The 64,277-nt window shown below is 43.8% G+C and overlaps 2 protein-coding genes across 5 annotated transcripts in view; one reads left to right on the top strand and one right to left on the bottom strand.

Moving 5' to 3' along the window:
- Window positions 1-4,500: 4,500 nt before the first annotated feature.
- Window positions 4,501-26,996, bottom strand: SH3BGRL (SH3 domain binding glutamate rich protein like). Its single transcript, XM_075186210.1, has 4 exons — window positions 26,803-26,996; window positions 8,592-8,777; window positions 7,595-7,675; window positions 4,501-6,601 (listed from the first exon to the last, which is right to left on the bottom strand). The coding sequence occupies exons 1-4, from the start codon at window positions 26,845-26,847 to the stop codon at window positions 6,569-6,571; spliced, it is 345 nt and encodes a 114-aa protein (XP_075042311.1). The 5' UTR covers window positions 26,848-26,996; the 3' UTR covers window positions 4,501-6,568.
- Window positions 26,997-44,248: 17,252 nt separating this feature from the next.
- The window catches only part of BRWD3 (bromodomain and WD repeat domain containing 3), a 42,091-nt gene continuing 22,062 nt past the window's right edge, over window positions 44,249-64,277 (top strand). For 3 of the 4 annotated variants that reach the window (XR_012679147.1, XM_075186208.1, XM_075186207.1), the window contains exons 1-17: window positions 44,250-44,411; window positions 44,496-44,554; window positions 45,420-45,449; window positions 45,533-45,592; window positions 50,585-50,735; window positions 50,900-50,998; window positions 56,842-57,002; window positions 57,200-57,421; window positions 58,457-58,557; window positions 58,744-58,814; window positions 59,718-59,818; window positions 60,595-60,635; window positions 61,564-61,668; window positions 62,067-62,220; window positions 62,524-62,658; window positions 62,945-63,073; window positions 64,062-64,277. The exon at window positions 64,062-64,277 is cut by the window's right edge and continues 10 nt beyond it. Coding sequence is in view for 3 of the 4 variants with exons in the window: in XM_075186208.1 (XP_075042309.1) it covers window positions 44,402-44,411; window positions 44,496-44,554; window positions 45,420-45,449; window positions 45,533-45,592; window positions 50,585-50,735; window positions 50,900-50,998; window positions 56,842-57,002; window positions 57,200-57,421; window positions 58,457-58,557; window positions 58,744-58,814; window positions 59,718-59,818; window positions 60,595-60,635; window positions 61,564-61,668; window positions 62,067-62,220; window positions 62,524-62,658; window positions 62,945-63,073; window positions 64,062-64,277 (1,845 nt within the window). In the remaining variant the exon portion in view is untranslated. Of the gene's footprint in view, window positions 44,412-44,495; window positions 44,555-45,419; window positions 45,450-45,532; window positions 45,593-50,584; window positions 50,736-50,899; window positions 50,999-56,841; window positions 57,003-57,199; window positions 57,422-58,456; window positions 58,558-58,743; window positions 58,815-59,717; window positions 59,819-60,594; window positions 60,636-61,563; window positions 61,669-62,066; window positions 62,221-62,523; window positions 62,659-62,944; window positions 63,074-64,061 lie in introns of all 4 variants that reach the window. The other variant, XM_075186209.1, reaches the window with a different exon arrangement.

Below are 64,277 nucleotides of genomic sequence, written 5' to 3'. Positions count from 1 at the left end.
TGTACAGTGAGGGCGTATACCCGTAGTCAGTGTACAGTGAGGGCGTATACCCGTAGTCAGTGTACAGTGAGGGCGTATGCCTGTAGTCAGTGTACAGTGAGGGCGTATGCCTGTAGTCAGTGTACAGTGAGGGCGTATGCCTGTAGTCAGTGTACAGTGAGGGCGTATGCCTGTAGTCAGTGTACAGTGAGGGCGTATGCCTGTAGTCAGTGTACAGTGAGGGCGTATGCCTGTAGTCAGTGTACAGTGAGGGCGTATGCCCGTAGTCAGTGTACAGTGAGGGCGTATGCCTGTAGTCAGTGTACAGTGAGGACGTATGCCTGTAGTCAGTGTACAGTGAGGACGTATACCTGTAGTCAGTGTACAGTGAGGACGTATGCCTGTAGTCAGTGTACAGTGAGGACGTATGCCCGTAGTCAGTGTACAGTGAGGGCGTATGCCTGTAGTCAGTGTACAGTAAGGAGGTGCCAGCTGGGCGCATGCAGCAGCGTCCAATTCAAGCTTTGGGCATCTCTCAGGTACGTGATATCACTTGTACCAGCTACAGGTCAGGTGTAAGTGCTGATTACTAGTGATGACGGCTGTGTATACAGCTATAACATGTGTTTGTATCAGGAGCAGCTGTAACAATGTATTTTATGTATAATAGAAATCAGTAACATGTATTTTATGGGGGGAAAAAACAAAACTTTTTTAATGTTTTATTATTACTATTTTAATATTATTATTATTATTATTACCAGGTGACATAAAAAAAATTTTTCCATGCGTTCTTTTGTGACTTTATATCCCACATATGTAGTGGACGTATCCTGCAGTGTCTGTTGGAGCAGAGTGGACCTAGACCCGTGTACATCACCCTGACGTATCCTCACATCCGCTCTGGTTGGATACAGATGTGCGTGTACCCGATGTACCTGCGGTTTTTATAAGCACACACATTACGTTTGTTTTTCGTTTCTTGATGAATTAGGTCCATAATCTTGTGAGTTTATTCTAACAAACCACATAAAAATGCATAAAGTCACATTGTCATTTCTTAAAAGCTTTATCATGAGATTGATAATCCCGGATGTAGATCCGGCCTAACATAGAAATGAGTAACACAATATTTACAGAACTACATAATTAATGAAGATGTGTAATCTTCTCATTTCCTGCTTTCTTCCTCAATTATAGCTAACAAAATCATTGTTATTGCAGGTATCTATTATTAAACTGTAAACTGATCGCACTTAGAACCTATATAGAGAATACGCAAGAGGCTCAGACATGGCAGTCAGCGGTTTATTGGGGTAATATCTTTTTTTACTCCGTATTATTTTCAAAAGTGATTATTGTACAGTTTTCCAGCATTTCACAGAATACAACTAACACAATTGTTTGTACAGTAACTTTTTGTGAACATCCGTTTGAGGGCGACGCTCTGTAAGACTGTACAAGAACCGAGGGGATCAGAGAGAGGGATATTTACAAATTACAAAAACCTTTTCCTTAGTGGAGTTATAGGTGTCTGGCTGAGTGGAAAGTAATGTCATTAAGATAGTAATACTATGAAATGTAACACAGTAATCAGATACAAAGGACCTAATTCATCGAGGAAAGCAAAAGTGTGACTGGACAGGACCACACTGCTAAGTTAACATCTCCCACCGGCCCATCAATTCAGAGGGTTACATGGACTTTCACCCCAGGAACAGTTCTTAAATTGCGCCCGGTGGATAGGGCGAGCACTTATTGCGGACACATGGGGGGGTAAGAAGGAAGGGACAGGAAGTGCTGGACAGCTGGAAGTCCTGACACATAACAAGTGTGTAAGAGGTTAATTTCAGGAGGGACTGTGTGTTATCCAAGTTCTGGAGGTGGGAAAAGATAAGCATTACCCATTGTCTGCACACAGGTCTGGCCCAGACATTGTGGCAGGGACACAGCAGGGGAGTCACTGTGGAAGACTGACCCATCTCCACTCACTCCAACCCCCTGGTCCAGCACTCAACAAATGTTTAAGAAGGAGAGACCAAGGGGCTTGCCCGGGGGAGGGAATTTGACCATGAATATACAGAGCCACTCAGGGGAAGATGGGGTGTTCATTCTGAGGATTGATTCCTGGAAGTTGTGGGGCTGACTGGTGTTGAGTTTCTGGGTTCTACCAACAGAGCCGGTGATCATCGCTGCCCTGTACCTGGGGAAGGAGGCTTTTGCTCCATCTTGGGACCTGTCATCACCTTACTCCATTGGGAGATACTCGTCAGGTTCTGGGTAAATTGGTGTGCCCACAGGAGTGGGGAGATGGATACCCGGAGCCCCACAACGCTGGTGGAGAGTTGGCCAATCGGCCGGGAACAGCAAGATACCAGAACTCTCTGAAGCTCCTGGTGACAGACTCTTTTGCCTGAGGAACTCTTGTATAACGAAGGTGGGTGGGAAACCTTGCTGGGACTTCTGTGGACACTAGTGATCCACTGACTTATTGTTTAAAGTGTTGTTTTATATTCTGTTGTTTTACTGTAAGAAAAATAAAGATAACTTCGTATCTTCCATTCTCCTCCTTGCCTGTGTGATTTTTGAACCTAAGGGGAAGGCAGGGCAACCTAGTGAACTTTGGCTCTACAATCACAGTATCTCACAAAAAGTATTGTGCGTTGTTTTAAAACACACATAAATCGGGTATACACACTTCTGTATGCGTCCAATACATATATGGAATATAAAGTCATAAAAGAACACACAGAAGAAAAAAATTTAATGTCACTTGTTAATAATATAGGGCCGGATTCATTGAGTAACTTCGGCAAGACATTTCTCACTTAAGTCTCCTGGACAAAACCATGTTACATTACAAGGGGTGAAAACTAGTTTTCTGTTTTGCACATAATTTAAATACTGACTGTTTTTTCATGTAACACACAAATATCAACTTTAAATGTCAGTGTACAAATAAGCTATAAAGTATTTGTGTTACATGAACAAACAGCTCCGTGCGCCAGTCACAAATACCAGGGGGTATATTTACGATGCGCTTTGAAATCATTTTGTAAAATGGTGCTTTTATTAAAAGACAAAGTCCATCGTGTTTTGTCTTTAATAAAATTGCCTCAAAGCGCCGGTTTCTTAGAAAATTGAAGAGATTTTGTGGGTTTTTTCAAATACACTTTATTTTTCTCCCTGTCCTGACAGGGGAGATGGTGTGAACAGTAATTGCTGTAAGGCCATTTTTCGTTGCTTAATACTTCTATCCGAGAATCACGTTATCCCATCGTTGCGATATCTGAAAATGTTGTTTTTACTTAAAATGTCCGTTACCATAACACGTACCAGGTCTATTCACAGAGAAAGAAACTTGTGTTTGTTTTGCAAATTTTAAACACTAAATTTACAAGAATATATTTGAACCTTTTCAGTGCAAAATTATACGTTATTATCACAAAGAGTGAATTTAATATTACAGTCAGTGTAACCTCGAGTTTCAATTCTCCAACACCTGACGTGAAATTACCTAAAGACAGGTTAGTAAGATGGGTCCTGCGGGTCAGATAATGACATTAATCATACACAGGACCGAACCCCGTCATTAATGATTCTATATGAGGGATATTATATAACAATGGCAAAATCTAAAATGGTCTTTAATAAGGTTTTGATGGAACAATTATATAATTTTATGCCAATCTGATCAATTGGATGTTTATATCTTTGTCCTTTTTTTTTTCCTTAGAAATTCTTTTAATGGAGAGTCCTGAATCAGTCGTTTTGTGACGTTACCTAATCCACAGCCACGTGTTACTTGCTACCATCCGAGGTGAGATAATTAGAGATATCAGGTATCAGAATGATCTTTGATACAATATCCCCCAATGTGAAGTAAAATTAAAATTGGAGTTTCTGAAACATTGTGAAACCTTTATGTCATTGGAGATGTAGCTGAAATTGGCTACTGAGATCCATCACCGTCTCTGCTGGAGGCTGGATACCAGGTCCTGATGAGATGGGTCCATCCTGAAATCAGGACATGCGGGAGACAGGGATTGTAGAATCCTTGTGAATATGACCCATTTAAACAGATGAAGGACTGCAGTTGTGTGTAAGTCGTTAGAGAACGTAGGTACGATCATCAATACATTTTGGTATCACATGACAAGTGTCAGTAAAACAGACGGTAACTGTATTGTATTATAAAACCATTGGTAATATAATGTGGTGCGGCTGTCCTGCGGGAGAGGAACGGTTGGTATTCCGGTGAGTCGGGTTCTAACTAAGATTTCTCTGCGTGGTGCTCACTGCAGTGTCAGCACCCGTGTGATCTCCCGTCGTTCCTTGTTACCAGGAAAGAGACGATAACGTCCATATATTAGGAAGAGCTACAGAAATGTTTTGTTTAAATAAAGGTCTCGGGGGTCTGCTGCTATTGCTGTCTACGTGGAGAGGAAAAGGAACAGTTACAGCGGAATATTTCATATTTCTTTTATTAGAGACGGCACAATTAATCTTAAGACTCATCTATTCATGAAGTAAACATATTTATTGCATTAGTGAAACATAATTAGCAAAAAAACTAAAAAAAAACAAAACTTTGGATAGAAACGTGGCACATGGAATAGGATACAGGGGACTTAGAACCACATTGCTGCTGTAAGTCTGAGGGGTGTATTTACTAAACTGCGGGTTTGAAAAGTGGAGATGTTGCCTATAGCAACCAATCAGATTGTAGCTGTCATTTATTTAGTACATTCTACAAAATGACAGCTAGAATCTGATTGATTGCTGTCGGCAACATCTCCACCCGCAGCTTAGTAAATATACTCGATTGTTGTCTGAAATAGGTTGTACTCTTCCCCAAGAGTATCTGCAGCAGCTGAGGTACCTACGCAGAACTAAGAGTAAAGTCTCAGGAACCCTCCAATAGGATAATAATACTTCTTATTTTGAATAAACAGTTTTCTGACCCAACAGAGCTTACAATCTAATATAAGTGCCTAGAACATGGTAAGACAAAATGACTTATGTTCTGTATCTTATGTCAATAGTCACCATTATTCTGTACTTATTGGACAAAGTATTTATTTTGAATAAAATACGATTGTATGAAAAAGACAAAGTGATTCAATTCACGTTGCTGATTGTGGGATATATAACCGAACTTTGAACCCTCTTTCATTAGCAATGAAGGAATCACCATCTTACATACTTCTTTTTAAGGCTATTTGGTCTGTACCGAGCTACTGCCTGCAGGTGGCGCTCTCGCTGCAGCTGTTGATAATGACTAAGTTTTCATTGAATTGATGGAATGTTAGATACAGCGCGGATCTCATACAAAGCAGAGGGGGCGAGCGATTGTAACGGAGCGAGGTTTATTCTACAACAATAAAAACACAATAATGACAAGGAAGGGGGGGGGGGGGATTGTCCATGTATAGATGTAAATGTTATCATGGGCTAATTAATACATGATTTTATCTTCACTTTTCCTAATTTCACTTTGTGCTCAGCTGGTCCGACTGTCACTTTTGCCAATAATGGTGGAATAACTGGAAGGAGAATGACCCAAGTTCAGATCCTCAGTAATATATATGAACGGTCCTCACACCCCGTGGATAAGGCTGATAATCAGAGAGGTTCTAAGTCCTCAGTCCACACATAATGTTGAAATTGACAAACGTCTGGAAAATTGATCCCCACCCCCCCTGTCCACCCCCCGTGGAATGCAGGAATGTGTATTTACACCTAGAAAACCCTTCATAGGAGGAATGTTTGGCAATTCCAATTCACAATAATAATCAAGTATGTAATTAAAGAAGATCTGTGCCTCATAAATACATTGTTGTAAGTGATTGTGACAAGCAGGAGAAGAGCGGATTATTATAGAACACAATCAGCACATTCTACAACCACAATATAAGCTGCAGTCCACGTACTTGTATTAAACAGACACAGACATGCGGGAATGAGCAGTATTCTGTCCGTTAGGCTGGTTCCTGTTTGTGGAGAATACCTTGTACCCCGCACCCCCCACAATTTACACCCCTTGATCTAACCAAACGCATTAGTCTCCCATTACAGACAATGCGCGGGCAGCCTATTAATCTAACGGAGGACTGTTCTAGATGTGATTGGTAACGAGGTGACATTTGGGGCTGCTGTGAGCAGATTTCAGAGGAGTTTATACCCACAGGGCTCAAAAAAGAATTTTATTTTGATAATTACGCTTTATAGAGAGCAAAGCTGTTGTCAAGCAGCAACAATTACAATGCTTTAAGTGTGCAGACTTGGGAGAGGTTATTGGGAGGTGATACAGGATATTAACCACATGGGATATGCGGACTGGGACCTAATTTACTTGTAACCTTTCTTCCCGACTGCCGCCTGTTTCCCCAGCATTTAAGTTTATTTCAACACAGACAGTGGCTGCATTATCAATAGTGACCCTACACCGGCCTGCTAGCTATACCTGGCTACACGTATGGCGTTAAGAGTTTAGGCAAAAAGCTGCTCAGGTTTAACTTGAAGGCATCTGAGACGCCCCGGTTCGCTCTGTAGATTGGGGTCCGGTGCTGGAGAAATGTAACGGTGATTAGGCCTCCTGCTTCGCCAGCGCCTCCGCTTCCTGCGGACAGAAACAGAGGAGTAAACGCGCTGATAACAACAATCACGCAGCTGGAGAATTATACATTATGAACTAATGCAGGAAACACAGCTTCCTCAGTGGCCAATCAGAGAGCTCAGATCAGTCCGGCAGTAATGCATTATGTCTCGAACGCTGACTACACAATACTGTGACACTGCAGCGGACATTGGCCGGCTGACTGGTATTGTAACCATGTAAGGAGATTTGATAAATCTACACATTAACCTCCAACTGTTATCACTCATTTCACATAACTAGCACTAAACAAGCCAAACGTATGTAACCAGGAAGTTTATGCTCATTAATAATTAACATGAGCCGGGAATAGCAGAGTGCTGTGAACTTTGTGCCGTTATAAATTCTGCACCCGGCTGATCACATGACTGCGGCGACATCATCCTCTCCAAAATGATGCGTCATATCCCAGTATTACTCTATTACAGTGTTACACTATCGCAGTGTCCCAGTGTTACACTATTACCGTATCTCAAATTTACACTACTACAGTGTTACACTATCACAGTCTTACTCTACTACAGTGTCCCAGTGTTACACTATTACCCTACTACAGTGTCCCAGTGTTACACTATTACCCTACTACAGTGTCCCAGTGTTACACTATTACCGTATCTCACATTTACACTATCACAGTGTTACCCTACTACAGTGTCCCAGTGTTACACTCTTCTTGAAACCCAGTGTTACCGTACTCCAGTGTTACACTATTAGTGTGTTACACTATTACAGGACAACTGCCAGGACATACAATTGTTACTCCCAGAAAGTGACCTATTTCTGGTGGAGGCTCAGTCCTATAGTGACCTCTGACACTTCCGTACACAGAAGGGTTTATAAGAGATATTGAACGTGAACCTGCAGCCTCAGTGACCTGCACTCACTAATGTATTTATACCAGAAGAAGCTGCATGATCACCGGCCCGGTGCTGGTTTATATTTATCTGCTGGTCGTACCTTGGAGCCAGGTGGAGGAGTCATCCTTAGGAAGCTATAAACCGCATTATTCTCTCTGGCTTCAAAGAAAGCTTCATAGTCCTGGGGAAGGAACAGAAGAAGATATATCAAATAAATCAGGAGAACAGATATTATAATGTCAGGCGTCTGGACCAGTGATTGAGAATTCTTATCTTGGATGGAGGTTGCAGGTGGCAGCTACCACAAACTTTGTTGTATCTGACTTTGTAACAATGTACCCACATGGGCTGCAGAATAATGCACAGTGCATCAGGAAATGGCTAGCAAATTATTTTTGAAATAAGGAAAGTGCGTTTAATAATTTGCTGTGCAAATTATATATATATATATGAATCACTCGGTTTTTTATAGAAGTGCTTCCTGGGCCCCTGCAGATCACAATAGTACCAGATATAAGTACCCTGGGGCACCTCCTGGGTGAGGGGCAGTTAGTGTAAAGCTGATGTGCACACAAGTTATACACCTAGAACACACAAGAGACACAAATGTAACAGAGACATTATAGACATATAGAAGCTGCGGCATCGTATGGGCTGTGTAATACCCGGCTTATATCTTCTACATTGAGTACAGTACATTGTCTGCATACATGTGTATTATCTGACACACAGGTAAATGTACGGCGCACTATCTATTAGTTTTACCCATGTACAGAGGGCGTTGTCGCAGGATTGGTATCTTTGCCTGGATAACAAGATCCACTGTGTGCCAATCTCTCCTTGGCCCAATAAAACACGATAAAGGGGAAGGCGGTACCTGCTTACATTACTGCGATTCCTCAAAGTCTAATTGTGTAGATCAGAGGAGACAGACTGACTAATCTTCAGCAGAGGTCAAATACTGTAATAACCCAGCACTGCCCCTAGGCGGCGGCTGTGAATGGTGCCAGCTGTACCACAGAGGCTTATGGGGCAACTTGCTATGTGTAAGGATTGGGGGGTTGGGGGACGGGTGTATGTGTACAGAACCTTCTTACCCCAAGGTATTGGTTGTCGCTGAAGATTTGGGGGGGCAGGGGGTTGCCGCTTACAGGCCTGCAATCTTCTGGGACATTTTCCCTCATCCACTTTCGGTTTTCCTCATTGGCTGCAATATCCTTCTCTTCAAACTCAATCTTCATGGCGTCCAGAAGCCCCAACACCGTCTGCTGCTGCTTCTTAATCTGAAACAAACAAACAGCGTTCACCCAAAATGCAAGAAGGCAAAATTCATTCCCACTTCTGGTCACCCAAGAAGCAGAACTAGAGGGGGGTGGGGGGATCATTGTATGAACCGTATAACCCCCCCCCCCCCCCCCTCCTCCCCACTACAATTGTTTTTGGACCAAATATGATTTTGTACATTTAGATGTTTTTATTGCAGGGTCTCAGGACATAAAACACTAATTCCTGTATAAAGTGTCCTCAGTCTGCGCAGAACATGCACAGATTCAGGCAGAGGCTGCGCCCAATATCAAAGCAGGAGGAATCATTACTATAGGAATGGGTCCATTTTAGACTCCATGATATAACAAGATATATAGAATGATGTAATATTGCACTATAGACTATCTAATATATAAATGCTTAGTGGTGTCTGTCTGTCTGTGTGTGTGGGAAAAAAAAAACCCAAGTTGCAGCGCCACCTGCTGGGCAGAGTTATACACTGACCTACTAAATTCTTAGTGTGTGTGGGGAAAAAAATTCAAAAAGGGCTGAAATTTGGTAGGGCTCAAACTCATTTTCGTGAGGTAATTTTACCTCATGAACACACATGTGTAGAGGCGTGCATTAGTGTGTGTGTGTGTGTGTGTGTGTGTGGAAAAAACTATTTTCTCAGAAAGGGCTCATCCAATTGACCTGAAATTTGGTATACTGACATTATTTGCCAAAAAAATTAGAATAGTCAAGTCAGTTAACTTCCATCATCCCCTCTTCCCCCCCGTGGGAGGGGTAGTAAAGGCTAAATTTACGAGTTGAGGGGTCAAACTCATTTTCGTGAGGTAATTTTACCTCATGAACACACATTAAAAAGGCCGCTTGCGTCGGGAAGTAACGCTCTTCCCCTGAGGAGGTCTGGGCTAGGTCCAAATGCATGACAAGAACCTTTTTAAGACCTTAAGTAGCTTGATTTGACTAGAATGCATGAGTATCATGCACAGGTTAACTTATATATACACACACACACATATACAAGTTGTGCTCCACATTTACTTGCTGCAAAATAGCTAAAAAAAAATCTACAGACGTGCGACTTAAAACCTATTAGTGTGGCGGCAAGTGCCGGATGTCTTAATATATAATAACCCAGGTCTGATATCTCTTATCAACTGCTCGGTACAGAGAACATGTAACATATCATCCTGTATTATGGGACATGGATTTATGGATCGTCTGCATACACACTGTAACATAATACTTGTGTAACTCGGGAGAAGTTATAATGAAAGAGGGGGAGGGGGGGGTCATTCTTCTTCCTTCTGCAAAACACATTTCCCTTATACGGAGAAGGTCCCCCCCTCCTTGTCCCTCCTCTCGTACCAGACACAGAACCTCCAAATTAGGAGATGTGACTGATCTGCCCTGCAGGCCGGGGTGTGTGATCACCGGAGTATAGGAGAGAGGTCTGCTGGGGCCCTCATATATAATATGTATATCTCTATACCTCACATATCTCTATACACCTCACATATATCTATATACCTCACATATCTCTATACACCTCACATATATCTATATACACCTCACATATATCTATACACCTCACATATATCTATATACACCTCACATCTATCTATACACCTTACATTTATCTATATCTTGTGTATTGTGCTTTACTGATCAACTACATATGCAGCCCCCCCCAATGTGTGATCCGTCATGCACTGCACCCCTAGGCCCCTGCCTCTCACTTTTTGTGAGGGTGTTGTGCTCCTCTGTGTCAGACTGGGATGCGACGCTGAGCTATGACATTATATACTGTGCACGTAGGGATCGCTCCCCGCCTTTCCTGTGCACGTAGGGATCACTCCTTGCCTTTCCTGTGCACGCAGGGATCACTCCCCGCCTTTCCTGTGCATGCAGGGATCTGGCCCCCGTCTTTCCTGTGCACGTAGGGATCGCTCCCCGCCTTTCCTGTGTATTCGCCTCCTCGGCTTGGAGTACATCGCAGTTTGTTACCTGAATGGATCTTGTTTTATGATGGGACTTCTCTTGTCTACATGTCAGAGATTCACTTACTCCCCCCCCCCCCTTATATCGTGCCCCCCACTGTTAGAGCAGCCCAGCTACAGATTTATGCCGCTTGACTTCTCCCAGAAAATTAAGCGCATACTGTTTCTAACATATCTACTTGTGAGCCTCTACATGCAATGACTTTCAGTGGAGGCCAGCAATGACGTCGCCATCGCATCAAACAGACGGGGTCTCGTTCAAAGAATCAGAAGTACCGGGATCCTGCTTTGATTAAGAAACCAGGATGTTACAAAGAATGCAAGAGGAGCTGACACTCTAATATACAAATACGAGTGGTCGTCTGTGCCCGACATGTGGAAAACCTCCTGGCAGGAGGCCAGGAACAGTCCCGGAACACCGGGATTATGGTCTCGGCTGCGTTTCACATTAGAACACTGTGCACGGCTTTTACTACCACTTCTCTGTATAAATCTGTAAATGATAAAAGCTTCCTGTGGTGTGAAAGGAATTAGATGTCTGACTAACCCCAGCCAGGCTCATTAACCTGTTCAGTAAATGACTGTTCTCTAACATTAGTCCTACACTCTCCTATACCCAGCTAGAGGCCGGACTGGTCCCAGGACAAGGAGACCTGGAGCCGGGCTGTGTACACGGTCAGGGGAGTACAAAGCTTCTATCACACCGAGCACCGAGAGACATTATTATATACACAACAGAAGCTCTAATACATATCCACTTTTACAAAAACTGGAATAGTTTGGAAGGAGAGAGGAGCAAAGTTAAATAATCCCCAATAATCAAGAGACAAAAATTGTAAAATTAATATGAGTTCTGAGTCATTTCATGGATGTGAGCGTACGGGTGTGTGTGTGTGTGTGTGTCTGTCTGTGAGTGTGTTAGGGAACTTAGACTGTAAGCTCCAATGGGGCAGGGACAGATGTGAGCGAGTTCTCTGTACAGCGCTGCGGAACTAGTGGCGCTATATAAATAGCTGATGATGATGATAATGATGTTATACAGTATATGTTTGTGAGAGTCTGTAAGTTCATTAATACTATTATGACAGATTTGTATACACTGACCGGCCATAGTGTAGGGCAGTGAAGAAAACAAGATGTACAGAAAACAGGGACATACAAAATAAATGCAGACATGAAAACAAAACAATCGCTATGAAGATCCGGCTGGTGAGAGAACGGACATTCTAAGGTGGAGATTGGGACAATACTGAGTGTGCATTAGTGGGGGCAGTATAGATACAGGTGGGGGAAGCTCTAATAAAGAGATGGATTTTCAGAGAATGTTTAAAGATTTGAAGACTGCTGGAGGGAGTGTGTATGTGTATATATATATATATATATGTATAGCTGTGTGAGTGTATGTATGTATATATATATATATATATATATTATATTATATGTGTATAGCTGTGTGAGTGTATATATATATATATATATATATATATATATATATATATATATATTATATGTGTATAGCTGTGTGACTGTATGTATATAATATATATATATATATATATACACACACATACATATACACACACACACACACGGGATGTGCGGTATGTGACTCACAGCTCTGTATCTACACTACACCTACAGCCAGCGATGGAAGGAAGTGGCTGTGGGATTACTGAGCTGTGCGGTTTGTGCAGATTTTCTTTCCACCTCCTTATAAACACCAGTTATTATTCACTGCTGAGGTCTGTTTCCTTCCAGTGTAACAACTATACAAAGTATCTCTCTTATCCTCAGTGTGATGGGTTGATCATATATAGATATTGTAACAATGTTACTACGTATTGCTGCACATACAATCTCCTGTTAATAATAGAACATTCTCAGCACCAATGTTACCATCTCCGGAGATGATAACATGGCAGATGCAATGTATAAAATCAAGGTCTGCAAACAATCAAAAGCTAATTGCACAAAACTGAATTTTCCTGGAGTTCTGTAAGAGAAACATAAATACTAAATATTACTCCCATCACCTCTGCAAGTCCTCCGCCATGTGTCACGGTCAATACACTGTCTGTATGATGAATCCTGCTCACCAGGAGCTAAGAGAAGACCCACAGACCGGCCAGATCAGGAAATTAAGGGGCCTATTTATGAAAGGTTTCCCCCCCTGTTAAATTAAACACTAATTTGCTATTTATGATAGCAGCATCGCAGCAGATAACAATCCCCATAGCAATGTATGGGGAGTGCTCAGTAACGCTATTTAACAATGAATGTAATTAACTTTTCAAACATGATAATGTACGTCAGCTGAAGCTGGTGTACATTATCATTAATGAAAAGTTTCAGTGCTCTCTTCGGAGCAGAGCCGGACAGCGCATGTGTGGAGGGATCACATGATCCCTCCCTGTCACTGACCGCTCGCTCTCTGCAACTATAGTTGCAGAGAGAGAGCAGAGATGTCTGTGAGCATACCCGAGGGTTTCACTCAGCGCATGCGCACTGGAGTCAGACGAGGAGCCCCATTCATCTCATGCTGCTTCGGGAACGAAGAGGCCGTGATAAGTATGATTTCCACTTCACAGGAACAGCAGTTTTTCGTAACTGCTGTTCCTGTGTTGCTTTTTTTTAATAAATATGAGAAATAGTTCAATCCTTATCAATGCGATAAGGACTGAAAACTATTTTTCATATTCTGCGAGTTTTGATAAATGTGCCCCTAAATGTCTGCATTTATCTTGCAGACGGCGCAATCTTTTAATAGAGAGACTTCGCTGTATCGCTAGCTGGGATCCATCAGTATGTGCGACCTTAACAGCGTCTGCACATTAACTACAGAAAGCAGCGATTTAGCGGTTCGTCGTTTCGCTGACAACATTGGGTTGACTGTAAAAAAGTGATTTTGTTCCGGTTTATCAGAGGGGATTTTGCTAATGAGCCCAGTGCATGGTATATAGTGGCCCTGCTAGATTTTGTTTCACTGCGATGCAGAATGATTGTGGCCCCCGCCCGCTGGTGAACAGACCCCACACAGAGGAAGAAATGGACCTGATGGGACAAGCGGGTGGGAGTAAAACCTGCTTTAAGTTTGTGGTAATAAAAGCCAGAGCTGTAGAGAGTAGAGAATGGTCAGAGTCATTACATGAGCTGCTTACTAACACCTTATAACCAGGAGTGGGTGCGTTAAACTCCTCTATCGTACCACTGACCGTCTCCGGGTAATGTATCCATAACAATACATAAATTATGTGGTAGTAAAATGTCTGTACAATAAAGTTATGAAAGTAAATATATAACCAGCTAGAGGCATTTTGTAAATGAATAAATATTGGTTTTAACAGAACCATAGGATACACCTTAAAACTAAATATATAAAGACTAACAGAACAGGATCATAATACGCTGTGGGATTCCGTGAGATGAGAATATACAATGTACAATACTGTTACTGTGCACACTTCGGATATTTCATAAATCTATGAAGAGTTTGTCCTCAGGCAGAGAATCGCCTCCGTCAGAGCCTCATCGCTGTGTCTTTTCCTGGGGTTACTCCTTCTGCCTTTTTGTGGTTTTATTTGGAAGCTGGAATCAGAGTCAAAACATTTTTCCTGACTCCGACTCCACCCAAAATTGCCTCCGACTCTACAGCCTCTGACTCTGCCAGGCTGAGGCACCACTCAGACCGCACCACCGGGGTCACGAGCATTTATCCCCCTTTTACTGTGTCCCTGTATTTTATTGGGCTTTGCAGTAACTTCCTGGCACTGTCAGCTTAACCCCCTTAAATCTCCTATTACAGTCCAGGTAATGTACAGAAGTCAATACTCAGCCCAGATGCAGAACTCTACATTTACTCACATTTCATCTAACGTTTCCCGGCCCGTTGTGTCTTCATCTCTCTGCAGTGAGCACTGGTCCTGCTCTGTATAATAACCTGACATAATCATCAGCAAATATGGACATCTGACCTCTAAACCATCTACAAGGTTGTTATGATGAAGATTAATTACATCTTATAAGAGAAGGAGTACTGTGTATGTACCAGGAATTACAGCCAGCATACAGAACAAGAGAAGTGGCACTGTGCAGCTGTCTATGCATATAGAATAGAAACGAATACTGAGGATGACATTCAGCACAGACAACTAGAAGTGGTACTGTGCAATTATGGTATTGAGCAATTAATACAATGTATTAAAGATTTGGGTTACAAAAACGTAGATTTTTAAGCCACCCAGGCAAAAATACTTACAAGAATCTGCACGTAGTACAACACTAGACTGAACATTGGGGTAACATTATGAAGGGCCCTGTATCATATATTTCTCTGGAGCTTCCTACTTGGTACGATGGATCTCCCTGAGGTCCAGTTACAGTGTGGGGTGATGGAGATGTATTAGAATCTGTATTATAAATGAATGATGATGGTTTCCTGGCAGGAAACGTCAGACATCTGCTGGGAGACTGCAGGCTAATGACTCAGTGCGGCCACAGTTTACACACGTAGCAGCTTCTGCCCTGGAGATGGAAACAAGAAGCCGAGAGCTCCACATTCCCACATGTGCAGGGACAGACTGACAGGAAGGAAAGCTTGGTGTATATACAGAGACATATACTGTGACCTCCTACAAGAACACTGGTAGGACTCCTCGGTTATATAAACCAGTGGGCGGCAGGGAGGTAGATAACACAAATACATAGACAGGATCATTTAATCATAAGATGCAATGTGCACAAAGGTGCTGGAACCCACAGAAACCAATCACATTCTAACATCTCAAACATCTGATTGGTTGTTCGGGGTTACAGAACCTCTCTGCACATAACAGTAAGTTATTTAATAAGCACAATGGTGTCTTACTTCCTGTAATAGTATGGGGATATATAATTCTGAACGTTACAAGATACCTAGAGGCAGTAGCCAAAAAATAAAATTAATGTTACCACCTTCCAGCACCAAGCATATAAAAAAGCAATAGCTTCCACATGGGTGTGGCTCATACATTCAGCAATAAACATCCCAGCAGAGGTCATGTATAAAATGTTGGACTGTCCTTGTTGCCTATGGCTAACATGGTTGCAAGAGGAGACCTGCTGTAGAGTTCCCCCCGAACTGCCAGCCACCTGCTGCATAGTCCGTCCCCCCCCAGCTGCCAGCCACCTGCTGCATAGTCCCCCCCCAGCTGCCAGCCACCTGCTGCATAGTCCGTCCCCCCAGCTGCCAGCCACCTGCTGCATAGTCCCCCCCCAGTTGCCAGCCACCTGCTGCATAGCCCCCCCCCCAGCTGCCAGCCACCTGCTGCATAGTCCGTCCCCCCAGCTGCCAGCCACCTGCTGCATAGTCCCCCCCCAGCTGCCAGCCACCTGCTGCATAGTCCGTCCCCCCCCAGCTGCCAGCCACCTGCTGCATAGTCCCCCCCCAGCTGCCAGCCACCTGCTGCATAGTCCGTCCCCCCAGCTGCCAGCCACCTGCTGCATAGTCCGTCCCCCCAGCTGCCAGCCACCTGCTGCATAGTCCGTCCCCCCAGCTGCCAGCCACCTGCTGCATAGTCCGTCCCCCCAGCTGCCAGCCACCTGCTGCATAGTCCGTCCCCCCAGCTGCCAGCCACCTGCTGCATAGTCCGTCCCCCCAGCTGCCAGCCACCTGCTGCATAGTCCGTCCCCCCAGCTGCCAGCCACCTGCTGCATAGTCCGTCCCCCCAGCTGCCAGCCACCTGCTGCATAGTCCGTCCCCCCAGCTGCCAGCCACCTGCTGCATAGTCCGTCCCCCCAGCTGCCAGCCACCTGCTGCATAGTCCCCCCCCAGCTGCCAGCCACCTGCTGCATAGTCCCCCCCCCAGCTGCCAGCCACCTGCTGCATAGTCCCCCCCCCAGCTGCCAGCCACCTGCTGCATAGTCCCCCCCCCCAGCTGCCAGCCACCTGCTGCATAGTCCCCCCCCCCAGCTGCCAGCCACCTGCTGCATAGTCCCCCCCCCAGCTGCCAGCCACCTGCTGCATAGTCCCCCCCCCCTACAGCCACCTGCTGCATAGTCCCCCCCTCCACTGCCAACCGTCTGCTGCATAGTCCCCCCCCCACTGACAGACACCTATTGAACAGATCACCATCACTTCCAACTCCCCTACGCCCCAGTAACTTATCAATTAATTTGTCCTCTTCTAATTTTCCCAGAGCCCCAAATCACATTATGGATCCATGCACAGGGGCCTAAACGTACTTGTGTCACACCTTAGAGGGAACCTTGGCTTATTCATATTTGTAAATTAGTGACATAGCTGGAGCCAGGCCGACTGTTTCCAGGTGGATGTCCGACCTCGTGGCACTTTCAGATGCCCCTTGTTATGGTGGTCACAGCCACGAAGTATTGGGCAAAACTAAGCTGTGTGACTGACAGGCTCCTGGCCACATGGTGACAGGCGTGAGCCGGCCGCTGGGCTTAGGATAAACCAGGTAAAACAATGGGACAGGATACAGGAAGTAGATATAAATAAGATTACAATGTATTTCAAAACCTTTATATTTCAAATCACAGTGACTGGAGTATAGTAAAGTGAAGGGAAACAATTCATGTGAAAATTCTCTTTCAAAAGGAAAACAAAAAAGGAAACCACTATTATCTAACTCCAGCGACCTGAAGGAATTCATGTAGATAGAAACACAACATCTAATCTGCTCTTTATACCGTGGTGGGAGGGGGGCTGGGATCAGTACCCTTTATAAATTACATGATCCATTGTATCACATCATGTGACCAGGGCTCACATCTCCCGGATTTTACCACTATTCATAATCCAGGGTGGAAACGTAACTACTATGAAATGCTAATATAAAAGCAAGTTATTTAGTATTTAAATCCCTCAGACAAATAATATCAGTTGTGCATTATATTTGTTAATGGCGTTCCCGTTCCCTACAAGGCAGGAAGCCACATTACTGTCCTTTACTGTGGGGCAACAATGTTTCACTCTGCAGAGACAATTAACCCTTTATGCTGCGGAGAAGCGGATGAGCAGTAATGTAGTTTTTCAACCATTACCCCACAGAGGAATAAATACAGATCAGCAGATCATCATTAACATTTGCTAATTGTTGTCTGTATGATTTGCCTGGTCCTCAGCCAGCGTAATAAGGAATACAAGTTATACAGACACCTCCCAGAAGCCGCACACAAGGACTGTAGAAATGAACAGAAAAAAGTGGTTGGAGATGGAAGAATTATGGAAGAGAAAATTAGTAAAATAATAACTTAAACACAGGTCACAGCACATTCAATCTTTAGTCTTTAATGCAGCCGGGAAAGGGTGTTTCTAGATTAATAGAACCAGGTTCTCACAATATGTTGGTAGTGCAAACACACATGGAAAAGATCTGTCTGACATCGCACGTCACTTCCTAAATAAAATTACATACTAATCACACAGTGGACTATAAATAAAACACTGTTTCTCTAAGTTTCTAGTCTGGAATTATTCCCAGAATGAAGTCACATTCGTCAGATGCTCAGACCTCCAGTTTGCAGCTCTGTTTATTTAGGAGCATTCATCAGAAAACTGAGGTTCATTGGTAACATAGGGGCAGCGCCCTCTTACCTCTTTGTCTGTCGGTATTACACAGTATTGTTCTAATACTGTGCTTGTTCCCAATTGTAAAGCGCTATGTAAATAAATGATGATGATGATGAACATGGAGAGCAGTTTGCTGCTCACTGAGCAGGCACAGATTGGGTCAGTGTAGAAGGGGGTGGAGACATGGGCGAGCAGGATACATAGGCGGGTTGTTGGGTCAGTGTAGAAGGGGGTAGAGACATGGGCGAGCAGGATCCATAGGTGGGTTGTTGGGTCAGTGTAGAAGGGGGTGGAGACATGGGCGAGCAGGATCCATAGGTGGGTTGTTGGGCCAGTGTAGAAGGGGGTGGAGACATGGGCGAGCAGGATCCATAGGCGGGGTGTTGGGTCAGTGTAGAAGGGGGTGGAGACATGGGCGAGCAGGATCCATAGGTGGGTTGTTGGGCCAGTGTAGAAGGGGGTAGAGACATGGGCGAGCAGGAACCATAGGTGGGTTGTTGGGTCAGTGTAGAAGAGGGTGGAGACATGGGCGAGCAGGATACATAGGTGGGTTGTTGGGTCTGTACGCGAGTGGCTCATGTAATAAACGCAGTCCCGATGTCCCCCTATATCACACATGAGGGTTAGATGCTTTGGAGAGAGAAGATCCCATAGACATAAGCATCAGATATCTGCTGAGATTTGTGGTCACTACTCACTGCCACAGACAGGTGTGACACCAGCAGATCAGTCTGTAGAGATCAGCCAACAATCACAAGCCTTATGTCTTTTATCAGCCCTAGTAATCTCCCCACAGTGTCCTACACACAGAATATGCAATGTGCATAGGAGACCACTGACCATCTCTTCTGTTATTCTGAATTTATTCTTTTATATGTGGGGCGCTGATGAAATATTGGATTATGCTACATTATTCTATGACATTTATTTAGCACAGGGTTCTCCACACCCAGTCCTCAGGGAGCCCCAACAGTCCATGTTTTCCATATCTCCCTGCTGAAGCACAGGTGTAGTCATTACTGACTGATACACTGTAACAGATCCATAGGAGGTATAATTACTTCACTAGTCATCTGGAAAACCTGCTTCCCAGTCCTTAGTCTCTGCAAAACCAATCTGTGCCTAGTGTCACCACTTTGTGTTCTGAAAACCAGCATGGTGGAGTGAAAAGAAAATTCAAATTACTAACACGTTAGGTTCCCCCACATCCAGGTCCATACTGGTCTTAATAACCTCACTTATATCTTAGGGGACATTAGGGCTGTCCGCTTAATACAAATATTTTCGCATGTGTCCAATGTGACCCCGATGAGGAACCCTGTAGATCCGCCAACTCCTCTCATTGGACAGTACAAACTTCTGAAACTGAAGTTGTCGTCTTAACCAACAAATTCATGTGGTTATTGGTGGAGGTATTTGTGCGAGAACAGACCGGCAGCAACACAATATTTGCATAATCATAGACCCTGAGGCTCGGAAAAGAGTCTCAGAGTCTATGACTCCCAAGGAAAAATTCAGTTCTAACCTTTAAAGGGAGATTCAATTGCCAGTGATGTGGCACCTGGACATCACCCCGATGCGCACACTGCCGGCATATATGGTAGGATTCTCCGTTCCTATGGGGTGTGGGGAAAAATGAGCGGAGATTTCAGCCATAACTTCAGAGTAAGGCGTCTCCGTGGACTTCTCCAGAGACACCACACGCCAAATTGAATCTTCTCCATAGATAGGGGGGATATAGGCAGCACGGTGGCTCAGTGGTTAGCACTTCTGCCTCACAGCACTGGGGTCATGAGTTCAATTCCCGACTATGGCCTTATCTATGTGGAGTTTATATGTTCTCCCCGTGTTTGCGTGGGTTTCCTCCGGGTGCTCTGGTTTCCTCCCACACTCCAAAAACATACTGGTAGGTTAATTGGCTGCTATGAAATTGACCCTAGTCTCTGTGTGTGTGTATGTTAGGGAATTTGGACTGCAAGCTCCAATGGGGCAGGGACTGATGAGAATGAGTTCTCTGTACAGCGCTGCGGAATCAGTGGCGATATATAAATAAATAGTGATGATGATAGGCCATGGATTTGTGCAGTCTATGGGGCACATTTATCATGTATCGGACAAAACGAGAAATACTTATCAATCCTTATCGCATGGATAAGGATTGATGTATTTCTCAAATTTATTAAAAATGGATCACAGAAACAGCAGTTCCAAAAAACTGCTGTTTCTGTGATAAATAAACATACTCACTACTGCCTCTTCCGTTGCGCTGGCTCCGAATAATCTCCTCTTCGGTGTACTTTATCTTCTTCATGCTACTGCGCATGTGCCGACCGGAGAACTTGAGGCTGTGACAGGGAGGGATCACAAGATCACTCCCTGCGCATGCGCTGTCCAGCTCTGCTCTCCGGAGCAGAGCTGGACATACCGAAGAACAGAAGTTTTAGCCACATTAACACAACAAGTTCCCGAAAAAAACATTTTTTCGGGACTTGTTAGATTGCGGCCAGGAGCAGTCCCCATTCTGTTGAATGGTGACTGCTCGCAAAAACGATCAGGAGTGCAAAGCAGCAGATATCCATGATATCTGCTGCGATGCACCTTTAATAAATTTGCGGAGAGCACATCCTGGCCTAATTTACACGGTAAGTGCACGATAGTGCACTACCGTGCTTTCTTAAATATACCCCTATGTCTCTCTCACACTGTTCTCACCTCACTGACAATACTCCGCCTGTTCATGTGCAACATCCGCGATGTTCCCGATAAAGTGTTTTTTTAAGGATTTCTTCATTGCAAAATTCATTGCAGAATCCAAAGGAACAATATAACGATTCTTGTTGCATTTACTCATTTTAAAAGATATTCTTTGTTTCCCATATATGTCCTCTGTGGCACTATCCTGGCGGTTAAAATAATAATTGTTATGTCTGCTCTTCACATTGCAAGAATTTGTCTCAGGAGATTTTATCTGAAGAGGAAAAGAAGCCAAAGCTACGTAGGAAGATATTTATATAAAACCCCTATCCCACACAGTACAGAGAGCTTCCGCCGGGCCGGACATGCAAATGAGCGGGGTCTGGAAAACGTCAACAGAAGAAGTTAGAATTCAGGATCTTATGTAACAGATTGTTCACAGGTCACATCCAGAAGCTGTGGAAACTTACAGCACATTTTATGCTGAAACATTAACTCAGGTTTACTCTGCATCTCCAAAGGATTCATGAGCAAAAGGGTCGTACAATGCTGTAGTCACAAACCATACGGACGATGCTGGATGCAGGAGACGGAGGGGGGGATCGCGATAGTAAAATCTACATTTGTGGCAATGAAAGGGATTTTGCCCAGCAGAGAGAGGGCTAAAGCTTTTGGAGCGGTGCAAATATGACATTTTACTTTGCAGAGCAAAAATTAAAAAAAACTTACAGAACTTGAAATACTGGAAATATTTCTGAAATATTATATAGTGTTTGTGGGTAACCTGAATGTTCACTCATACCGCTTTCATCGTGCCGCCCTGGCAATATCCTGGGTATAAATATGAACCCAGGATATTGCTGGGGGACAAGGCTCCCAGACAGGCAAATTCCCGGGTCGACCGGGTTCACACTGAACACGGGCAGATCCGGGTCTGACAAAAAAAAAAAAAAAGATACATTTTAAAAAGTAAATAATAAAGTCCTCTTAATACCTTAGTATTTCCTCCACGCCGACTGCCTGGCAGGTTATATGAAGAAATTCCTATTGGTCAGGGAGAAAATAATGCATTTAAAGCTGCAATAGTGGACCCTATCCCTGTATAATGTAATCTAGGTGGAGGGTTCGCTATTGCCGCTTTAAATGCATAATTACGCCCATATGAAGCCAGGTTTACATACACCCAGGTCATAAGCACAAGACAAGTTTGTAACATATGTTTTGATAGCGAAATACACATTCTCTATTAGGACTGATAGAGTACAGCAGCTCTAATATTCTCTCTCGTGTATGAATGAAAGTAGAAAACAAATTATTTTTTAAATTACACCCATAAAATTCTATAATATATGTACGATCAGTGCAGAAGCCACCAATCACCATCAGAGGTGAATTCACAATCAGCCAATCAGACGCGGTTATCACAGGTACCATGAAATGTATGGATCCTGCTGCATCATCCAGATCTCTATGAGCTGCTCTATTCTCTTCCAGCTCAGCCATAAACCTGCAATACTTCTTGTATCGCCATCGGACTACGTAGTGATGGCAGCAGGGTAGAGACAGAGATATGTGCAGTTAAACTTTTATTAAGTAATGTTATTGTCTTTAACTGATAAATCTCAGAACACACAATTACAGCAGGTGCCCAGGGGAGGGCTGGAAACCTTAGCCTTGGGGGAGGGAGAACGAGACTGGCTCAGAAGTCTATTAGGAACATTTTAAAGGAAAAAAAATGCAGATAACCCAGTGTCGGGTTATCACTATCGGACCGGCCCCGTCCCCCCCAACAGCATGCTCCTGCAGGTGGTGTTGTTATAAAGGATCATGCGAGCAGTCACTCTCCCAACATGGTGTAATACAGGGCTGTCCAATACGTTCCCAGACAGAGCTACAAATCTACTACAAGGACAAGTTTTCAGGTCAGAGCCTACGAACAATGTCACTGATTCCTGGTGTAGTCACAGACTGTACAATCATATGACCACTGGCTCCGGGCCTCACAATATGGGGGCTCTCAGAGGAGCCGAGGGCCACCGGCTGTACAGCCGGCTCCTGGTCTATTCAACAAGACTTACAGACTAAACTAACAGACTTGTAAACCTCAGCGATCAGTGTGACCATTAGTTATAAGCCCCGTCCCCGCTGGCTGTAACTATAATCCGGTCCGTGAAAGAGAACAGAACCGTATTGTGCTGTAATGTAAACAGAGAATAAAACCCCCTCACGCAGCCCTGAATGCCCCGTCTAATGCAGTTACATGTCTGACAGCCACTGAGGCGTGTTCACCGCGCTCTGCTGTCCAGATGTTGGCCCTATTATTACACAGCATGAAGAGACTGCTCAATACACAAAAATTGCTCTGTTTGCTTTGCAAATAAATGTGGAAGCCGCTCTGAGTAAATGCACAATAGTGTCTTGTTGACATAAAATGTTTAATGGTTCGGTTACTCAAGGACAATATTATTCCAGACAATAACATGGATTTTAAAGATATTTTGAAGCTTAAACAAGAAAAAAAATTAATGAAAAAAAATGTTTATCTCACTGAAAAGTTGGCGACGCCAGCAATAGGCAGCAGGGCTCATGTATCACATACTGGTCTACTCTACCAGAACGCCCGGGGCTGGATGACGTGATTCACCACAATCTGCATCTCGCTACCCCCCCCCGCACTTGTCCCCAAAGTAGGCAACTATGACTTACTAACATTGCATTTAGGTGCAACATTAGCACAGAAGTACAGCCAAAAATCAGTTTTTATGCCCTAAACCTGCAGAATCACAAGAGGTGAGCGATTACACCCGGCTCATTACTCTGAACGTTACCTCAACCAGGTGCAAGATCCCTGGGGCAGCAATCTACACTGGATGGGGCAATTCCTGACTGGGAGCTGATGGCATTTTGGACAACGTATTTTTTACAAAGCTTTTACCCCCATCTGTTATGTGTCCAGTAACCGGTGAGGACAGGGACAGATACGGACCCTGGAGCACAGTCCCACCTGCTCTGATGCTGACCACAATAGTTGGGCTGATGGTAGTAGGTGTGGCTTAATTTGTGGGTGGGGGGTAGATGCGCTACAAAGCATCGGAACATAGCACGTTACACCTAGAAGTGACCGGCAATCTGCACACAATAAGCCCAGCATAGAATACAAAGCAGAGGCCGCGATATTACATCCAGCAATGTCCAAAACATTATACCCAACATATTATACCCTGCAGTGCTCAAAACATTATACCCAACATATTATACCCTGCAGTGCTCAAAACATTATACCCAACATATTATACCCTGCAGTGCTCAAAACATTATACCCAGCATGTTATAAACTGCAGTGCTCAAAACATTATACCCAGCATGTTATACCCTGCAGTGCTCAAAACATTATACCCAGCATGTTATAAACTGCAGTGCTCAAAACATTATACCCAGCATGTTATACCCTGCAGTGCTCAAAACATTATACCCAGCATGTTATAAACTGCAGTGCTCAAAACATTATACCCAGCATGTTATAAACTGCAGTGCTCAAAACATTATACCCAGCATGTTATACCCTGCAGTGCTCAAAACATTATACCCAACATATTATACCCTGCAGTGCTCAAAACATTATACCCAGCATGTTATAAACTGCAGTGCTCAAAACATTATACCCAGCATGTTATAAACTGCAGTGCTCAAAACATTATACCCAGCATGTTATAAACTGCAGTGCTCAAAACATTATACCCAGCATGTTATAAACTGCAGTGCTCAAAACATTATACCCAGCATGTTATACCCTGCAGTGCTCAAAACATTATACACAGACTGAAATTTATTATGAAAATTGGTCTCCCCCTCTCAGGCCTCACCATCAAAATAAATTTGACGTATTAATACTGATTTACAGAACAGAGGCCACAATATTACATCCAGCAATGTCCAAAACATTATACACAGCAGTACCCAAAATATTATAACCAGCCCTGCCCAAAACATTACACCCAGCAAATTATAACCAGCAATGCCCAAAATATTATACACAGTCTGAAGTTTATTATGAAACTTGGTCTCCCCTCAGGCCTCATCATCAAAATAAATTTCACATATTAATACTGATTTACAGAACATTCTACCAAGCTGCCCTGCCCCATCCTTTCACCTATCTTATACCCAGTTATCTCCCTCTAGATTGCAAGCTCTTTTGTATCAGACCGTAATAAGAAACCAGTTTCGTAGCAGCTTCTCAAAGTTTAGTGCTGATTTACAGCAGAAATAACAGGGTAAAAATGTTACTTTCAGTGCATCCAGTATGTAAGCTGACACCCAGATTACACGGAGGCCCAGAAATCTGCGGATGTGTAACAGCGCTGGGCGTACGGGGTCCTGTAAACCCTTCCAGATGTTAGTAAGTAGTGAGGACTGGGTTCAGCAGCCACTGCATAGAACTCTCTTTACATTACGATCTTATAACCTGGAAGCCCCCCTGAGCCATGTGTGTCCCATTAAGGAGCTGCACACACTGGCGTTTTCTCCACTAAATAGTAGTAGTGAAAAATGAGTTGGGAGTGCGTTTGTTATTAGTGTGATTAATTTACCAACACCATGCTATTGCCCATCCACCATTAAAAATGCACATAAAACCATATGTATGTATGTATGTATGTATGTATATATGTATGTATGTATGTATGGGGTGCTGTGTGTATGCATATATGTATGTATGTATGTATGGGGTGCAGTGTGTATGTATGTATATATGTATGTATGTATGGGGTGCTGTGTGTATGTATGTATGTATGTATGTATATATGTATGTATGGGGTGCTGTGTGTCACATGACAACAATGGCGACCACGCTCTGTCTATGTGGAATTATTTGCGGTAACAAACAAATCATATGTTCTGCAATTCACCTCTGCTGTTGATAAAACTCACTTTACAGTTCTAATGCAATATTCAAATTCTTCTAAAGATGTTACAAAGTCTTTAGTGCTTTTTATGACTTCCCTAGTAGGTGTCATTATTGTTACTCACAGCTATAAAACCCTTAGTCCTGGCACGTAGTCACATTTAACACTAGTAAGATCTATAACATGTGTTCTGCAAAGTTTTCCCCGACCAATGTCCAATCTACCCCATAGGGATGAGCTCATGTTGGCTACACTGATCCAGCCAGTACAGGATGCTGAGAGCTGTAGTCCTCAGAGACGAGAGGACACTCATACTATAAACATGACTTTGTTATATATTGCCTGCATTATTGCATCGTGCTTGTCCATGCATTTATCCCCATAATACCTTAAGGCAGGGTGCACCAGGACCCATAATCCCTGTTCTCCCAGCCAGAGGATGGACAATCCCACCACCCACAGCTGGAAGATATAAATGTTTTTCTTCTGTACAGAACACAGCTGCTATTCTAAACTTCCCACACACACAAAACACCACATCACATCACACCACTGTGTCCCCTCACAACTGTCTGTATCCGCACACATCACAAACAGCTGGAATGCACCAGCACAGCCTCCCGTTACAACCTCCACAAGTTGTACAACTGCAAAAATATATCTCTGTAATTGCACAGTGCACCGTCTGTCCTTCCAGCTACTTTAAAGCACCAGTCCCTGTATTATTGTCCCTGTGCTATTAGTATGTCCATATGTCTATGACTTGCCATTCAGAAGAATCCATATAGCAATCCCAAAAAGTAACTGAAAGGTTCCCCACGTACCCCAGCCCCAAATACCAGTGTTCAAGGGTGCACGGTGCATTTCTTACCGATGTGGAGCCAGAAGAACTTGCAATATAAACTTTGATCACCATCCTGGGTGACTGTGTCTGGGTGGTGCAGATGCTGGAGGCCCCCCTGGCTGTGGGTGATGGTGGCAGTGGCTGAGCTGGGTCTGGATGGGGGAGAAGATGCTGCAGGAACCTCCTCTCTCTGCTGCTCTCTGTCTCTCCCACACTCAGCTCAGCAAACAGGGAGGTTCTTTTTTTTTTTTCATCAATTAACTTTATTTAACCCAGGAAAAACAAAACAGCTTCACAAGGAACAAGCCCAGCACTGTTCTCATTGTCATTTCAAAGCTGGGACATTTCCAGCTCTGGATATCTGGATTAACCCATTAGTGCAAGAGATACACCTGTAGAGGCTCTGGCTTCCAGGAGCTGGTGTGTTTCTTATGTGTTATATTAATGTATTCAGAATTATTCTAAAGTGAGTCACTGGAGTAGGAAAGATAAGTCACTTTGTATGGTAGTCTCAGATCTTGGCTTGTGCAGACACCGGGGCTCAGTCATTAATACAGCGTTCAGGTGCAACTTTTGCAGACACTTGCTGGATCAGTTTACACCCCATAGTGTACTAGTCATATACACACAGTGCAAGCAGCAAATTTGTGAACTTTTTCAGTTCGCGGCACCCTTAGTCTCCATGATTTTTTCAAGCCACCCCTCCAAAATAATTACCGAGCAGTGCCGTATTATAAGTAGTTGGGGAAAAATAACGTAATAAGTATTTAGGTCAGGACAGAAATACTTATTTAGTTGTATGCAAAAATAATACACATAAATCCAAGGGAAAATAATATTTTTATATATTTTTTTCAATTATATTTCTGTCAAAGAGCCGCTGCACACACTTTGGGAACCGCTGGGCTAGACCATTATTCAGCATATCAATTCACTAGAAACTAGTGACATCAGTGAGATGAGACATTTTGTACCTCGTACCTCAGTGACATCACATGTTAACGCTGAATTCTCATAAATATTTGTCCAGCCTGCACTGTGTGTATGCTACAGTATGCCAGTTATATATTCTCTGCATTTAGGAGTTAATTCTCTGAGTGTGGCTTTGCACCAATGCTGCATTAAGCTTTGATACCATGTTTTCTCACTGCAATTTATATAATTTGTGCATGTTGATTATGAATGACAGCTAGAATCTGATTGGTTGCTATAGGCAATAACCCTACTTTCTCAAACCCCAGATTAGTAAAAAAAAATAACCCTTGGTTGGTTTCAATAGAAACCAATTGCAAAGAAGCACTTCTCTCCTGTGTGATAGTATCTCAGGATCTCTACCTATTCTCTATCTGTTAATTAAGCCAGGATCTCTTTTATATGCTGGGATCTCTACCTATTCTGTATCTCTTCATTATGCCGGGATTTCTATTATCTCTTCATTATGCCGGGATCTCTACCTATTCTGTATCTCTTCATTATGCCGGGATCTCTATTATCTCTTATATATGCCGGGATCTCTACCTATTCTGTATCTCTTCATTATGCCGGGATCTCTACCTATTCTGTATCTTTTCATTATGCCGGGATCTCTACCTATTCTGTATCTCTTCAAATGCCGGGATCTCTACCTATTCTGTATCTCATTATGCCGGGATCTCTACCTATTCTGTGTCTCTTCATTATGCCGGGATCTCTACCTATTCTGTATCTCTTCATTATGCTGGGATCTCTATTATCTCTTATATATGCCGGGATCTCTACCTATTCTGTATGTCTTCATTATGCCGGGATCTCTACCTATTCTGTGTCTCTTCATTATGCCGGGATCTCTACCTATTCTGTATCTCTTCATTATGCTGGGATCTCTATTATCTCTTATATATGCCGGGATCTCTACCTATTCTGTATGTCTTCATTATGCCGGGATCTCTACCTATTCTGTGTCTCTTCATTATGCCGGGATCTCTACCTATTCTGTATCTCTTCATTATGCCGGGATCTCTACCTATTCTGTATCTCTTCATTATGCCGGGATCTCTACCTATTCTGCATCTCTTCATTATGCCGGGATCTCTATTATCTCTTCTGTATGCTGGGATCTCTACCTATTCTTTATCTCTTCATTATGCGGGATCTCTATTATCTCTTCATTATGCCGGGATCTCTACCTATTCTGTATCTCTTCTGTATGTGCATCTCCACATACTCGATATCTCTTTATGTCCAGATCCCTACTGATTCTGTAACTCCTTTATATGCTGGGATCTCTACCTATTCTCTATCTCTTCATTATGCCTGGATCTCTACCTATTATCTCTTCTATATGCCGGGATCTCTACCTATTCTGCATCTCTTCATTATGCCTAGATCTCTACCCATTATTTATTCTGTATGCCGGATCTCTACTTATTCTGTATCTCTTCATTATGCCGGGATCTCTACCTATTATCTCTTCTGTACGCCAGGATCTCTACCTATTATCTATCTCTTCATTATGCCGGGATTTCTATTATCTCTTCTGTATGCCGGGATCTCTACCTTTTCTCTATCTCTTCATTATGCGGGATCTCTATTATCTCTTTACTATGCCGGGATCTCTACCTATTCTCTATCTCTTCATTATGCTGGGATCTCTATTATCTCTTATATATGCCGGGATCTCTACCTATTCTGTATGTCTTCATTATGCCGGGATCTCTACCTATTCTGTGTCTCTTCATTATGCCGGGATCTCTACCTATTCTGTATCTCTTCATTATGCCGGGATCTCTACCTATTCTGTATCTCTTCATTATGCCGGGATCTCTACCTATTCTGCATCTCTTCATTATGCCGGGATCTCTATTATCTCTTCTGTATGCTGGGATCTCTACCTATTCTTTATCTCTTCATTATGCGGGATCTCTATTATCTCTTCATTATGCCGGGATCTCTACCTATTCTGTATCTCTTCTGTATGTGGATCTCCACATACTCGATATCTCTTTATGTCCAGATCCCTACTGATTCTGTATCTCCTTTATATGCTGGGATCTCTACCTATTCTCTATCTCTTCATTATGCCTGGATCTCTACCTATTATCTCTTCTATATGCCGGGATCTCTACCTATTCTGTATCTCTTCATTATGCCTAGATCTCTACCCATTATTTATTCTGTATGCCGGATCTCTACTTATTCTGTATCTCTTCATTATGCCGGGATCTCTACCTATTATCTCTTCTGTACGCCAGGATCTCTACCTATTATCTATCTCTTCATTATGCCGGGATTTCTATTATCTCTTCTGTATGCCGGGATCTCTACCTTTTCTCTATCTCTTCATTATGCGGGATCTCTATTATCTCTTTACTATGCCGGGATCTCTACCTATTCTCTATCTCTTCATTATGCTGGGATCTCTATTATCTCTTATGTATGCCGGGATCTCTACCTATTCTGTATCTCTTCTGTATCCGGATCTCCACATACTCGATATCTCTTTATGTCCAGATCCCTACTGATGCTGTATCTCCCTTATATGCTGGGATCTCTACCTATTCTCTATCTCTTCATCATGCCTGGATCTTTACCCATTATTTTTTCTGTATGCCGGATCTCTACTTATTCTGTATCTCTTCATTATGCCGGGATCTCTACTTATTATCTCTTCTGTATGCCGGGATCTCTACCTATTATCTATCTCTTCATTATGCCGGGATCTCTATTATCTCTTCTGTATGCCGGGATCTCTACCTATTATCTATCTCTTCATTATGCCGGGATCTCTATTATCTCTTCTGTATGCAGTATGTCTACCTAGTCTGTATATCAGGATTCTTGTATATTCGACATGCCGAGATCTGTGCCTTTTCGGTACCTGTTTATGTTGGGATTCCTACCTGTTCTGTATTTCTTCTTTACATTGGGATCTCTACCTATTCTGTATCTCTTCTGTATGCGGATCTCGACATACTCGGTATCTCTTTATGTCGGCATTCCAACCTATTCTGTATCTTTTTTCTATGCTGGGATCTTTTCCTCTTCTGTATACCAGGATTCCTGCCTATTATATATATGCCAAGGTCTGTGCCTTTTCAGTATGTCGGGATCGCTACCTATTCTATATCTCTTCTGCATGCTGGATCTCTACTTGTTCTGTATCTCTTCATTAAGTCGGTATCTCTACCTACTCTGTATCTCTTGTGTGCTGGATCTCTACATAAACTGTATTTCTTCTGTATACCAGGATTTATACCTATTCTATGTGCCGAGATCTTTGCATTTCGATATCTCTTCTGTATGCCAGGATCCCTACCTATTCTGTATCTCTTCTGTATGTCGGTATCTCTACCTCTTCTGTATGCCGGATCCCTCTCTATTCTGTATATCTTCTGTATGCCGGGATTTCTACTTTTTCTCTATCTCTTCATTAAGTCAGGATCTCTACCTATTCTGTTACTCTTCTGTATGTCGGTATCTCTATCTCTTCTGTATGCCGGATCTCTCTCTATTCTGTATCTCTTCTGTATGCCGGATCTCTCTCTATTCTGTATCTCTTCTGTATGCCGGAACTCTGTAACAGATTCTGGATACTATATTACTAATCTTGATTAGCGCTGGCTTACCTGAGGTGCGGAGTCTAACGATCTCCCCGGTGTTCACCAAGAACCGCCGCAAGGCGGGGTGGGCTTCGCTGCCAGGAGTCGCAGGTCGCGGTCCCCAGGTTCGCCTCAAGATGTAGTACAGCGGAGTGAAGCGGTGGTAGCGGAGTCAACAAGCCGGTTCGGTACACGGGTCACAAGAATAGGAGAATGGTCAGCAAGCCGGGTCGGTACACAGGGATTGGAGAGCCAGGGAAGTCAAACAGGCAGAGATCAGCACACAGGAGACACTGGAAACAGGAAGACACTGCAATCCACAAAGAGCAGGAGCCAGGAACAGGTAAGTGTTGCTCTGACACTCAGCGAGTGTCAGAGTGAGGTTTTTATACTGAAGGGGATTCAAAATCCCCGCCTCTAGGGTTGTGGTCATGTGACCGCCTCCGGGTGCGGTCACATGGTCCTGAATGCGGAAGTGCGGCTGGACGGAGCGGCGGGGATCAGGTAAGTCCGTGACAAACTCTCTCTATTCTGTATCTCTTCTGTATGCCGGAACTCTCTCTATTCTGTATCTCTTCTGTATGCCAGATCTCTCTCTATTCTGTATCTCTTCTGTATGCCGGATCCCTCTCTATTCTGTATCTCTTCTGTATGCCGGAACTCTCTCTATTCTGTATCTCTTCTGTATGCCGGATCTCTCTCTCTTCTGTATGCCGGATCTCTCTCTATTTTGTATGCCGGATCTCTCTCTCTATTCTGTATCTCTTCTGTATGCCAGATCTCTCTCTCTATTCTGTATGCCGGGATCTCTACCTATTCTGCATCTCTTCTGTATGCCGGACCTCTCTCTATTCTGTATGCCGGAACTCTCTCTATTCTGTATCTCTTCTGTATGCCGGATGTCTCTCTATTCTGTATCTCTTCTGTATGCCGGATCTCTCTCTATTCTGTATCTCTTCTGTATGCCGGATCTCTCTCTTCTGTATGCCGGATCTCTCTCTATTCTGTATCTTTTCTGTATGCCAGATCTCTCTCTATTCTGTATCTCTTCTGTATGCTGGATCTCTCTCTTCTGTATGCCAGGATCTCTACCTATTCTGTATCTCTTCATTATGCCGGGATCTCTACCTATTCTATATCTCTTAATTATGCCGGGATCTCTACCTATTCTGTATCTCTTCATTATGCCAGGATCTCTACCTATTCTGTATCTCTTCATTATGCCGGGATCTCTACCTATTCTGCATCTCTTCTGTATGCCGGAACTCTCTCTATTCTGTATCTCTTCTGTATGCTGGATCTCTCTCTTCTGTATGCCAGGATCTCTACCTATTCTGTATCTCTTCATTATGCCGGGATCTCTACCTATTCTATATCTCTTAATTATGCCGGGATCTCTACCTATTCTGTATCTCTTCATTATGCCAGGATCTCTACCTATTCTGTATCTCTTCATTATGCCGGGATCTCTACCTATTCTGCATCTCTTCTGTATGCCGGAACTCTCTCTATTCTGTATCTCTTCTATATGCCAGATCTCTCTCTATTCTGTATGCCGGGATCTCTACCTATTCTGTATCTCTTCATTATGCCGGGATCTCTATCTATTCTGTATCTCTTCATTGTGCCGGGATCTATACCTATTCTGTATCTCTTCATTATGCCGGGATCTATACCTATTCTGTATCTCTTCATTATGCCGGGATCTCTACCTATTCTGTATCTCTTCATTATGCCGGGATCTCTACCTATTCTGTATCTCTTCATTATGCCGGGATCTCTACCTATTCTGCATCTCTTCTGTATGCCAGAACTCTCTGTATTCTGCATCTCTTCTGTATGCCGGATCTCTCTCTATTCTGCATCTCTTCTGTATGCCGGGATCTCTACCTATTCTGTATCTCTTCTGTATGCCAGATCTCTCTCTATTCTGCATCTCTTCTGTATGCCGGGATCTCTACCTATTCTGTATCTCTTCTGTATGCCGGATCTCTCTCTATTCTGTATCTCTTCTGTATGCCGGAACTCTGTGTATTCTGCATCTCTTCTGTATGCCGGATCTCTCTCTATTCTGCATCTCTTCTGTATGCCGGATCTCTCTCTATTCTGTATCTCTTCTGTATGCCAGATCTCTCTCTATTCTGTATCTCTTCTGTATGCCAGATCTCTCTCTATTCTGTACCTCTTCTGTATGCCGGATCTCTTTACTCTGTATCTCTTCTGTATGCCGAGATCTCTACTTATTCTCTATTATTATTATTATTATTATTAATTTTTATTTATAAGGCGCCACTAGGTATCCGTGGCGCCGTACAGGGACATACAGAGACGCGATACAGGGTGAGACAGCACGGTACAGTTAACAAAAAGCACAGTAACTCAGAAGCTCAAAGTACAGCTAGATGAAAGGTGAGAGCCCCCTGCGGTGAAGCTAGAGGGGCAGGAGGACCCCACGGAAGAGACAAGGAGCTGGAGAGCAGAGTTAAGGTGGTGGAGAACAGGAGGAGAGGAGGCCCTGCTCAAAGGAGCGTACAATCTAAGGGGAGGGTAGGACGGACAGAGACACAAGGGTGGGAGGAGGAAAGGGGGAGAACGGAGAGAGGGGGAGGGGGGAGAGGAGAATTAAGAGGAGGGAGGCAGGAGGAGGGCAGGATAGGGACGGCGGTAGGTGGGAGGCTGGAAGGAGGTCGGTTAGGTGGGGGACTGGAAGGCTTTGAGGAAGAGGTGGGTTTTTAAGGCCCGTTTGAAGCTGGACAAGTTGGGGGATGTTCTGATGGAGCGGGGGAGCTGGTTCCAGTGAAGGGGGGCAGCGCGGGAGAAGTCTTGGATGCGAGCATGGGAGGAGGTGACCAGGGGGGAGGTGAGGCGACGGTCATTAGCCGAACGCAGAGGGCGGGATGGAGCGTGGATGGAAATAAGGTTGGAGATGTAGGGAGCAGTGGAGTTGGAGAGAGCCTTGAAGGTAAGTGTAAGGAGCTTGAACACTATTCTGTAGGGGAAGGGGAGCCAGTGAAGGGATTGGTATAGGGGGGAGACAGAAGAGGAGCGGCGAGAAAGGAAAATGAGCCGAGCGGCTGCATTCAGTACAGAGCGAAGGGGAGCGAGATGAGCGCGGGGGAGGCCGGTAAGGAGGAGGTTGCAGTAGTCCAAGCGGGAGATGATAAGAGCGTGGACAAGAGCCTTAGTGGCCTCTTGGGAGAGGAAGGGCCGAATGCGTGCGATATTCCGCAGCTCTATCTCTTCTGTATACCAGGATCTCTACCTATTCTGTATTTCTTCTGTATGCCAGGATTCATGCCTATTCTATGTTGAGATCTGTGCCATTTCGGTATCTCTTTATGTTGGTATTTCTACCTAGTTTGTATCTCTATGTGCTGGAATCTTTATCTATTCTGTATAACAGGTAAATTAACAGACATGGTCGAATTTACATTTGTGTGGCAGAGAGTTTGCAGATTTCTATTGGTCCACGCAGTACACCCTCCCTCTGTCGTGCTTTGCACTCAAGGTTTTGTTTCAGGGGGCAAAGGCAATTTTTAGTTAGTCCCGCCTATAATCCGGCTCCACTTAGTTGTATTGAATATGATATAATAGAAATTTTGCTCATTGCCGTCATCTTGCCATTTGAAGAGATGGTCTGTATTTCCCCCTGATTATTACATGTGAAAGGTAGGAGTTTTCACAAACACAAGCTACAGTCAGTGTGTTTGTTTCATAGAGTCAAAACTAGCAGGTTCCATAAACTTGTTTGTTGTGTGACATTCCGCTAAATAGCTGCCTGTGCGTTCAAGCCCTTTAGGCCTCAAAATGGGGAAGTTTCTGCGACCATAATCAGCTCTTATCAGAGAGGCGATACCAGTACAGAGAGGGAAGGTGTAATGTCCACTAATGTTTTACACTTCCCAGTGGTACCTATAGGAGCAAATCAAAAACCATGAGTGATGTAAAGTACACCCATCAGCTGCACAGACTGGAGGCAGCCATGTTTATGGACTAAACCATTATCTGCAACATCACAGCTTAGCTCAGCCCAGAGAATGGTGATCTACAGTCTATAGGGGAGAGTTATACCTTTATATCTTACAATTATAAGTGTGTTCGGGGGGGAAGGGGGTAGTTATTCTGTTGCATAAGGTGGACCCCCTCTATTCTTTTACACTAACTATGAGCAGTACACATTATAAGGCAAATAATTATTCTTTAATCACTATTAAATCTGCTAGAGTTTACAAGTAAGAAAGTTCACATTTTTAATATGAATTCCATACATTTTGAAGATAACCTCTGAAGATAACTGCCTCCATTTAGGTACACATCCTGTAAGGGTCATAATAGTATTTCATTCTACTATGATTGCTTGATGTTTATAAAAGAACAAATAGCTATGTATGTTATATTAGTTCCTCTGTAAGGTGCGTCTGCCACCATGTGGCCATATGACTGCAGTGCAGGATATATTTCTGTGAAAATGTTTCTCAGATGTTCTTGAACAAGGATGTAGCACTTATTTATGATTCTCATCATCAGCTATTTATCTAGCGCCACTAATTCCACAGCGCTGTACAGAGAACTCACTCACATCTGTCCCTGCCCCGAGAGAGAGAGAGAGAGAGAGACACTAGGGTCAATTTGTTAGCAGCCAATTAACCTACTAGTATATTCTACAGTTAAGTTTGCTAAAAATTGCAATTACAAATGAAATCATGTCAAATCAAATTGTACTATAAGATGTTATACTGGAAAGTGCTGGTTCAGACATCCTTATGAAGCGAGAGGTCCTTGCTATGCGCTAAAAACGTTCCTCCTTACCAGTAATGCTTTATAATAAGACGATACTACGAAATGCGTTGTGTCGCACAATAATGCTTGTGATTCTTGGTGTGCACTGCAGTGTTCCTGGTGTGTTATCCTGCATTACAGTATGAATGTTGAAGATCAATCATCCAACACAATACAACCACACCAAGTGTGCAGCTTCCAATATGTGACTTGTACCCCCCTTGCACCCAGTACCATAATGTATGTCATTCCCAATATAATAATGTACAGCCCCATAGCACCACTGAAAATCAAATTTCACATATAAACAACTTTCTGAGTTGTTCACATTTTGACAAAACAGGTCGTCACGTGTGTTGTCACCAGTCGCGGAGATAAGGATAGAGTTTGCTTAGTGATCCACATGGCTAATGTCCGGTAACACTGTGTGAATAAACATCCTGTACCGTGACATCACTACTACTGCCAAGCCTGGACATGAAATAAACATACTACATGCCTGTAACTGTTACCATGTAGGAAGCATCAGCTGACCGGACGTCACGTCTATACTTGTTACAGTCTCACATACCAGCTGAAGTAGCTCATTCTGCCTTTTACTATGTAGCAGAGAACAGTTTAATGTTTAATATAGAGGCATCAGCCGATATTCCAGGAAGATACTTGTATCCAGCTGGTGATCAGTGTTCATCATCATCATCATCATCATTTATTTATATAGCGCCACTAATTCCGCAGCGCTGTACAGAGAACTCATTCACATCAGTCCCTGCCCCATTGGAGCTTACAGTCTAAATTCCCTACTATAGACACGCACTCACACACAGACAGACAGACAGACAGACAGAGAGAGAGACTAGGGTCAATTTTTTTTTTTTTTTTTTGTTGTGACCTTTTGGACCTCCCATGCCAGACTGTCGTTTTGCTAGGGGTCGTCTGGGCCTGCCTTTCCACCGTTCCCTATCTTTATTCCAAATCTAAGCGCTATAGGGAACGCTCTGCAGCCAGCACCAGGCTCCTGCACCGGAACCTTGAACTGCTTCCTTCTGGGTAACTCTCGCTGCTAGTGAACTCCCTTGCTGAGCTCCTGGGCTGGTACCCCTGACTTTTTCCTTCAGATCAGGGTTGCTTTCTCACCCTGGCCAGAGCTGCAGAGTAGTGGGCAGAGTGTTGTTATTAGATGCTGGGTCCCAACCTCAGAAATAGCCAGATAATGGATTAGAGTGGTCTAATGTGCAGGTCACAGGAATTACAGGCGTCAAAGCAGGGTCTTGAAGCAGCGTTGTTCACTCTTTAGAAAGGGTCCTTATAAGGACCACTAGTTAGAGGTACTAGTGATATTCCAGAAGTACAGAGGGTATAAATCAGTTGAAATACAAAATACAGCTCTTTATATACTATTCTGTACACATGTTGGCAGAGGGTAAACCAGTACCCTGCCCATACCTGGCACCACAACATGTGAAATCAATATACAAATATGAAAATAAATACATTTACACTCCCAGTGCCGGGACTTAACTCTTTTGGTTTTGTGCTACTAACTAATTTGGGTTACTAACCAGCTCCTATACATTAAATATATACATTTACATTTTATACATTCACATATACATTACCCAGAACTCTAATAGGACATTTGTAGATTTACAAGCACTACAAACACAGTATACCTCCACCTAGTAAGACTTCCTCTGTGGTCTCTGTGAGGACAGAATGAGATGATTTGACATTTGGGATATATTTATAACTACATTCGGTCTTCCCAGAACCACTTGATGCCACAAGACATGGCGAAACGCGTTTGTTAACTCCCGGAATGTATCCTTCAAGAGCTTGTTGCATTTCAATTGTTTTCCTTCTATTGCACTTTAGATTTGTTGTTTTCATTGCATTTTAACTATATTTTTATGTTGTCACAAATACAGGTTCACTCATTTACATAATCATTCCTGTACTTCAGTATTATTAAGTATTATTATTACCTAAACCACCAGCTCCAAACAAACTTTTTGGGAATATATATTACAGCCTGTTAACACATTAACAGTTTCATTCATTATTATGTGGGCAGCCCGGTGGCTTAGTGGTTAGCACTTCTGACTCACAGCACTGGGGTCATGAGTTCGAGTACCGTCCATCTATGTTGAGTTTGTATGTTCTCCACGGTTTTACATGGGTTTCCTCCGGGTGCTCCGGTTTCCTCCCAAACATAATGGTAGGTTAATTGGCTGCTATCAAATTAACGAGTGTGTGTGTATGTTAGGTAATGTAGACTGTAAGCTCCAATGGGGCAGGGACTGATGTGAGTGAGTTTTCGGTATAGTGCTGAGGAATTAGTGGCGCTATATAAATAGCTGATAATCATCTACTCCTGTATAAATTCACTGTATTAATCCATTATATTTCATTATTTCTTTATTTTATACACATTCACCACCACTAGCACAAATTTGTTACAACATTACAGCTTGTTATCACTTAAAGGGGCATATTCAATTGTTGGCGTTACTGCCTAAAGTAATGCGGCGGGCGCACTATTACCGTCATTACGGTAATAGTGCGCGTACATACCGTTATTACGGTACATTTCACGCTGGATTTCAGCTTGCGGCTCAGGGAGCTGCGAGCTGAAATCCAGCTTAGTATTACCGTAATAACGGTAATACTTTTTCCGTGGCGGAAAACGCCAACAATTGAATATGCCCCAAATAATTTAGTCAATATGCTATTATTCCCCCCCCCCCCCAATATTTCTCTTTCACTTCACTATACATTACATACAGGGCTGCCATCAGGGGGTACGAGGAGTACAGCTGTATGGGGGCAAACAGCAGAGTGGGGCCCCACCAGACCTGGGCACAAACAAATATATTAGGGGCGGGGGCCTCCGCAGTGAATTAAGGGAGGTAGCAGGCTACATTTCTAGGCAGCAGTTGCGTCTGACATATGAGAGTTGGTGTGGGCAGAGACCTCAGTGTGTAATTAAGGATGTGTCAGCGGGCCCCCTTGTAGGCAGCATGTCTGCCTCCGCTCCCAGGATGTCGGGCCCCACAGTTGACACTATTTGCTCCTGTCCCAGAGATTAATTAATAATGTCACAGCGCTGTCAATAGAGAGGAGCCTAAAGGCGACAGCAAGAAAACACAGAGAGATAAGTAATCTACTGCAGGGGTTGGGGGGTGACTGTAGAGAATGGGGAGGAGACAAATGTTGGGTAAAGAATAATTTAAAAATGAAGGTGGGGTGAGAGATGGAAGGAGAAGGGCCCTGCTTGTTACATGTGTACTGGGCCCCACAATTTCTGGTGGCAGCCCTGATTACATATCCTTATTTATTTTTCTGCATTGTAGTTCTTTTCCTATATTCATTCACCATCAACTCCCAAAACAATATTTGGGGCAGTTTCTACTGCACCGCTCAGGACACAATCTCACCTCTCAACTTTAGAGATCTTCAGATCGGGCCAAACTGTGAAAGGGGCCATGCCCATATGGTGATTGGGGGTGTGACTAACATCTGTAAAATGCTAGGCCACCCCTTAACCCCCCCCCCCCCCCCTCCACTCAAAACACTTATTGACCGCTGCTCTATGTAATGTACAATTAGTGTACACAATGTGATACAAAAATTAAAAATGACCAGTTCCTTAGCTTGGACTCAAGGACTACAAAAGTCTTAGATGACTGGATCTCTGTAATAAAATATCCATCATTCTACTTTAAGAAAATGCCCCCCCTTTAGCTTTCTTAGAAACTGTTCTACCACATGTTACCTGAAACTGGTTTCTAGCTAAGGTGGAGCATCAATAATGTACAGGGGGAGGAAGAGGAGGACTGTGTTGAGATATTGACATACCCAACCGTTCCACCATTGTGACAAGGAGCCCCAAGTCACCCTACTCTTTCCCCACTTGAAGGAAACAACCCTACATCTAGTGACATTACAATATTGTTGCTGGCTGTCATGGACAAATGCCTCTGCTCTGTACTAGCGGGGTATAGGAGTACAACGCAAACCGCAAACTTGAATAGCGATTCACAATGTCCGTAGTTTTCATGACTACGTAATAAGGTGGATTTAACATTTAATATTTTAATTACATTTAAAATGATTCTCCACATTTTTTGCCAAACATAAAGTGAATATGGAATTTAGTTTCACTAACTCTTGGAGGTTGTCTAACTTTGTGATTGATTCAAATTCTGTCCAGATGCAAAACACCATTTACATGATTCAGTTTATTCATTAAACACATCTACTCCACTATCCCCAATTATATAATTATTGTAGATTTATACAATGATATCAAGTGAATACACAAATATCCCTATTACTGGACAGAATTCTGTCACTGGCCATGTAGGGAATGTTTATTACAGCTGCACTATACTGAAAACATTTTACTAACTTACTCCATCTTCCGGTACCACTGAGACTGATCTGTGCCATTTACCAATATTAAATGGTGCCAGAGTGGGGGTCATGGTGAGGAGGAGGACCAATTACAATCCACAATCTCTTGAGTCCTCCAGCTCACACCCCACTATGGTTATCAGCCAACGCAGTGGTACTGTAACACAGCAGTCTGAACAGAGTACAGACTGGTGTGTTACAATACCACAGATGTATCCTGCCAGACAGTGCTTGCTCTACACAGGAGTAACTTCCTCTCTAGTAACTGCTTCTTCCCTGTGACACATACATGTTCAGTAACCAACAGATATACACAGTCTGACTAATTTAACCCCTTCCCACCCGCTATTTGTACATTTCTTTTTTAAATGAGAATCCCCTTTAAAATCTGTAAAATACTAAAGCAAACAATTCACAAACAAATGTATTTCCAACCTGAAAGTTAGTTAGAAATGCTAAATAAATAACTGAAAAGCAAATAATGACCACAATGATATATCCAAAATACATCCACAAATCACAGGCAGACCAGTAATGGGGAGCTCCATCTTAACATTACTTATATCTAAACCTAAGTAACAAATTGTTTACAAACAAGCATGTTATCGTGCAATATTGAAAAAATATAGTACAAATTATTGACAATATAACATAGAGCATTGAAAAATGTATGTCCTTTCCAATTCAACAGAATACAACTACATGAACAATCCAGCATAATATCCAAAGACCAACACACTGCATATTAAGCAATTACTATTATGATAAATCTTAGGGCAAGCTTTATCTCAATATAGTCAGCTGCTAAATGAACATGGTACAACACATAACAGTGCTCTGAAGAGGAACACTTCTATTAAATTGCACAATACCTGCACTCATAGCAGATTTGCAAAACATCCTCTATATTGGTCACCGATCAAAGAACACAAACAATGCAATAAATATGAAGTCCGTGGCTTAATTAAGAGAGTGCGTCACAAAAAATATGGACTGTTCAAAACCTTGTAAAGAACACAAGTTTACAGAAATGAGAATCTATTGTTTTCACAAAACTGTGGCACCAGTCTCAGTCACATGGGGTAAGGATGGGTAGACTTCATCATTGCATAACACCACCGCTATATACAAAACCACTTGTCGAACATGGCAGCGAGTATGGATCTCATGCTACGTGTAGAGAGAGGCCTGCCGCACCCGGCTGGATCCATCCTATCCTCAGTCACACAATGTCACTGCTGAAGCATTTCATCTGTCTGTGCAGCTTTCACGGTGTGACCACAGTGCAAACAATTCAACTATGATTATTATTCCTGCTCCAAGGGGAATATCAATAATGTAAAGTGCACTAAACAATGCAAACACTAGAGGTCACTACATGGATATAAATACATGCATTTGCCCTCGCATTGCAACATGGGTTGCCCAGGTGCAAAATTGCTTTTTTGTTTAAAGAAAAAACAAAAAAACTTTGCTCCCAACCCTAAATGAGGTCTAAATGCATCCATATTGCTTCATTCTACAGCAATACTGTCATACTCACCCCTCCTAGCATATAAGTATAGATGGCAAATTATCTGACATGAGAGGGACTATTCTCATTATGTCACTAACAGGTTCCCAAATTCCCTTTTATTTTACCTGTATAGAGTTTACTGTATGGACATCTCATTTATGATAAATGATCTTATTGTAAATAACTTCTGGGCCTCATTGTCAGACAATGTTTATCTATGTATCTCATGCATGCCAACATTCCTCCAGGAACTTCTGGGACAGAAGTCACGTAACAGGGGGTAGGAGGGGGCGTGGTGATGTCGTCGCGTTACCATAGCCCCACTCCCACTATAACATGCTGAAATTCACGGCACTGAGCAGCGGAGGCGGGGCTAGATGACATGATTAAGCCCCGCCCCTGCCATTTCAATATCTTGAATTTTAGGCGAATCAGGGAGGTTTGCCTGCTCTTCCGGGAGGACTCAGGACTCCCGGGAATTCCGGGAGAGTAGGCAAGTATGATGTATCTGCACATTTCCTTCACCGATACATTGTAACCAGGAATATTTATGGCCCGATTCATCAAGACATGAAAAATTTATGTAATTCGGGAATATGCACGTCCGTATTCAACTACAAGAGGATCTGAAGAAACGTCTCTTGTTGAATATGGATGTAGGTATGCTCGGAACATACGCCACTTGCTGTATTGAGACAGCCACAACACCCAGGGATAATATAGAGGACATATGACTGGCTTGGTAAATACCATATATGCCAATTCACTCTGTAGGGTACACCCAAATCATGACGTTCTATTTATTTATAAGCAAGATCACTAATATAGCGCTACTTTCGACACCATACCTCCCAACCTTTGCTTACCTTGCAAGGGCCAGGATTTACATGAAAGTGGGTGGAGATCCAGCCAAAAGTGAGTATTTCTGGATGGACCAGGGTGGGTTTGGGTGGATCAGAGATGGGGCTTAATGTTGCACTTATTTTGTCTACTGTATATATCCCTGTTGGGTAGAATTTGATGTCCTGGCCATAGTCTTGCCTGGCATCAGTGATTAACCTTGCTAGGGTAACACTGTTCCCTAGCAGAACAGAGGGGCTCATCCTCAGACACTAACTCTGCTTGTTGGTACAAATCACTGATCTGTGCTCATTAGTATGAACCTTTGTGAGTCTGCTGGTCTGACCTATGTATGTATGTATGTATGTATGTATGCTAGAAAGGCATTTTATAAGGTATTTCAGTACCTTAACATACAGTAGTTGGGTATGGCTACCCCCGAAGCACAGGACAGATAATGGTGCCATAGATTAATCGGGGGCACTAGTACAATCAGCTTTAGGAATCGTATGTTAGGTTCTTCCTACGTTTGCCCATTAACCCAAATGTGAGGCCACAAATAGATATTTATTTTAATGTGCTGCCAGCAATAAGCCCCATTGGCCCACACACAATATGGGATCTGAATGGACAGAATAAGACAGGGATGTTATTCGCTGAGATCTGGACGCAGCGCAACGACCAGATACCTCCCAACTGTCCCGATTTCAGCCAAACAATCCAGAGCCTCATCCAAAAGGATGTAATGGAGATGGGTTTGGATGGATCAGGGGTGGGGCTAATGTGCATATCTAATTGTTGGGAGGAGTGGGGCCAGGTCATGAAGGGGTTAAATGGCATTCCTCCTCCTGACATTCACCCAGGAAATACCATAACCCCTCCCCTAACCTATAGACACACCCTAATCCACATAACCCCGCCCACTCCCCAATAATCCGGGACAATTAGTTGGGATGATGTCAGTAACACCCACAGAGACATCACTAAGCAGAGCCCCGACCTCTAGGAGGAAATAGCCCGGGAGGTGTCACAAGACTCTGCCAGGGGATGCTGTGACTTGTAGTTCCTCACCATCTGTGCAGCTCCTACATAACATGGGATACCAGGGAGGAGGGTCCTATGTTCATGCCCCCTCCCCCTGTGTTACACATATTTACAGCCCCCATACACTGATACTTCCGGTGCCGCACCTCATCTCCTCCCCGCTTCCGGTGACTGAGCGCAGCTTCCGGGTAGCACCATAGAGTCCCGTCACTTAAGGCGCCTCCGCCCGTTGTGGTGGGTATAGAGCGGCAGTCTGTACTGCCAGCGTCTGTACCATAGAGCGTGAGTCAGCCACAGCGCCACCCGCGGCCGGAGAACCGCACTACACGTCCTCTGCGCTTCCCTTGTCTGCTCTCAGGCCGGAGGGGGCTCCAGTACCGGGGGGGGAGCGATGCGCTAGTTCCCGGGAGGAAGCGGCCTCTATGGGGTCATCATAACCGCACACACAGCCGCCATGGAAGCCGGTATGTACCTGGGGAGAGAGACCGGTCTCTGCCACCCCCTGTCCCCGGCTCCTCTAACCGCTTGTTCCCTCTGTCCCCCCGCAGAGCTCTACTTCCTGATCGCCCGGTTCCTGCAATCCGGGCCGTGCCGGAGATCCGCGCAGGTGAGTGGGCTGACCCCCTGTCCCCCAAAGCCAAACACCCCCCCTGTCCCCCGGGAACCCCCCTGTCCCCACTTACATCAGGGGTCCCCCCTATCCCACCTCTACCCTGGGTACCTCCTATCTCCCCATGTCACCATATCCCCCTGAGATCCCCACTTCTACCCTGGGTGCCTCCTATATCCCTTCACCCTATCTCCCCATTTCACCATATCCCCCTGAGATCCCCACTTCCCCCTATCACCCCATGCAGCCTCACTATTTCCTCACACATCCCTCTGCCCCCCTGTCAAACACCCTCACTGACCCCTCAGGATCCCCACTTCCACCCTAGGGTCTTCCCAGGGCCCCCCTTGAACCTCTCTGCCCATTTAACCATATCCCCCTGAGATCCCCACTTCTACCCTGGGTGCCTCCTATATCCCTGAACCCCACATTCCTCTAGGGGGTCCCCCCTTCAACCCAATATCCTCATTTACTCCTATCCCTCGGGACACTGCTCCCCCCCCCCTGTTTCCTCACACATCCTCCTGCCCCCCAGGATCCCCAATCCCCCCTATTTCCTCACACATCCCCATGAAAGGCTCCACTCCCCACCCCCCCTGTCCCCCATTCTCTATATACCCCCATATCCTTCCTGGGGTCCTCACATCCATTATATCAACCTGACACCCCCCTACACATTTGCTGTCTGCCAGCATTCTCTCTATCCCCCTGATCATCCATCCTCCTCGGGATCCCCTCATTCCCCAATCCCTCTGCTCATCCAGTCGTCTTTCCTGACCAGCCAGAGATCATTGCTCGGAGTCCTCTCATATCACTTCCCTATCTCCCTGTGTCCCCTCTATAACCGCTGTGTGTATTTCAGGTGCTGACAGAAGAGCTGGAGGAGCACCAGGTAACGTTATGTTCTGTTATTGGGGATTCTGGTAATGTGGGATCCCTGCTCCATGTCTTCATCTTCCACCTCTTTCTACACAGCTCATCCCGGAGCGGCTGGACTGGCAGGGGAGACGGCACCGCAGGACATATCTGGACCTGGTGAGCTGCAGATAAGTGGGAGACGGGTCGTGTTTTCTGTGTTTCAGTTTTGGTTGCGAATTGTCTGTTGTGGAAAAATTGAGGTTATCTGAGGGCACATAGAAGAGTGATATCACCACCAACCAGGCCTAAAGGAGAGTGGCTCACACTAACCTAACAGAATGTGCCAAACTGTCACCGTCGTCACAATGTCCGCCCCCTGCGCTGTCTCTCCTAAGCCGCTATTTGTGCTATACCGGCATATTGTAGTAAATCTTGCAATAAAGTCACAGAAATGGGCAACAGGAAAGAAAAGGCATTTATAATGCTGCTCATACATCTGTTTATTAAACAGATTAAGCTGCTTGAATTCAACATGTATTTAAGGCTGGATTTACTGTCTCAATCAATGGTTTCCAAAAGCCGGCTCGGCGTAGTCATACCACACAACCTGGGCGACGTGGCGGAAATTGATTGTGTAGCTTATAGTGTTTCATTTGCTGTTTGTTTGTTTTTATGTGGAGGGGGTTTTGTGTTGCTTTGCCAAAAAAAAAAAAAAAACACATTTTAATTTTTAGATTGATAGTGTGCATCAGGACTGGCAAATCCCAGTAGCCAGGCAGCCACCTAATGTTTAGGAATCCTTTCTGCTTCAGTGATTGAGCACACGTCTCCCCTGGCTTAGTAAAAGATTTCTGCTGGCTCCTGATTTGTTTATTTTTTTTAATGGTTCACCCCTGTTGTATGTATATAATATTTATTACTGGCAATCTTTACTTGGGAAGGGGGGGATGTAATTTTAGCTCAATGTTCAGTTAAGAAGGGTACAACAAGGTGAGTCGGAGGATCCATTCCCTGTAAAACACACATTGTTGCTTGGTCTGACTTTAATGACACCAGTTTGTGGAAGTGAATCATCTTCAGATCAAAGCAGATTTTTGAGGACCTCAGAAAAACAGCAGCCTATGCTCATGAGTCTGGGAAAAGCTTACAGAACCCACAGTGCTGTGGCAGATGATACAAATATTCATCATCCCTGTTTGTCTTCTCAGTTTGGTCATTCACACAAAATTTTTTGCTCAAAGTGTGCAATACTCCAGGAAGTCACAATGTTTAAAGAATCCGGCTGACGGTCTACAGGTCTCTTGTATTGTCTGTTTCTGATCCGTCACAAGGAGAAGACTTCAGCTACAGCGGAACCATTGGATTACACACAGAACGTTGCAGCTCATCCCAGATTGTACAAGGACCCCCGTATGATCTAGAATGCTGCTGGCGGATGGTCTGTGGACTAATGGGGGGGGAACGTAGAACCTAGCAGCACATTCTGTTTTGAAAGTACAGATCAGTTTTATTCCAGCAACAGAACCTCAGTTTATCCACGGAAGCCGGAGTGTAATGGTTTGGAGCGACTGTGCAGCCTCAGAATATGGACTGCTTGTGGTCATTGAGGGGATGCTGAATTCTGCATTGTACCAGAAAATCCTCCACAATTAGGATATTATTATTATTATCGTTTATTTGTTAGGCGCCACAAGGTATCCGCAGCGCCGTACATGGTACAAACGGTAGAATACTGTCCATGAGCTAAGTTTAAAGGACCAGTAAACCTAAACTAAGTTTCCTTCTATAAAGTCTCTACTAATAACATTCAGCTATATAGAAAGGTTTCAAGGGCTTATCCAGACTGAAGTTATTTGAGTTAAAGGAGGAAGAGATTTTCCTGTACACAGCAGACTTCATGTTAATAATCACATTACAATATCCTGAACTCTGCAGTCCAGACGATGTAACTACAGTGTCAAACATCTCCTGTTCTCTTAAGGTATGGAAACGTTTATATATTAATGTTACTGGTGGCTCCTCGATGCGGACAACTTGTGATTTATGTTTACCAGAACGTGAGTCATATAGCATGGCAAAACCCTAAAAATAATCAATGTACAGGAAGACCGGCAGAAAAGTTTTTGCATGACCTGAATCGATCAGTTAATTGAAACAGGTACCAGAAACGTTTGCCTTAAATCATCGCTGTGAGAATAGGTGGCGAGAGCTCAGTCTAAGGGTGGAAAGAAAACTGAAGATTAATGCAGGGTTATATTATTGTCTTTATTGGAAAGATAAAACCTTTGGTTTGTTTGATCAGATTTACCTTATTTAGTATTAGTATTGCCTATTATCTGTAACGCAGGAATACTAGATGATTGTAGGAGGTTTGTGTACCCTGAGTACCGTGCAGGGTGTCAGTCTGCGATGGACAGTGTTGACGTTTGGATGTCATTGAGTAAATGGTCTGTGAAGGGCAGGTAGCGGCGTCGCTCATCATGGATTATTGCTGAGAAAAATGGCTCCATAAAAGAAGGATGGACACAGATATGTCTGCAGCTCTGTGTGTTACCAGCAGGATCTCTCCTGCTCTGTAATCCCTTATCTGTCTCTGCCAGCACACAGTAAGCTGCTCCTGTTTACATGTAACAGATGTCACGTCTTACTCCGGCAGAGTCACAGGGGCCCTCTTATCGATGGTGCTTTACCAGTCTAGTGCTTTTTATTGCCCTTTTTTTCTTGTATTGGGAAAAGTGCAGCTCACAGCTAATAAGCCCCTAAAACTGTGATGGGGTCTGCTCGGATATAATGTAATTCAAAGCATCGAAATGAAGGGCTTTGGACACTGCCTTCAGGCTTATAAAACCGACGTCGGCAATTAAAGTGTTTGTGTGATCTCCTCTCCGTTTTAGTCCTACAAATGTAGGTGCCTGGGGTATTTATAATACTCCCATATGCCTATACCCCTGTAACACAGAGATGGCAGAACAGGCACTTGTTATATACACTCTACTGCAGAATATATCTAACCAATAATATAGTAATACATTTAGCATTCTATTTATAATGGTCTATTATACTGGTTTTTAAGCAGGAAAATATCAAAGGTGAACTTATGCTATGTTGAGAACTTTGTGATGGGGTCTTTTACCGAGGCCAACCTGCCCCGTCGCTAACCGCAGCGTAGGTTCAACCTTTCCAGATAAGCCAACCGTCCCCGTCACGCACCCTGCGCCATATGGCTAACCACCCCCGTCATGAACCCTGCGCCATAGGGCTAACCGCCCCCGTCATGTGCTCCGTAGCGTAGGCCAACCGTCCCCGTCATGCACCCTGTAACGTAGGCCAATCGTCCTCGTTGCACCAGTCACGCTCAACCGTGGAGCGGACCAACCGTCCACATCACGCACTCCGTGGTGCGGGGTAACCTTCCCCATGACTCAGTTTAAGCTAACCTTTGTCGTCACGCAGCCTAACCTTCCTCGTAAAGTAGGCTAGCCTTCCTTGTCCCCGTCATGCGCCGGTTAATTTTCACCATCAGGCAACATAGGATGGCCTTCCCCTTCGGCGCGGCGTGGGCCGGCCTTCCCCGTCACCGCCGCCCATGGTGTAGGGCCAACTGTCCATGTCACGTGTTGCCCGTGGCGTAGGCCAACCTGCCATGTGGCGTAGGGCCAACCATCGCACCGCCCCCCCTCACGCGCCCCTTGGTGTAGGGCCAATCTACTTTGTCACACGTGGGTTTATAACTGGTGTTTCAGGGGCATGTTTATGAATTCCTTGCATCCAATGTTATCCCTGGTACGATATGGGTCCATTCTCATGCTATTGAGCACTGGAGAGTTGTTTTTTGTTTGTGAATCTTCAGAGAGATTTGATTCCAGAAGTCATCTTCAGCCTGTACACATGAGAACAGATGCAAATACTTCAGTTACACATTGAAAATAAGATTAGTAAAAAAAATAAATCGTATTTTAAGATGGTTTCTGGCAAATTACTGGTGCAAAACAACCTGATGTTTTGGTGAATTCTGCATGAATTGCTGTTGTCATAGAGACTTTTTAGCTCAGAGAAAGGACAATTGGTGGATTCTGCAAATGCTGGAGAATCCCGGTAACAGATTTCCCTTTCCGCGTATCATGTACTTTTTATACATTACATATCTTCTAACTTTCTTAGCAATTTTTATGTGAAATACTTGCAAATCTTATTTTAGAGTATGAGATAGATAGATGTATATCTTTGTGGATTATCTGCACCAAAGTGTATCGCACATTATCAGACAAACGCTCGCTTTCCTTTGTGACGCATCAAGTTCGATATTACCCTTTAGAAATTGTGTGGTCACGTGTAGGTGCCAACAGGCACGGTGGCCTAGTGGTTAGCACTTCTGCCTCACAGCACTGGGGTCATAAGTTCGATTCCTGACCACGGCCTTATCTGTGTGGAGTTTGTATGTTCTCCCCGTGTTTGCGTGGGTTTCCTCCGGGTGCTCCGGTTTCCTCTCACACTCCAAAAACATACTGGTAGGTTAATTGGCTGCTAACAAACTGACCCTAGTCTGTCTGTCTGTCTGTCTGTCTGTCTGTCTGTCTGTCTGTCTGTCTGTCTGTCTGTCTGTCTGTCTGTGTATGTGTGTGTTAGGAAATTTAGACTGTAAGCTCCAATGGGGCAGGGACTGATGTGAGTGAGTTCTCTGTACAGCGCTGCTGAATTAGTGGCGCTATATAAATAAATGGTGATGATGATGATTATAATTAAGCTTGGTAAACATCACGGTTTCCTCCTAACTCTAAAAACATACTGGTTGGTTAATTGGCTGTTATCAAATTGAACCTAGTTTGTGTTGGGTAATTTAGACTGTAAGCTCCAATGGGGCAGGGACTGATGTGAGTTCTCTGTACAGCGCTGCGGAATTAGTAGCGCTATATAAATGATGATGAATAGGCCGAATCTGACAGTTGAACGCCATATTGGGAAGAAGGGTCACTACATAATTTTTGGTGGATTTGACCTAAATAAATGAGTAATTTAAATATCTTTAACACCAAACCTTTGTCTCTGCCAATCCGCCTTCTTGGTTCAGGCCTGATTAACTGTTCCAGAAAGCATTTTGGGTTAAAAATAAGTAATTCTGGATATATACATGAATATGGACATTCTTAATTCAGTTCTGTTTCTATCCAGGTGGTGGCCAATGCTCATATTCCTCCAAACTACCTGCTTAAAATTTGCGAGCGCATTGGACCGATTTTAGACCAGGAAATCCCACAGAGCGTGCCTGGAGTGCAAAGCCTTCTGGGAGTGGGGAAGCAGTCGTTGTTACGAAGAGCGAGAGGTAACAGTTGTGTGTTTATTGTCTATACACTGTTAGTAATATGTGATTGGCGCGTTTTACAATAGAGAGGATTATGGTTTTGGTCACTCACTGGCCAGGATTTGTCTTTGAAACTTGCAGGTGACGTAGAAGCTTTAGTTTTTATTGCTCTCCTTTCTTCGCAGATTGCTGGAACTCGCAATGGAAGCCATCTACATATGCAGCTTTGCACAGGGGTCGGCCACCAGAACTTCCTGTCGGCTTCGGGAGACCTCTCAGTGTTGGTACGTTGCCCCTAATATCTTGATGATTTGATTGACCGTGCCAGATTATTTTGTATCGCCAGCATTGTCTCGGGCATTTATTAGAGAACACCAGATTCCTTGGGGTATAGGGTAGGATCCAGGTGTGGGCACTTTAAATCTCAGTTGTCCGTAGCCCCTGCCCCTCTATACTCCTACCCTGTGAGGACCACAGTGCCCAATAGTGCAGGAGGCTTTTGTTTTATATATTTTTTTATTTAGTTTTATTAACTTATACGGAGCCCCGTCGGTGGTTCTCCAGGGTTACTCCCCAACACAGTGTTGGAGGAGGTGTCGTTCAGAAAGTCGCAGTGGGCCCTAGGTTTGGAGACTGCCTCTGCTCAGCTGGCCCATTCCCAGGAGGGAGGTCTTTCCCAGCTTTCCTCCCGCTCTACAGGTCGATTGTCGGATTCGTTGTCTGATGCGCCAGTCCACGGTTCTGTAGATCCTGTGATGGCAGTCTCTGAAGAAGCGGCTTGAACTCTGGCGACTTCAGTACAGGGCCTGGTTATGGTTTTCTCCTCTTTAGAGAGGATGTGAGAACCACCACGCCGTCCACCTCACTTACCTTGAAGGTCCAACAAAATTGGTATTGGTTGGCTGAAAGGTCTCGGCAAGATGGTATCTGCTAGAACTCCTTTGAAGTGGAGTAAATCTCCCCGAAGGTGCCTCAGTCTCTCCTTTGGTGACACAGAAGGAAAATTTTTGCGGAGGTCACTATGGCTGAATCACTTATAAATAAATTATTGTATAAATATATTTAAATTATTAGCGCAGTGCGCCAATTTATATCATTGCAAATGTACTGATTTTTGATACTGTGTATTACAAATGTACTGATTTTCTCTAGTATTGATTTCTGAGACAGGATGTCATGTTTGGGTTTTGTAACTTTTCTATAAAATATTAAAGTTAAATTACGTTCAAAGCAAGATTAGAGAAAATGTTATATCCTGATGGTAAACATTTAATAGAAAACCCCAGACATAGTGGTGCCGATAGCAGCAATGTAACAAGGTGTTAAACCCCTCCAGGCTGATTTATGTGCAGGCTGCATAAAGCACCTGGATTAGTTAGAGGGGCAGAAGGCTGGATTACCTCCTGCCAGGGCATCTGTGTAAATATGTATAAAAAGCGCACTGTTTGACCATGTAATGTATTATTTTTCTATCTGTACTTCTGGATATAACTAGTACCTCAAACTAGTGTGTAACTGTCCTTATTAGGACACTTGCGCTAATAAACATCACTGCTTCAAGAGCTTGCATTAACACCTCCTTACCTGCTATAATTCCTGTGACCTGCAGATTAAACCAATCTAACACAATAGTTTCCAGTAAAATAAAAGGGAATAAACAAATGAAAATGGAAAACTTGCGTATGACCAGGTTTCCTGCTTGCTGGAGTACAGGAAAAATGGGACACTTCTCAATATGAAATTGACTCTCAAAAAGTGAACAAACCTGTCAAGTTTTACAGGGCATTTTAACATGTTTCAGGTACCCACAGCCCTCCTTCCTGTGATGTCAGATATAGAAAGTCTGTAAATGCATATTAGTTGTTTATGACCTCTTTTCAAACACCATTCAAGTCGGGGTTTATTTACACCGGCATAACTTCTTACCAGAATGTCATACAAAGACAATATTACCTGCACACTGCAGGTCATAAGTGTCCCTTCATGTACCTGCACACTGCAGGTTATAAATGTCCCTCCATTTACGTACCAGGCATAACACCTGTAAGTATGACAACTGAATTTTTTTCTTCCTGTATCCTTCTTTCCCTTCATTCACACTTATCCCTGCTGCTCACTCATCCAGTTGAGATGTCCTGAGATCGCAAAATCACCAAGAATGTGGGGGGTCTATTTGTTGCATCTTACTGAGGATTTTGTAGTAACCTCAAAGAGAAATTCCAATGGCATTCTCGTTTACGACCCATGCCATAAATTAGTATTGGACACTCATCTGTAACTATTGTGTCTGTAACTCTCAATCCATAAATACCACCTGGGTAGAACAGAAGAGTTTAGAAACAAAGAGATATATTAATTTAGTGTCGTTACCCCCCCCCCCCCCCCCCCCACTCCGGTTTAACCCATTGCTGGATACAGAGTTTGTCTGAGCCACGCCAAGCGAATACCAGGAATTATGTCACAAACGCATATTTGCAGCTTTACATGACTAGTAGTTAGCTTACATATGACACCAGCTATTAGTCCCTAGATTGTGGATAGGAGAGGTCAACCAGACGTCAACATGATGGTGTCTCTGTTGAACCACAAGGTGGAGCTCTGATGCTCCAGGGCAAGAGGTCCACGGGCGGTCGTGGTAGATGCCGTGTTAGTTTACTGGCCGTTTGACTTAGTTTGCCTGTTCCCTTTGGTATCAATGCTTCCAATATTTTTGAAGAAAGTGAAGAGAGAGGGTGACCCGGTAATTCTGTTGTCTCCAGATTGGCCTCGAAGGGCTTAGTGCACCAATATTTTCTCTATTGTGGTGGATCTGTCGTTGCGTCTGCCGCTCAAAGCAGATCTTCTAAATCAAGGGCAGTTTCTACACAAGTTTAGAGCGTCCGGCTTTAACAGAGTGGCTGCTGAAGACCCGATCCTTAAGGACAAGGGTTTTCTGAACATATGGTGCAAACCATGCTTCAGGCAGGGAAGGTGGTAATGTCCAGAAATTGTCTGAGTCTGGAGAACATAATTCATGATGCGAGAGGAAAGGGTTTTCTAACTCTACTTTTCCTTTCCTGAGGCTGCTTATGTTCTAACGGAAGGGTTTATATGCCGGTCTGTGTCCTCGTTCTCTTAAGGTTTAGGTGTCTGCTCTCTCTGTCTTCTTTCAAAGAAGACTCTCTCTGTTATTGGATGTACAGACGTCCCTGCAGGTATACTTCATGTACAAATATTGCAACTGCACTCTGTACCACTAAGTTTCAAAGAAACGTATGGATATTTGATTATATATATTCATTAAACATTCATTACAAATCATATAGAATAAATAGAAAATATAAAAAATCTCATGAACTCTACATTTAATCGTCAGCATATTTAAAAATTGCCATAATATGCAAAAATACTGAGAACATTAACTCTTTGTGATTACATAAAGATAGAATAGTAGAACCTTGATTGGTCAGTGGCCAGCTGACTTGTTCAATCCATTAAAGATTATACATTAAAGGTCCCACAATAAAATAATCTAGTAATGTAATCTGATCAGTGAAGTGTGCGCTGCTCCACAGTGTAGCATTCTACAATAATCTTAAGGATCACTCCTGACCCAGTAATAACCATTATGATTAATTAGGGTGTTGTATTTCCCACACACAAGTTCGTATCGACATCCGGACACTTTAAATGAGTCAAAGTTCTCACTGGTAAAATAAATAGTCTTTATAGACTGTGGTTACAACAAGCACTTGTGTAATAAGGAGGAGATGTTTACTCACACGGGATGTTACACACTGACAGCTCCTGAACTGTAATGATGGCTGGTTCAGGCTCTGTTAGATTTGATGCCAAATTCCTTCAGCTGCACTTCCTGTATGGAGTGAAAATATCTGCTGCTATCTCTGACTGAGACGCCCGACACACTGATAGCCTTCATCATCATCATCATCACCATTTATTTATATAGCGCCACTGATTCCGCAGCGCTGTACAGAGAACTCACTCACATCAGTCCCTGTCCCATTGGAGCTTACAGTCTAAATTCCCTAACACACACACACACACACAGACAGACACTGACAGAGAGATACTTGTGTCAATTTTGATAGCAGCCAGTTAACCTACCAGTATATTTTTGGAGTGTGGGAGGAAACCGGAGCACCCGGAGGAAACCCATGCAAACACAGGGAGAACATACAAACTCCTCACAGATAAGGCCATGGTCGGGAATTGAACTCATGACCCCAGTGATGTAAGGCAGAAGTGCTAACCATTGAACCACCGTGCAGCCTTGAAGCAGCTTTCAATGTCCTTGCGGATCTGTATGAAGCAAGCCGAATCCTTCACACTGCACCGGCTGTCCCAGGGCTTAACCATTTGTTAACTCCTCTCACTGTGTATTTTGTTCGTTCAACCACAATGCCACAGGATCTGTCGTTATACCTCATACACAAGGATAGAAGTAGCAAATCTGTGGTCATACTGAGTTCATGAGCGTGTCACAATATAATAGAATATAAAACTATCCAGGCTTACGCGTTTCATTGCATCTCTGCAATTTCCTCAGACATAAGCGTAGGGGTATCTGCAGAACCCCCGCCACTGATTGCCTTGTGCCATTTCCATGCCCAGAGCTGAAAGGTTATCTGCATTGGAGAATACTTTATGTACAACCTCCTGTCCCTCCAGTGGCTTTGTGGGATCTCCGCTTGGTATTGAATCCTCTTCAGCATTCACCTTTTGAACCGTTAATCTCTATAGATTTGAAGTTCCTGACGTTTGTGACCTGGAAGACTGTCTTCATTTTGACCATTTCTACTGTTAGAGTTATAGAGCTTTATCCTGCAAGTCTCCTCTTCTAGTTTTTCATAAGAATTGGGCGCTTCTTCAAACCTCCCTTCCTGTCTGGTGTGTAGATTTCATGTACTCAGGACATTGTTATCCTGGCTCTGGTTAAGGGTACGAGGGATCTAGATGCGGCCAGACCCTTGTAGACTGATGTACGTAGGACCCGGGACCTGTGCAGGACTGAGGACTTGTAGGTCCTCTATGATACACAGAAGATGGACTGGCCGGATTCTACGGTTAGGATTGCTCGATGAATTACGTCTGTAATCTGTCTGGTTTATAGTGGAGCAGGGGTGTCAAAAACGACAGAGAATCACAGGCGTGGTCCTGGTCCCTCTTATCGCATGTATTAGTAATAATCGACGTTTACTAGGGAACGGAGCCACCTTGTAACCACTAGTTATACATGAAGAAAGCAAAGATAAAGGATTAGTTATAGATGTTCGGTGCACACTGTGGACTCGGAGACATATAATTAGCTGTTAAACCGTCAATTTTTATTATACTTCGTTAAAAGAAATTGGTAACTCCTAGATTAGGCGAAGTAATAAAACCATATAGATGAGTGGGGGAAAAAAATAGAACATAGTGAATTAAAAGACTGAAATTAACGGCTATTAATCATTTATAAAGGAGGGTATTGAAAATGAGTTATTTCCTTACGCACAATTTATGATAACTTCTATCGTGCAGCCAGAAAAACAAATCTGTTTTTGTACTAAAAGCCTCCGGTGGGCTATGATGACTAGTTACGGTCTGCCTATAATTGTTTCTGGTGTCCATAACTGTATTGTTTGTTCTTTGGTCTCTTATTGCACAAATGAAAACGCAGAAGTAAGGACTGTAATATTGCTGAGAATCCCTTCTGTATAGGTGAAAACAATCTTATTGTCCCACTAGTAACTCGCAGATTCGTTAGAGAGCAACTAAATCTCTCCAACGTGATAGGAATAGATTAATTAGTGTGATTGGCAGATCAAGGTATTAGAATAGCAGATGGTAATATCTATAAGCTTAGATTAAATATCTCCCTCCTTAGTCCGTGTGTTAGCAGGTAGTTTACCCCCTAATGTCCCCGGTGTCCCCAGTGGATTAAGAGAAAATTATTCAACGTAAGTATATAAATCCAAACTGTACATTCATCGCTGTGATATAGGACCACACACCTGAGTGCTACTTAGTTACAAGAAGAGAACTTTTACAAGAGATTTGAATAATTTGTTATCGCATAAGGGATAAACTTGTCCATTTAGTAATATTAATATTGAGTCTAATACACAGCTTTGTTTAATTCCAGCAAAAGTCTCCTCCGCCAGAGCTCTGTCCGGCTGCGCCCGTTTCCACAATATCTTCCCATGTTCATCTTATCAGCACATAAAAATACACAAGAGGATTCTGGGCCACCTGTCCTCTGTGTACTGCGTGGCGTTCGACCGCAGCGGGAGACGTATCTTCACTGTGAGTATATCGGATGTTTTCCGTACAGTTCCTTTTTGTATGTAAAATGTGCCCCAGGCTCACACATGTTCCAGCCATTATATAATCTGACAGCGATGGTGTCTGTCGTCTTACCATATCCAATCTACCGGACACAGCCTGTCCCTGGGCGTTCTATAGTAAGACGGTGTGTAACGATCATATCTCTCTGTCCGTAGGGCTCAGACGACTGTCTAGTGAAGATTTGGGCCACGGACGACGGCAGACTCCTGTCCACTCTGCGAGGGCATTCGGCGGAGATCTCCGACATGGCGGTGAACTACGAGAACACTCTTATAGCTGCAGGCAGTTGCGACAAGGTGGTGCGAGTGTGGTGTCTCCGGACCTGCGCTCCGGTAGCCGTGCTGCACGGTCACACAGCGTCTATCACTTCCATACAGGTAATACTGCGTCCTAGTCCTCGGCCTCGTTTTACAATCTTGCTAATAGTGAGCTGTAGACCTCCAGGTCAAGATGTTGTGCTGGATTTACCCCGATATAGAGACATAGAACTCGTCTGCAGAGATAAACCTACAGGTCCATCTACTCTGCCTGGTTTTGTGCATTAGTTAGTTTATTCCTTAATATTTTCAACTGAAGTCTGCACAATAACCACATGTTTGTGGCATGTACTCTTGGGTTCTTGTAGTGTATATCCTGAGCACATCTCTTCCCCTTTCTTCTTTCTGTTCTCTATTATTCTCCCACCCTCCAATATCACAGAGTCCTCTTGTTCTAGACCATGATATGATGAATGATGTCTCCTAATGGTTTATTTATTCATTATTTGGTGAATATAAGAGTTTGGCTCGGTCATTAGCAAATCCCATGCAGTGTAAATTTGGAATATTCTCAGGCGTATTGTGGTTTTCTAGTGCGAGGATGAAGATTACGGGGCCTATTCAATTAGCCTGCCCACTGTTATTTAGTGGCGGATCCAGGGGGGGCGATCACACCCCCTACCAGCGGCTTGCTGCCGACAGCTGCTCTGATTGTGTTTTAAACACAATCAGAGCAGCGGGACAGCACGCTGCCACTGCTGAATGGACCTGCACATACTGTGCAGCCGCCGGCAGCCTTAGACATCAGAAAGGGGGCGGAGCCTAAATCGCCCCCCTAATACTAACGTATTATCGTTAGTATGGTAATTTTAATGCTGATTTTCGCTCGCAGCTCCGGGGTAAAATTACCGTATTAGCGGTAATACGATTAGCGCTGTGTTATTCCAACACCAACGTGGCCAAATTGAATCGGCCCCTAAGGCTCTTACCAGACAGCTCCATCTAGTGGCTATGTAGTGGTAATGCCTCACTCTCTAAAGCAGATCTTCTAGTTTTCCATCAGGGGTCATTGTTATTTCCACTTCTTTATAATCTTTTAAGACAAATATATATAATATATATTGTGATGCAATTATTATTCACTATTTATTGTAGTTTTGCCCAGCAACAAAAGGAAAAACTCGATACCTCACATCTACTGGTGCTGATGGGACAATCTGCTTCTGGCTATGGATCGTGGACACAATGACATTTAAGTAAGATCAATGTTTTCTTACCATAGCTTCTTGTGGGAGGAGAACGCAGCGCGTCAGTGTATAGATCAGGGGCCGTGTTTCTTCATGGCTTCCACATAGAAGATTTAAAACGACCGCTGTATTAATACAGACATAGCGGCTCATATCAAACAAATAATATATATATCTCTCGTCTTCTCCATGCAGCGATCGCCCTCTGAAGTTTGCAGAGAGGTCCAGGCCGGGTGTACAGATTTCCTGCTCTTCTTTCAGTTCAGGTAATACTCATAACAATCACGATATGATAGTTACAATCTATCTGACTGCAGTAAAATTAGTTGGGTGTGTAACGCAGCCTATCCAGACACTAGGAACCAGTGACATCACTGAGAATGCAGCCTATCCAGTCACTAGGAACCAGTGACATCACTGAGAGTGCAGCCTATCCAGTCACTAGGAACCAGTGACATCACTGAGAGTGCAGCCTATCCAGTCGCTAGGAACCAGTGACATCACTGAGAGTGCAGCCTATCCAGTCGCTAGGAACCAGTGACATCACTGAGAGTGCAGCCTATCCAGTCGCTAGGAACCAGTGACATCACTGAGAGTGCAGCCTATCCAGTCGCTAGGAACCAGTGACATCACTGAGAGTGCAGCCTATCCAGTCGCTAGGAACCAGTGACATCACTGAGAGTGCAGCCTATCCAGTCACTAGGAACCAGTGACATCACTGAGAGTGCAGCCTATCCAGTCGCACACTGCGGCACACAGCCTGTGTTCTCATGTATATTTGTTCAGTACACACAATGGCTACCTCCGCTGTGTTTAGGTAAGGAGTATAGTTTGATATTACAGCAATGTGGAGGGTCTGCTTCTGTACAATAAAACATCTCACTCCCTTCTGCAGTCCTTACAGGCTGATTGGGTAATTTTGTTATAATGTAACAATTCTTTAATTCTGTCCCGGATCACGGTTTTCAATAATGCTGGTAATATTATAGAAAATGCCTTTTTTTTGTTATTTGTGTATCTCTTAATATAAGAACTGATGCTTATGTTTTGGCTCATTATATATCATCTAACACCTCAGTGTGCTGTAACCTGACCTGTACTGGTACAGTGACCGACGTCCCATAATCCTCTTTGCTAAACGCTCAGATATTGCTCTGTCTTTCCCTCAGGTGGAATGTTCATAGCTACAGGCAGCACCGACCACGTAATAAGAATATATTACCTGGGCTCCGGGGAACCGGAGAAGATTGCAGAGCTGGAGGGTCATGTGGTAAGTACTTACCTGGGAGGTCGTAGAAGTCTGGTCACACCTCCAGGGGGTGGGGTGACCTGCACATGCTGCTCACTGATATGGTAGAGTTTATGTAACTATGGTAAATAACATATTTAGTCATTAGACTGAAATAAAGACAATAAGATCCTTAAGTTCCTCTCCAGTGCTCATTGTGTTTACTGTTACTGTTCTTCTGAATCTGGATTAATAAACTTCCCGGAGTCCTGATTCTCCTGTAATGTTAACACCAATTATGAGAAGTTTTATCATTCATGTTTATAAAACTACTTTATTTTAATTTGCAGTTTAGACTTTGTACAAACCATTTAGCCAAACACTGAACCAAAGATTCAGTAATCTGCTAAAACATAAAATATGGATTTGGTGCTTCCTGATGACTCTAATGCTGTGAAGCCGCTGTGTTAGCCGCTGAGCCGCTGTGTTAGCCGCTGAGCCGCTGTGTTAGCCACTGAGCCGCTGTGTGAGCCACTGTGTTAGCTGCTGAGCCACTGTGTTAGCCACTGAGCTGCTGTGTGAGCCGCTGTGTGAGCCACTGTGTTAGCCTGCTGAGCCGCTGTGTTAGCCTGCTGAGCCGCTGTGTTAGCCTGCTGAGCCGCTGTGTTAGCCTGCTGAGCCGCTGTGTGAGCCTGCTGAGCCGCTGTGTGAGCCACTGTTAGCCACTGAGCTGCTGTGTGAGCCGCTGAGCCGCTGTGTGAGCCACTGTGTTAGCCACTGAGCCGCCGTGCTAACCACTACTTTGTCTTATTTTCCAGGATAAAGTGGTTGCTGTTCAGTTCTGTAATAACGGAGACCGGTGAGTATCTGTGATATTATAACCCCCGCCTGGTAGCAGTTTCAGCAAAAACTTTATAATTGTTGTTTTTCTTGTTTGTCTATGAAGTATAATCAAATAGAACAAGCTGGCTAGTTTGAATCATTAGTTGGATACACTCTATAAGAGGTTGAATCTAACAGACGCCTGCCCTCTCCGGTGGATGGCCGTATTCTGCTGCCATATGTCCCTGTCTCACTCTCGTGGTCTCTGTGTGTCCCTCTTTCTTGCATCCATTTATTTGGGAGTGTCTTCTCTTACATATAGGTCTGTGACCCCGTCCTCACACCTCCTGTGTTTAATCCAGTATATATAATTACATTTCTCTGTTTTCCTTTCTTGATGCTTCTGCCTGTGCTGAGATAACACGTGTATCTGTGTTACATAGTTTGCACTGTATTATTATACATGTAATATAACCCAGCTGCTGTACAGTATATGATGGTGACGGCCGGCTGTGGACCCGGGGGGGTCTGTGCGTGGTCATCCCCAGTGTCTGCAGCGAGTACTGTGCAGGCTCCTTCTGTCTCTCTCATATACAGATACTGTTGTGGGTTTAATCTTCATTACTGCTAACACCCGGCCTTGTGGGTTACCCTGAAAACATGGCTCAGTTGTCAATATTCATTCTTATGTTTGTTAGTTTAATGAATCCAAATAATGAACTTTATTATGTTCAGAATCAAAGCTACGAACAAGTGTAATGAAACACCATTAGGGAATTCACAGGACTGGACCAACCTGTAGCCAATCAGAGCATTAGTACAGTCACATGACTAGACCAACCTGTAGCCAATCAGAGCATTCTTAGAGCTCCACGGAGCTGTAGCCAATCCCATTGCATAAGAACGTAGCTGTGGCCACTGATTGGCTGTCTGTGTGTGTAATGACTGGGTGTCCTCACTTGCAGGCTGTGCTTTGTTAGCGGCAGCAGAGATGGGACAGCGCGGATCTGGCAGTACCAGCAGCAAGAGTGGAAGATGGTTGTACTGGACATGGCCGCCAGGATGCCTGGGTAATTCCATCATGGGGGAAGGGCTGGGAGATAATAAGCTATAATAGAGAGCACCTACTACGGCCCCTCCGGAGGAGCACGATGAGATATCCGGGTGGGCCGGGTATAGGGAGCCCTCAGATCTCCAGGTGAGGGAGCTCAATAGCCGCATTGTGCAGGATATTCTCCGACAGTCGCGGTGACTGATCTCCATGTTATAGAAACTGTCCCAACACTTTTAGCCACGTTGGGTATGTGCACCAGAGCTGGTTGATATTGCTGGTTCTCCCGAAACCCTCCCTGTTATATGGTAGAAGAGTATAGTGCTTGCAGTAGTGCTTCATAACCTGTAGGTGGCGCTGAGTGAACAGTCTCTCTAGGATTATAAGTCTGGTTATAAAGTGACATCCATTCCGTAGGAGCGGCGTGGCCAACGCAGAGGACAAAGTGACCAAGGTGAAAGTGACGATGGTGGCCTGGGACCGCTCGGACATGACTGTCATTACCGCAGTGAACAATTTCCTTTTAAAAGTCTGGAATTCATATACTGGACAACTTCTTCACATATTATCTGTGAGTACCGTATTCTCGTCCCGTGTGTCATTTCTTACGTTATCACTGCTGAAGGGGAAAATTATATGGTAAAGTCACGGTGGTTATAATGTCTAACGATTCTCCACCTGGGTATGGTCGCCCTCTGGTGTTAATCATGTGTAATAGCTCCATGTCATACGTACTTCATGTGACAGAAGCGATCATGGTACAGTTATCGGCATCTGTGATGGAAGTTCCCGGGTATATGTGGATAATACGGTAATAAGACGGGGTCCCAGCTCATGTATATCTCTGTAATTTGTGCTGGTTCGATGTCCACAGGGTCATGATGATGAGGTCTTTGTGCTGGAAGCTCACCCCTTCGATTCCAGAATCCTGCTCTCTGCTGGGCATGATGGGAATATCTTTGTCTGGGATCTGGAGAGAGGAGCGAAAATCCGGAATTACTTCAATATGGTAAGGTGGAAAGAGCAACCTATGTAAATAGCATTCGTCTGCAGGGTGTGAATCTTGTAGGGTACAGATTTATCAGTAAGGGGGGGGGATCCCAGCTCCTGGGACTCATCACTTTGATTTTCCAGGCATTATTAATGATAAATTTGACAAGTGGGTAGGAACCAAGGCGATGGCTCCTGATTGGCTGAGTGACGTCACCTGTCCAGGCCATAGGATAGACCACTCCCACACAAGCTGTATTGCGTCGCTGGGAACGGGGTCTATAATGCACTTTATTTCTTTTCAGATTGAAGGCCAGGGACACGGTGCGGTGTTTGACTGCAAGTTCTCCCCCGATGGGCAGCACTTTGTCTGCACAGACTCCCACGGGCACCTCCTGCTGTTTGGCTTCGGGTGCAGTAAAGCTTATGATAAGGTGAATATTAATTTATTGGATTTTACACAATGCTTAATTGTTCTATGTTTGCAAAAACATAAGAGAGAGCGAGTGTTACACTGTGGGGCACAGACACTGAGCTGCCTGAAGTTTAATACACACCCTTTACAGTACTGTTAAAAACACAACTTTATTTCTCTTTATTAAAATATGGACTTATATTGTCCAATGATTATACTGTTTCAGCGAATCTATTAAAATATGTAAAGTGCAGTGAGTTAAAAACCATCTGTTGGGAGTAATCTCATTAGTATAATATTTATTTAAATATTACAACGTTCTATGTCCTCGATGAAAATCAGTGTAGGCTAATTATAGCTGTAATAGGTTCCTTGGTAATTATTGATTAAAGAGCTGTTAGTTATACTGTTGGATAGTTGTGGATTTTATAATAATGAGATTACTCCCAAGGTACGTTTTTTTAACTCGCTTTAGCTATTTTAACAACCAGAAATAAAGTTGTTTTATAAATTATTGTAAACTGTATGTAATAAAACTCAGACTGTTTAGTGTTTGTGCGTCACAATGTAACACTCGCTCTATCTTCTGCTTATGTGAATTTATTTGAGTTATCACTGGAAACAATATAAACTGATGGGATGTTACCAATATTATATAACTTGAAGATCTGGGAGTCCTCAAAAACAGTTCCATTCATTATTAGATCTAGTATGGCTGGATTCTTTGTTTCCTTCTGTGTTTCTCAGTGAGAACTGTACATCACCCAGGCAGAGCTGTTTATTTTGTGATTCCCTTGGACACGACTCAGATCTGCTCTGAATCGGACACAGTCCTATTGAGAAAGCAGTTCTGTGACACTGGCAAGGGCAGAAGATTTAAACCACTATCCTCTTTATGTAAAAACGTTTCTGAAAAGCACAGCGGTGAGCCGGCCAGATAGACGCCAATTGTGTAGCTCTGCTGTCTAGACCTCGCTGTGACTTCCGGTCCTGTGTTCTCTCTGCAGATCCCAGAGCAGATGTTCTTCCACACCGACTTCCGACCGCTCATCCGAGATACTAATAACTACGTTCTGGACGAGCAGACCCAGCAGGCCCCACACCTCATGCCGCCGCCGTTTCTGGTAGACGTCGATGGAAATCCACATCCCACCCGGTACCAACGGCTCGTACCGGGGCGTGAAAACTGCAAAGATGAGCAGCTCATCCCCCAACTGGGCTAC

Source organism: Mixophyes fleayi, chromosome 9, assembly GCF_038048845.1.
Source record: "Mixophyes fleayi isolate aMixFle1 chromosome 9, aMixFle1.hap1, whole genome shotgun sequence".
Lineage (NCBI taxonomy): Eukaryota > Metazoa > Chordata > Amphibia > Anura > Limnodynastidae > Mixophyes > Mixophyes fleayi.
The sequence above is the reverse complement of the archived record's forward strand: the minus strand, read 5'-3'. Positions and strand labels throughout refer to the sequence as shown.

Coding starts and splice junctions, on each gene's coding strand:
- SH3BGRL (XM_075186210.1), bottom strand. CDS start 26,847: ATGGTGATCAAAGTTTATATTGCAAGTTCTTCTGGCTCCACATCG. Junction 8,778..26,802: donor GTTCTTCTGGCTCCACATCG/GTAAGAAATGCA, acceptor TGTTTGTTTCAG/ATTAAGAAGCAGCAGCAGAC. Junction 6,602..7,594: donor CTCCTCCACCTGGCTCCAAG/GTACGACCAGCA, acceptor TTCTGTCCGCAG/GAAGCGGAGGCGCTGGCGAA.